This window comes from Diplotaxodon limnothrissa, linkage group LG14 (assembly GCF_057381915.1).
Source record: "Diplotaxodon limnothrissa isolate DT_005_m linkage group LG14, D_limnothrissa_male_GT1.1, whole genome shotgun sequence".
Classification (NCBI taxonomy): domain Eukaryota; kingdom Metazoa; phylum Chordata; class Actinopteri; order Cichliformes; family Cichlidae; genus Diplotaxodon; species Diplotaxodon limnothrissa.
In genome coordinates this window covers 12,771,035-12,837,941 of record NC_140609.1, presented here as the reverse complement: position 1 = coordinate 12,837,941, position 66,907 = coordinate 12,771,035, and the positions used below count along the sequence as shown (strand labels likewise).

General features: G+C 39.9%; 1 protein-coding gene and 2 pseudogenes across 1 annotated transcript; 2 read left to right on the top strand and 1 right to left on the bottom strand.

Moving 5' to 3' along the window:
* Window positions 1–11,758: 11,758 nt before the first annotated feature.
* LOC146618534 (uncharacterized) lies at window positions 11,759–13,206 on the top strand. Its single transcript, XM_085371554.1, has 2 exons — window positions 11,759–11,925; window positions 12,068–13,206. Exon 2 carries the CDS (start codon window positions 12,113–12,115, stop codon window positions 12,896–12,898), a length of 786 nt encoding a protein of 261 aa, XP_085227680.1. The 5' UTR covers window positions 11,759–11,925; window positions 12,068–12,112; the 3' UTR covers window positions 12,899–13,206.
* A 4,364-nt stretch (window positions 13,207–17,570) lies between these two features.
* Window positions 17,571–45,988, top strand: LOC146618533 (polypeptide N-acetylgalactosaminyltransferase 17-like; annotated as a pseudogene).
* An 8,818-nt stretch (window positions 45,989–54,806) lies between these two features.
* LOC146618532 (spastin pseudogene) lies at window positions 54,807–58,223 on the bottom strand (annotated as a pseudogene).
* Window positions 58,224–66,907: the final 8,684 nt, after the last annotated feature.

The window sequence follows — 66,907 nt, the reverse complement described above, 5'->3', positions numbered from 1 at the left end:
TGACCCCTATTTATAGAAAAACTTCAAAGGCTCAAAGGCATGTGCTTGTGACATCATCACATGTCCTTGTGACATCATCACATGTCCTTGTGACATCATCACTCTTCATGAATCAGATTGTCACATGACATTTTAGAATGGGGATGTTTTTTTTTAAACCGTTTTCAAATTTAACCCTCTGTGGTCCAGGGTATAATTGGCCGTTCTTGACTATTTTTGATTTTACCTCTATATTTCACCTTTAAAATATGTTTTTCTTGCCTTATTTGGCACCATTATTTTCAGCACAACCTCAAATATCTGAAATTTGAGTTATTGTTTTCATTTTGGTATACTATATTAGCACAGTTGATCTAAATTAATAACACAATAAATTGTGTGTGCATCTCCTGTTTTGTCATGGTTGTATGTCCCGGTTCGTGACAGGCTGCATGAGCTCATCTGGTGGGAGTGTAGTACTGTAGTATTTCAGGCATAAAAACGTGGTTTTCACAGACCTTGTCACAGGGTCTGAGTCTAAGATTCAAATTGTAAACACACAAACACTCAGGCTTGCTGCAAACCTTAGCTGATCCCCCGTGGGCTTAATTTACTGCCATTGTTTACGCACCATTGTAATTGCTTCTCTAGTTTGGCATTACACTTTAATTATGGAATGTAATTATATTTTGTCTATTTTTAGTTGTGGCATTGTGTTGTAATTAATGAAGGGCCTGCACACTCCAATATCAATTTACAATTTAAATTCTCCACAGCATGTTTAACTACATTATGTTGTGCCTTTCCAGAATCCCAGATTTACTTACACATCTCCCTTTATGATACATTAGTACTACATTTGACCTAAACCTTTTCCATCCTTTTTCCAAACTCTCATTCATTTTTTACCTGATAACCAAAAACTGTGATAGTGAAAGGCTGAAATATTTCTAGGGGTATGAGATTTCTGTGTGTTTTCTGTAGGTGAGCAGCTGCGAGAAGTTTGGCTACGGGGTGATGGTGACACAGGTGGCAGCAACTGCTCCGGGAGTTGTGGCTCTGCACAGTTCAGGTACTATTGCAGTTATTTGGACACAACAAACACTTGTCAGCTGTGATGCTTAAGGCTTATATTATAAGTTGTTGTTGTTGTTTTTGTGTTGTCGGTATAAAGGAGACTTAAGGCAGCTTAGGGAGAAATGTATTTGTCAAACCGTTTTTGTTTGGGTAAGAAAGAGTAAGAAGAGGCGTTCTTTTTTGATAAATGGATTCACATATCAGTTGTATACTGATACTAGGTTTATCCATATGCAAAAGGCTCCAGGAAATACCGTACTCTTGTCAAAAGAGGTCAAAAAATGAAGCTAGTGAACAAATATTTTAATCCTGCATTCTTTCTATTGGCTAGAAGGGGCGACTCAACTGGTTATGGGAAAAGAAGTCTGATTACTTATCAGCCCTTCGCTTATAACAGCACCGCTGCGTTCTGAAACCTATTCTCTCCTATGACTTTACCCACGCAAGAACAGTTCCCTGCTGTGTTGAGCAGCGCTGGCTGTGGAGCACTCATGTGTTCCATGATGTGACATATGTTTGTGCCATCGATAAAAAGGCAGACTGACAGAAAGAAGGATGACCTCAAAAAGTGATATAGTCCAGACAGAGCTTACAAATGATGGGCCATTTGCTAAACCTGCAGCACACACTGCTTTCTATTAAATACTGCACGTGCAAAGTATGTATAATATGTGCTTGTCCAATAGATATGCTGTCTTAGCAGCTATTTACAATGTTACATAAGAAACAAATGTGGGATCCAACCACCATGCTACTAAAGAGACACTGTGCGTTTCCCCTCCAAAGCAAACCCTCCACTTCAGTGATGGAGTCATGCAATTATTCTACTGGGGTGAAGACAGTTTAATTACAGCATCACTGCAATAACAGTATCCATCCAAAAAAAAAAAAAACATCAAATAAAATTTTAATTATTTCTAAATAAGAAATTCGTGATAAAACAGTTTTCCAATTAACCACTACATAACAGTAGTGTCTAGTTCTTATTTGGTAGGAAATGTCCACCAGTGCTGTAACGTTTTCAAAAATAATAGTAAAAGAAAAAAAGCATTTTGATGAAAAACTAAACCAGCGTGACCTACTGTACAAGTTTGTTTAGGCTGCTTTTGCAGCAGTGCTCTTTATAAAGTCTCCAGGGTGTGATAGTAATAAATCATCTGTGAATGAAACCTTTTACACGTTTAAAATCACTTTGTCTGCCATAGGCAAGAAATCTGTTCCTATAAATACACCGTTTAATTATGTGTTCGCATTGCAACTGCTGCTCTGCCAGAAGTGTAGGTAGAGCAAAGTCAACCTATACATTATACATATCCTCATATTTGAACATTCAATATCAATATATTTTCCACATATTGTGAATATAACGCTGAGTCCTGCCTGACAGCACATTCCCATGAGTGTGCAGAGAGGGAGAAACACGCAAACACCGTGACGAGACAAGAGCACGGGCAGTGTGATGTTACTTCACCTCTAGATGGCACTATTGCACAACCTACAACCTTCTGCATCGTTTCACTGGAATGGATGACAAGTACAGTGCAAAAACAATAACAGGAACAAACTGAGTCCGATATGATATACATATTTATGCCAAAAAAAAATGCCCGTTTGATCTTGTGTTTCCATGTAGGAACAGGGAAAAATGTCTATATTGTGTTGTCTGGTTCACCTCGGCAGAGTTCTATGGCTTTGGCAGGAGGGTTGAGAGGAAACAGAAAGGGCCTTTACCGCCTGCACCTGGCATGTTTGTGATGAAGCAGCTGCCTCTACTCCTGCTGAGCCTCCTCCCTGTACCTCTGAACCCGAGTGAGCAGAGAGCACCGACGGTCATGCACACACACAGATACTGTACACTTCAACAGACACTGGAGATACAAATGATGGGCCATTTGCTAAACCTGCAGCACACACTGCTTTCTATGTGAAAGAACCATTCTGTGAGAAAAACTCTACTGCTCATTTGATCTATGACCTCTGAAAAACAGTTCATGATTTCCATTACTATTCAATTATAAAAAAAAAAAAAGTACATTCCCTGGGTTATACAGCACTGATATGCAAAGCTTAATTGTATATCTGTAACTCTAGAACTGCAGTATTTATAGTTTTCTTAGTTTAATATTTCAATTTCATATTCTTCTTCTAAGTATAAAATCCCTTTTGTTATATTTGTCTCATTAATTTAACTGAAATACACTGAAAATTGCTCACAAATTAAGGTTTATGTGTCAATACAAATGCAGGTTTTATTGCTGGGAGCTTCCCGTGATGCACTGACTATTTCTTCTTCCATGACACTAATGTTTTGTCTTTGCTTCATCATTTATGTACTGTACTGTATCCCCAGTTTTCCAGCGAGGGCTGCGTACATTTTGATTGCATTAACGTTTTTATCCAGCCTTTATGTGCAAGCTTGAGCTGCAAAATTCAAATGTAGTTACTGACAGGCCAAAGTGCAACAGGGAAGAGATTAAATGGGATCAAAGGGAGTGGCATTATAAATTCCTTCCTTCCTGAGATTCAAATCCTCCAATCAAAACGGTGCCAGCAATGCAAAGACAGATTTCTTTAAAAGATTGGACACAATAACAAAGTCAGTCGTTTATTTATTAAAGCACTGTTAATAATTTTAGTTGCTGCTATTTCAAATAAATGTTTGGTACAACAAATTTCTCCGTGTTCTGTCTCAGGCTTTATTCGGGCCCTGGTACTAGAGCTATGGTCTGTTCTTGAGTGCAGCAGTGACGACATCAGAGTGGTCCGTCCCAAACCAACTCCCATTGACCCCACAGATAGGAGTTGCATTAAGGTATTGTATGTATGTGCGTGCGTGTGTGTGTGAGAGAGAGGGAGAAGGAGAAACTTCCTGGAGCCCACAATGCCCCAATTTTTAGATATCTACATAATAGTACAGACACAGATCTCTTAGAAGTTTTGCTTTTCCATCATGTTTTTAGCTCACTGGTTACAAAGGTGTTTAAATTGATTAAAATTAAATTGATTCCAATTATTATTAACCCAGGACTCAGAATAGTGGTCCATGTGTTGCTGTGATACCAGCAGCCATGTAGAAAATTCACTTGTGAATATTCATATTTAAGAAACTGGCAATAGTGATTTTGTTAACAAGAAAGGCTTTTTGCTGATTGGTTTATGGGTGTCTGGGCAAATAAGCCTTACTTTCATAAGACTGCATTTTTAGTTATGTTTTTGGCAGAATTTCTCTCAGGAAAGCTTCAACAAGCTCCAGCGTGAGCCTGTCTGTGTGTGTCTGATGCTTGGCCTCTGACAGCAGCCAAGTCATCTCTCTCAGAGAGACTAGCCAAGTGAATACGGACAGCCAGTGATGTGTAAACTGTGTCCTGCCACAGGCGACTTTAAAGTCTGCCTTATCAGTGGGTTATACATATATGCTGAGGTCAAAGGAAAACTAAATATACACACACCAGCACTTTGGTGAATTAACTCGAGTCTTTGCTTTAATCTGTGCTAAGTACAGTAGGAGGTTTGGTAGTACATATGAAGATAAGTTCACACATGCACAGAAACATCAGAAGACACATGAAAGTATAGATATTTCTATTTTAGAAAAAAAAATCCATCGTATCTTGTTTTTTTCTTTACGTTTCTTTGAAGCTGTTTAATATAATCTAAGTTGTAGCTCGTTTGTGCAAGTGTCTCTCTTTTTTTCCTTTGATGCTTTTGATGATATGTTTTCCCTGTTCTACCAGACCCAGTGAAAAATGCAGGGAGCTTTCCTGTAGTTTAATATTCTTCAGGCTGCAATAGGTTTCTGCTCAACCACTCTGCTCAGAATATATGTCTTATTCAGTTTTGAGAGTGTGGTAAACCATGTTTTACCTTTGCAATCATAAATTCTTTTTACATTTTGTTTTGCTTTGAATACTACAGATATTATTTGTCATATTATCGGTAGTGTTTGTAGTTGAATAGTGTTATATTATTATTATGTGTTAGGATTTGATCAATCCATGACGTGCACAAATGCATTCACAATGGTCTTTAAAAGCAAATACATTTTTTCTCTCTAACAGCTGCTGTATTTACTTTCCTCTTCAGTCCTTCCTGTACTTGGTCAACCTCCTCTCCTCTTCCCAGTCGGTGTGGCAACTGCTGGGCCGACAGTCTTTGGCCAACAAAAGCGAATACACCCTGAGGGAGATGCCAACCTCCATACCTGTAAGTGTTTTTCTTCTTCTTCTTTTCCACACACTGCAGTTTTTTTTTGTCATCCATCTGAGGGCATGTTTGCACTTTTTATTTGGCCTCCAAACACCACCCACCCATTTGTTTTACTTCAAACGCATTCAAATAAACCCTCTCACACTGAGACTGATATACGTTCTCCACCTTACCCATTGTAAATTTCCACACAGTTTTCGTTTTGCACCCTATCCGGTGCATTCTTGTTCAAAGCCTCTCATTTTACTCCACAGGATTTGATTGACAGACTGATTGCCGTGAATTCGGATGGGAAGATTCATTCTCTCTTCCACTACGAAGAGAGTCACACATTCGGCCTAAGGTGGGATTCATTTTTTTTTTCATATTACTTAACATCAGTGGGGAAGTAGACGATATCAGATTATCACCTGGTGACTGCACACACACTTCAGCCTCTGGCAATAGGAGACTGGCATGGTGACGTAATCGGCCTTAAAATGCGGCCTTTAAGGCTGCAGACCCTGAATTGGGATACAGCCTCTGAATCGCTGCATCTTGTAGCTGTGTCGTCTTAAATTGGTCATGTGATTTTGACGCGCCGGCGCGTCCGGCAACCCCAGAGGTTTAACTTAATATTTAAGTGTCTCTTGGTTTTAGACTAGTTGTTTAGTCTAATTTGATGTTTTAAACCAGAAAAGGAAGAAGAGGGCTTAGAATTACAGGTAAGAACTGCTCAGTGGTATGTGATAAACTGTAAATGTAAAGCTTACAGGTCAGTCCTCATGTTTTTAAATTAGATTTTGAGTCTATACATGGCACATTATGCTTTTGCATGTTGTGAAATGTGCTGCAAAACAAACTGAGGTAAACTAACTGGTTTACTGTGATGGATTTAAAGTGTGTGTGACTGGTGCGCAGTGGCTGTGGTGCTCACGGTCAGAGTTCAGTCACAAAGAGGGTAACAGAGATGAATTTAAAGTTAAGGTGATGGTGCTTAGATTCATTCACAGACTGAAACCTTCACACCAACTTTATCCTGTGTCTCTTAGTTTTAGACTAGTTGTTTAGTCTATTTTGATGTTTTAAACCATATCACAGGGTTTTTACTTCACCATTTACGGGGTTTTAACAAGCAAACAAAAGACAGATCGTGATGTTTGAAAATGTTTTGGAAATATTCTTTAAAGATTAGATGTAAAATACGCAGAGGATAAATTCAATTGGTTTATTAGTTTATTACATAAGTTGAAAAAAAGTTAAACAAGTAAATAAAGAAACAACATAAAAGAAAAGTAAACAAAACAAATCGGTAAATAAAGGAAAATGGTAATAAGAAGGGAAAAAAAAAGAAAAGAGAAAACCCCAACAATCCCCTCTGAGCAAGCACTAGGCGACAGTGGGGAAGAAAAACTGCCTTTAAACGGGCAGAAACTTCCGGCAGAACCAGGCTCACGAGGGGCAGTCAACTGCCGGGACTGGTTGGGGTGAAAAAAGATGAAGGAGAGAGGGAAGAAGTGTTAGGAGAGAAGGGGAGAGGAGAGGTGAAAATTAAGATGGAACAGAGGTGGAGGGAGACGAGGTGACGTCAGCAGTAGAAAAAATAGAAAAAGTAGAAAAAGCAGGAGTGTCCCTCCTCCAGAAGAAGCGGAAACGTTTTTTCTTCTTTTCCATGAGCTTTTCCACGACCACTTTTTTCTCTAGGATGAGGGTTCTCAACTGATCGGTTGTTTCTTCAACTTCCTTCTCAAGTTTCTGGCATCTTTGCTCCATTTCTTTTAATAGATTGCACTTGTCTGTATTTTGCTGTTGTTTTTCCTTGTGCATCTTTTCTAACTGCTCATTTCTTCTTGTGATTTCTTGAAGCTTACGCTGCAGGTCTTCATTTATTTTCTCTTGTTGCTGCTTTTGTGCAAGCATTTCAGCGTTTTCACACTTCAAGTTGTCTGAGTCCTGGAGAATACGTTTTTTTTCTTCTTCCTGTTGCTCTTTCTCTTGAAGAAGCTCTTTTTTTTTGCACTCTGTTTCATCCAGCCTGACTTTCAGCACTTCGTATTTTTTCTTTATGCCTTTGAGTTGGTCCTGCATTTGTGTGACCCCTTCCTTTTTCTGTCCGAGGATTTGTGCAGTTTGTTCCATAGCTTCATCAAGCGTTCCTTGGAGCGCCTGATTCTTTTGCTCCATGTTTTGGAGATCCCTTTGCATCTCCCCAATAGTAGCATTCGCGCGTTGAAGCTGGGCAGACGTTTCTTTTAATTCAGCACTCTTTGTCTTGTTTTCCTTCATCAGGAACAAAATCTTCTGTCGTGCTTCACCAAACTTTCCTTCCCAGGCCTCACTAATAATTTTTGTGTAAGGCTGGCGTTGCTGTTGTTTTTCCAGCTCTTGATTTCGTGCTTCCAATTGTCTGCACTTCTCCTCCAGTTGAAGCTTCTCTTCTTCAATTTGTTTAATTTTTGCATGTAGGTCGGAGTTTTCCTGTAATGTCCTTTGGACTGATGAGGCACCAATGGATCGTGTCATATCAGGCTTCCCTCTTGAAGTGAGTGGCCGGCCAGACCTCGAAGGAGAGGCAGCAAGATTGTTTATTCTTTGTTGGCATTTTCGTGGATACATTTTTAATCCTGTGCACAGTGACTCTGAAGAGGTTTACAAATACTTTCAAATATAGCTCTGGTCGAACGTTTGAAGGCTGCGAACAAACTGACTAAAACTTGCTGCTCCTGACCCCTATTTATAGAAAAGGCTCAAAGGCATGTGCTTGTGACATCATCACATGTCCTTGTGACATCATCACATGTCCTTGTGACATCATCACTCTTCATGAATCAGATTGTCACATGACATTTTAGAATGCGCCCCCTGCCGCCATCACAGTAGGCCAGACAAAGGATACAGCTTCAGCTATGGTGGTACGTGTGTAGTCGGTTGCAATGTTAGATCTCACGATCGTGAAGGCAAGAAACTGGATTAATCTTTTAATCGTTTTCCATCCTGGCGGCAACGTGAGGGATCCCATGTATCCGATATCACCAAACAAAGACGCCAGGCATGGATTGCAGCGGTGAGACGAGCGGATATCGAGTTCCGTGCAATCCCCAGCTTTTTGTTGGTTTGCTCGCGGCATTTTCTCTCCGGTGAGTTCTAAAGTAATTCATATCACTATCCGATTGTTGAGTCTGACGTCACTAGCCGTGTCTGGGCCTAAACTCTGCTGCAGGTCCATATATCAAATGATCACTGTGGCATTACTGAGAGTTAAAACACTGTCTTAAGTCTTTCATCTTTAATAAAATTATCAGCGTTCTGCTCTACCAGGTGTAACAACTGAGTTAAACATCCAGGCATCCATGACAATGGAATTTATGACATATGAGTTAGAAGTTAGCAGCAAGTTAGCTCGCTAGCTTCTATCTAAATACAATATAGCATGTCCTGACTGCGGGGTTTTGGAAACAAATTAAAACGTACAGCTTTCTTATCACTTCCAACATAAATGAAGACAGAAAACTAAACAGCAGTGACAGTGGCTGCAAATTTTACCAGGGTTTTAGTCAAATGCCCCCCTGTGATTTTACCTGCACCCTGCGATTTGATTTTTAGTTATTTTAACAGCAAACTGAAGAAAAGCCTTGACTCCGTTGCTCCACTCACCACCAAAAAGATTAACGTAAAACATGCATCACCCTGGAGAAACGAAGAAGTCAAAAAACTCAAAAGAAATTGCAGGGCAGCAGAAAGGAGATGGAGGAAAAATAAAAATAATATCAACCATCAAATATTTTCCGAGCAATTTAAAATGTACAATAATACATTAAGGAAGTCAAGAAATTCATACTTCGCCAAAATAATCAGTATTAACAAAAATAATCCCAAGGTCCTCTTTTCCACCATAGATCATTTATTTAACCCTGATTTTAACAGCTCCCAAAGAACCCCCACAGACTCGCTCTGTGAGCAGTTTGCAGACCACTTCAGGGGAAAGATCAGCGCCATCAGATCTGATATTTTATCTAATCGCGATATGATTGTAAACACATCTGAGGGCTCGATTGTACCTGAGGAGACACTGGACAGCTTTGTCCTGGTTAATGCTGAGAACTTTCAGAAGGTTTTCTCCACAGTGAGACCCACCACATGTCTTTTAGATCCAATCCCCTCTTCACTCTTTAAAACACTTTATGGATTTTTTGAGGCTGAGCTTTTATACATGATGAATTGCTCTCTTCAGTTGGGTGTCTTCCCTGCTGCCTTTAAAACGGCGGTGGTGAGGCCCCTTCTGAAGAAGAGCAATTTGGATTGTAATGATTTTAATAACTACAGACCTGTATCCAACTTACCATTTTTAAGTAAAGTCTTAGAAAAACTTGTTTTTACTCAGATTACTGATTTTCTCAATGATAGACAGATCCTGGAGATATTCCAGTCTGGATTTAGGGTGAACCACAGCACAGAGACGGCTCTCCTAAAGGTTTTAAATGATCTTAGATGTAACTGGGACGCCCAAAAGCTCTCAGTCCTGGTGCTGCTGGATCTAAGCGCAGCCTTTGATACAGTAGACCACGCTATTCTTTTAAACAGACTAAAACACATGGTGGGCCTCTCTGGTGCTGTACACAACTGGTTCACTTCCTATCTCTCTGACAGATCTTTTATGGTGAGTATGGATACATGCTCCTCTAAGATCCATAAAATGACATGTGGTGTGCCTCAAGGGTCGGTTCTAGGCCCTGTACTTTTTAATTTGTATATGTTGCCTCTCGGCAGTGTCATCAGGAGGCATGGAGTGAACTTCCACAGTTACGCTGATGACACGCAGCTGTACATCTCCGTGTCTCCTGATGACACCAGACCAATGGATGCCCTTTTTAACTGTATCTTGGATATAAGATCTTGGATGGCAGAAAACTTTTTACAGCTTAACCAGGACAAAACTGAAGTTTTAATTGTCGGTCCTGAAGCTCAGAGAGAGAAACTCTTGTCTAAATTAGAGGCATTTTCACTATGTCCTTCGCTACAAGTGAAAAACCTGGGTGTTATTTTTGACTCTGAGCTTGGTTTTATCCCACATGTTAAACATGTAACCAAAATTGGATTTTATCATCTAAAAAATATAGCCAGAGTCCGCCCTATTCTCTCTCGGGCCAACACGGAGATGCTGATGCATGCTTTTATTGCCAGTCGCATTGATTACTGTAATGCCCTGCTCTCTGGTCTTCCTAAGAAGAATATTTCAACTTTACAACTCTTGCAAAACTCGGCAGCTCGTGTGCTGACGAAGACCAGAGGGCGGGCCCACATTACACCGGTTTTAGAATCGCTGCATTGGCTCCCCGTGTGTTTCAGGATCGATTTTAAAGTTCTTTTATTGGTTTTTAAATGTCTTAATGGTCTTGGGCCTTCTTATCTCTCAGATCTGCTTTTACCATACGAACCCTCGCGGACCCTGAGGTCCTCTGGTACTGGCCTTTTGATTGTCCCTAAAGTCAGGACACATACTCACGGAGAGGCAGCTTTTCAGTGGTATGGTCCTCGTCTGTGGAACAGCCTGCCGGAGGAGCTCAGGGCCGCAGAGAACGTACATGTTTTTAAGAACAGGCTCAAGACCCACCTTTTTAATTTAGCTTTTACTTAGCGTTTATTTATTTTTTATGCTTATTTATTCTATCCTGTTATTCTATTATTAATTTAGGATTTACCTAATATTTTTTGATTTTATTCTTATTCATTTTTTAATCTTCTTACTCTATTTATATTTATATTTATATTGTATCCTGTTCTTATTTATTTTATCATTTTACCCTGTATATATCGTATTGCGTCATATCTCCAGTGTTTCCTCGGAGGGCGCTCTCTGCACCGGGGCTGTTATTGACCGTGGCTGCTGGTCTCTGGGGTCCTCTCAGCCTGGTTGGGGGGCTCCTTGGCCTCCCTCCGGCTGTGTGCCCAGCCCGGAGGCTGCGGTCTGTGACCGGCTCCCGGTGCAGACGGCTCTCTGTTATAATGTTTCCTCACTTGGCTCATGCGAGCCCAGCCCAATTTTTACTCTTTAAGTGTGCGCGTGTGTGTATGTGTGTGTGTGGGTGGGGGTGGGGGGATATATGTGTATTGAGAGTGTGGGGAGTGAGTTGGAGGGTGGGGTGGGCTGCTTTTAACTATGTAAAGCACTTTGTGCTACATTTTTTCTGTATGAAAAGTGCTTTATAAATAAAGCTTGATTGATTGATTTGTAGGGTTACTGAAGTTGGGCTAGCTGGTATATAATGATGTGCTACGTGACCGCTAGTAACACAGCTATGTTAGCACAATATAAACACGCTAACTTTTTTTCCACTCGATAAAAGTTAACGTGAGTGTTCTCGGTGGTCAGGAACAAATGTAATCGCATGGCAGGATGCTGTAAAAGGACCAAACCAAAAGGCTTTTAGTGGGGTTTTTTTCAATGCGCTGCGGTCATAGATAATGAGATAAAACATGCTAATGTGTGATGCTGCAGAACCACGTCATGTCGACTGAGTAGCTTTTGATTTGGCATTATTGCAGGCAAACCAGCATATGAAATGGATGTAACAAATCCAGACTGGGCACCAACACTGCACATGGGGCACGACGACAAACCTGTGTCAGACTCGGACCGGCACGCAAGGCGTATGCAACGGAAGCGAAAAAGAGCACCCATTGCAGGTAAACACCCCCCTCTGAAAACATACTAAATTGCTCTTATGGTACACTAATCCGCACATAACTTAAAGATGAATCACACACCTGTCATTGGAATATTGGTGTACATTAACCTTAAGTCTATGCACTATTTTTTATCTTACAGGCTTGATGATCGATGAAGGTCTGACAGAAGAACAACAACCATGTCATGGAGGCAGTGGACAGCAGTTGTGTTGGACAAGTGGAGGTTGACGTACCAGCTGCAAATGTGGACAGTGGTGATGGGAGTGACAGCGTCACGGAAGCTGAAGGGCAGACGAAGGACTGTGTGTGCAGTCAACAGGGCAGAGCAGAAATAAACCGGCTGTTGGAGGAGAACAGACTGCTTCGAGCACAGTTGCAAAAGACAGAGCTGAATGAAACTTTCTTAAAGGACGATACCGAAAAAGTAAGATATTACACTGGACTATATTGTTATGCAGTCTTAATGTCCCTCTTCAACACTGTCAAAGATTTCCTGCCAATACCGAAGAAACTGACAGGTTTCCAAATGCTCTTACTCACACTAATGCGTCTGAGACTTGATCTTCCAGTCCAGCATCTTTGTCATCTATTCCATGTGTCGCACAAAACACTGTCTTCTGTCTTCACCGATACCATTGATGTTTTGTATGCCCACTTAGGAGCACTGGTGCACTGGCCTGAGAGGCACTGTCTGCAGGCGACAATGCCTCCACAGTTTACTGAAACTTTTGGAAAACGAGTAGCAATCATTGTTGACTGTTTTGAGATTCGAACAGAAAGACCATCTAATTTAAAGGCACGCGCACAAACATACTCTCATTACAAGGGTACACAGACCATAAAATACCTCATCGGGATTACACCCCATGGAGCTATTTCTTTCATTTCCAGGGGATGGGGGGTCGTGCATAGAGCAGGGCGATATGGCCAAAAATATTTATCACGATATATATTTGAAAATTTGCGATAACGATATAACCGACGATATAATTGATGCGAGACAAAATACAACTCCACAACATTACTAGCGCAAAAAGACAACCTTCCATTTATTTTCACCTAAACAAGAAGCTGGTTTTTATGTACATTAAAGCTTTATAAAAATGTAACAGTGCAAATGCAAATTCCTTGCTGAAAGTTTAACCAAAAGGCATTTCCAGTAGAAATGGGCTGACATATCCTGAGCATAACCATGTATAATATCCACTGAAGTTAAAAAGAGGTGCTTTGCAACATTAAACTGCAGTGTGCAGTACGCATTTTTCGGACCATAAGGTGCACGGGATTATAAGGCACATTAAGCGAAACAAAGCAGTCAGATAAATCAAACTTTATTAAACTCATTCTTCTTGCTTCCTCCACTTCTGTACCATTGATTCATTAATGTTGAATTCTCTGGCAGCTGCTCTATTCCCATGTTGTTGCAGTATATTAATGACTAACCTGGTATTGTGGATAGATTATCTCAGTTGTTCTCCTGACTGAAGTTTGGTCCGTTTACAGCATCCTGCCATGCGATTGCATTTGTCTCTAACCATGAAGAACCTTCACGTTAACTTTTATAAGTGGAAAAGTGTTAGTGTTCGTCCTCCAGCTTCACTGTTTATGTTATGCTAACATAGCTGTGTCGCTAGCGATCACGTAGCACATCATTATATACCAGCTAGCCCAACTTCAGTAACCCTACAAACGTCACTGCTGTTTAGTTTCCTGTCTTCATTTATGTTGGAAGTGATAGCAGAGCTGTACGTTTGATTTTTTTCAGAAATCTCTCAGTCAGAACATGCTAAATCATGCTTAGGTAACTAGCGAAACTAGCGAGCTAACTTCCGCTAGCTTCCTGCTAACTTCTAACTCCATTAAATGTAATAACTTTTTGTTTTCATGGAAGTTAAACTTTATAGTTACACCTGGTAAAGCAGCAATGCTGATCGTTTTACTAAAGATGAAAGAATTTAGACAGTTTTTAACTCTCAGTGATGCTGCAGTGTTGTTTGACCTGAAGCATACGGAGTTTAGGACCCAGATTACTCCCAGATTTAAGAGCATCTTAGTCCGACAAATACGACAATAACGACGACCGCTTGCATGTTCTGCAAAAAAATGTGCTTTGTCGTGTATCTGACAGACAAACACCAAACCAGTTCCACATCACGGAAGTTGCACCATTTTTACAAACCAATTCTGGTTCATCTGTTTCACTCAACAATCGGCCATGTGCGTATGAAAACAAAGGCACTGCGCATGCGCGTTTTACTCCCATTCTATCGCGATATTTCATTTTCCTATCGTTGCCTAACATTATACCGGTATTACCGTGAATGGTATAATATGGCCCAGCCCTAGTCGTGCATCAGATAAACACATCATAGAGAGATGTGGCATTCTTCAAAAGCTGTTACCAGGGGACGTAGTATTGGCTGACAGAGGCTTTGACATCAGAGATGCTGTAGGAATGATGTGTGCGGAGGTCAAGATTCCAGCTTTCACAAAAGGCTACTGTCAACTTGATGCAAGGGACGTTGAACAAACGAGAGCAATTGCCCACCTGAGAATTCATGTTGAGCGAGTAATAGGTAGTTTGCGCAACAAGTTCAAAATGTTACACACAGTCTGATTACTCTTATCATGTGAGGCTGAAGACACAACACTTCTTGATAAGATCGTTAAGGTTTGCTGTGTTTTTGTTAATATGTGCCCCAGTGTTGTTGTCAAACCAGGGCCAAATGACACTTGCTCCTGTTGAGTATTCTTAAAGCTGTTCTTTTGGATGTACTGTACATTGTAAATAGTTGTACTTTGTGTGAAGTTGTTTTAATAAAACAAAAAAGAATAGTATATTTGTTTGTTTTTCTTTATTATAGATCTATTCACATGTACACAGCAATCACATAAAAATGAAATGCAAACTATTTACATCGCACCACACAGCTGTCATCAATCTTTAACCACAACATGAAACATTACAGGCTATTTAGAGCAGCACGTTGTTTCGAGAAGTATTTCCCAACAAGTTCAGGAAGGCACATTTTACGAAAGAAGTCTTGTGCTTTCTTTAAGCGCGGTTTCCAGAAATCCACAGCAGGGAAGACGCGAGTCACAGCAAGGTCTCTCTGTGTCCACACAACGAGGCCACAGTGGCTGGCGCCCGTAACAAAGACTCAGCGTCTCTGTTGTGTAAACACGCCAGTGATTGGGGTAATGTGGGTGACTGTGTAGTGTAGTTGGTGTAATAGTTTTCGACTCCACACAGTCACTGCTTTGCTGTGCTTCTGCAGCGTATCCAGTAATGGTGACAAATCCTCCAGCGTTGCAATAGGAAGCTGCTCTTAAGCGCAGAAAGAATTGTTTCCAGGGATTTCTATTTGTATCCAGCTTGGCGTGCAGGATCCTTTGTGTAATCTATGCTTACATATGTATTTTACACACAGACAATGTGAAAAATACAACACATTGCTATGGATTGATGCTGAAAGTGCTAATTGCACTAAAAAATTTAGCTGAAAAAAATAACACCAACTAAATAGATAAGCATGTCTGTTAACAAAAACCCCCAAACGCTTTACCCAACTGGGGTTTTTCAACTACCTCACTGACAGAATGAGCCCAGGTATTGCCAGTGCCACTGATGGAAATGAGCCACAGCAGCTCTTCAGCACCTACAAATGAGACCTGCCCACACCAACAAGCAAGAAGGGAGACCAGGTGGCGAGCATCGCCACACTTTCCAATCCAATAAACTACCATTGCAGTTAGTAGTAAGTGGTTGATTAGTGCAGCAACAACAAAAACACACTGAATGTCATTTTAAAATACACAAAATGTTTTATTTTACATTCTATCGAAGTTCCTGCTGGAAAGTGCTGTACTGTACAAGATGCTTCCCTCACCGCAAACTCAGGTTTACTGCTGGATAAATTTTATTTCCACATTAGTCAACTCAACAACCAAGACAGAGCACAATAGAGACAATAAGGGGGTGGCTGTAGCTCAGGCGGTAGAGCAGGTCATCTGCTGATCGGAAGATTGGTGGTTCGATTCCTGGCTTCCCCCAGTCTGCATGCCAAATATCCTTGGGCAAGATATTAACCCCAAATTGCTCTCCGATGCATCCATCGGAGTATGAATGTGTGTGAATGTTACTTAGAAAGCACCTAGAACAATGTGCTTGTGCGAATGGGTGTGAATGGGTGAATGCACAAGTTGTGTAAAGCGCTTTGAGTGCTCAGAAGAGTAGAAAAGCGCTATATAAGAACCAGTCCATTTACCAATATGTGCACTGGTCTAATGATGTTTATGGCTCCCAAAGTATCGAGTATTGAGGTCTATTGCACTGTTGACTATTTACAAAAGTATTGCACAAAAGGTATTGCACAGTGAGGTGAAGAGGCACTACAGCTTAGTTGTTCCCCCCTCCTTTGTCCTCCTGTTTCCCCTCCCTCTCCCCTCCAGAGAGGAGTTAAACAGTCTGATGGCGTGTGGGACAAAGGAGTTTTTAAGTCTGTTAGTTCTTGTCTTGGGGAGAAGCAACCTGTCACTGAACAGACTCTTCTGGTTGTTAATGGCCGTGTGCAGAGGATGCCTGGCATTGTCCATAATGTCCATCAGTTTCTTTAGTGTCCTTTTCTCTGCCACTGTCACCAGGGTGTCCAGCTTCATGCCGACCACAGAGCTAGCCTTCCTGATCAGTTTTTCCAGCCTGGATGAGTCCTTCTTTGCTGTGCTGCTCCCCCAGCACACCACAGCATAGCACTTTAAGAATCTAAAAGATAACAAAATCTGATAGGTAAAAATAACATTTTGAACCAACTAGGTGGTTCCCAAAAATCTGGCGTGCTGTGAGTCCTTAAAAAAATTGAGGAAACCGGAAAAGTAGCAGGACTAAATAACTCTGTACAGCAGATGAACTGTATCTGGAAATCATGTCCTTAAGATGTAGAAAAATATAAAGAAAAGCAAAGACTTGAAGTACCTGAGAGATGCACTGGCCCTTTAATGGATCCATCTGCTGTTTGCTGAAGCCTCATCAGAAACGGTCTCAGTGGAAGGCTGTCAGGAAGCCATTTTTAGTGAAGAGAAACAGGGAGAAAAGGCTGAGGTATGGTAAATTACACGAGAACTGGACTATATCAGTGGCAACAGGTCTTACAGCATTATGAATTCATATTTGACATTTTTGGTTCAAATAATTGTTGATATGACTCCAACAGAGGGTGTTTACATCCATCTGTAAAACACGATGAAGGCTCTGCCAGTGGTGTTGGGAATCTTGAGAAAGCTGATGGAAATATGAACCAGATATTAAGATTTTCATTAATCATGCAGTCCCAGCTGAAAAGCATCTAGTTGGAAAAGGCATATTTTTATTCATTACGACAATGATCCCAAACACACGGTGAATGCAGTAAACGTATACCTAGATCAGTCATGGATTGGCCTCCCCAGAGCCCAGACCTCAACATTTATTAAAGCAGTGTGTTCCGGAAAGAGAGAGTCCAGGCTATGTTCGATAGTAAAGGTGGCCATACCAAATATTGACTTTCAAGTACATTTTTGCCTTATGTACTGTATTTCCATTTATGTTTGCACGTTTCAGTGAATTGCTCTGCCTATTTCCCATTTTCCCAGCAGAATATAACGAAATGAGGATGCCTCAAGACTTTTGCAATATTGTATCAGAAGGAGAAAAAAGGTGACAAATGTCCCAGTTCTTCGTGGTTAATCTTGTTAATGTTGCCTTCTGTTTTCTAATGGTTTCCTGCCAAAAACCCTAAAAAAGTGTTCTCCAACCTCGTGAATTGAAAACACTGGATTTGTTATAGAATAACTTCTAATTAGCTATTATTTCACAGAGGAAATAAGATAATCGATAAAAGAAAAAAAGACGTGAAAAGGAGACAATAAAAGAAGCCCCTTCCTTTCCCACATGTGCTAAACTTAGAGCCAAAGCCTCACCCTGCCGCTTTCCGCTTCATTAGAGCTGTTTAAACAAAACAAGTTTAAAATAGGGTTTCTATCTGAAACAGCACATGCAGTTAAAAGGCCAATGTGGAAAATAAATCCTTGTGATTATAGTTGAACAGGAAGCAGCACTTGCTCTGCCTTTCAGCCCCATTGAACAAGACGTCAGCAGCTCTATGGAGGTAGTTTAGTCTTTTTTACAAATTCAAAATTAAATATGCGAGCACTCAAAAATTAAGGTTCACTGAGAAATGTCCTCATTTTTTAAAAAGAAAGGCATATTCCTTGTTATTTAATACAACATTCAATTGATCAGAAATGTTAGAAATCATGGTAAATGGGCTCATCAATACAAAATCATGATTGTCTTTTTAATTGTATAACTTTGTAGACTACTTTTCCCAAACCATCACTCTAGTGCTCCACTGGCACCTCGTATTACTTAATGCAAGTAGTTTACAGGTGTTGTGTCGTGTCTTTCTACAGATGTAGAAAGGTCAGCTACTCAAGAGACCTTCCCCAAATCTCCCTCATCTTCATCTTCGTCAACGAGGCTCTGTCGGTGATCCTGCGCTCAGTCCACTCAGCTGTCAATCACACACTTGCTCAAGGAGGTCATCCTGGTGGACGACAACAGCGATGACGGTCAGTATAGATTAAATATTTTCTTCAGCTAATACCAAATAAGAAGAGTGGCTTTTTCGCCCTCTGATTAGAAGATGGTTTATAGTGAGTGAAACACAGAATTTCCATCTAAAATCCACTGAGTCATCAGCAGGATTTCTACTGAAAGCAACAAAATACACATCAAATTGTCATTCAGCATCCCAGAAATAATTATCTTATACAATAAGTGTCATGTAACCTGAATATAATTATATAATTAAGTTTTATATTATTATAAAACTGAAACTAGTGAATAACCTTTGCACTGTCCTCTTCCTGCTGTGACAAAACAAATTTCCCACGTGTGGGACTAATAAAGGTTATCTTATCTTATCTTATCTTATCTTATCTTATCTTAAAAAGGTGGCGCGGTCGTTGATGCTCAGGAAGCAGTAGACCCCCGTTGGTGTTGTTTAGAGTGAGTTGGAGCTTAAAACAGCACCGCAGGGAGCTGAGTGAGAACTTTTATGTCATCTCTCTATTTGCATGTGTGCTTCTGTATTTCTTTATTTATCAACTGTGTTGTTGTGGTGATGAATTTGTATGTTTTTTATGTTTGTTTTCAGCTTTTGATAGTGTAGCAGTGACAATAGTTGGCATACATTAGTGGTTATTTAGGATAGGATGAGCTAATAAGCCATCATGTCTTTGTATTTTGCTAGGAAAATGGGAAATAGATGCAGCAGTTTACTGAAACTTGCAAACATAAGATGCCAGATGCATCTCTCAGGTTGTGTGTCAGTTTTGTGTTATTTCTTAAGGACACAACTTTCAAATTCTGTTCGTCTGCTGTAGATGTTTTTATTTAAGCTGCCAGTTCTTTTGTCCTCTACTTGTTTAGTTTCTTGACATATGTCAAGTTTTTGGCTAATAGCTCTTTGGTAATCACCTTGCTGGTGTGTTATCGTTGTCATTTTTTGTGCAGGAAACAAATTGTGTATTTGTGACAAGCTGCTGGTAATGTGCCAGTAACGAATTTGTCCCTTGAGTTAGGTGCCTTTATTATGTGTGAATGATTCATAGGAACAAACAAATAAAGGACTGCACTGAAAATTATAATAAAATGATGTCCAAAGAAAAATTTGAAGGAGCTTCAGAAAGCCTGAAGAACGTGAAATAAATTACAGAATTAAAAGACAGTTCGGTTCCTTGGAAGCAAAATGTAAAGACAAAATGTTCACACATGGCTCTATGCAACTAAATAAGAGCTTTAGGATTGTCTGAAAGTATTTGTTTGGGTTTTTGCTCGTAATTATCTGCTCCACTCTATGTTCACCTGTTCCTTATTACCCGGCTGCTCTAAAGTGATTTCTGCCAATCTTTGTCAGCTCATCTGTGAGCTTGTTTCACTCATGCGCTCTGCAACAGTCCCTCATGTTATTCTCTGCTTCACAGGTTTTTTACTCATTTTCCACCCCTTGGGCTTTGTTCTCCCAATATCAGCTTTATTTAAATAAGCTTTCTTTATGGTGGTTTTGCTGATTTTCTGTATTCATTTGGAAAAGCTTACAAACCTAACACAAATAATTGGGGTATAACCCTCAATCTCATTGGGCCTGTTTGAGTGCACATATGTCAATGAACTTAAAAAGGGCTAGTATGTGCACTTTGCTAAAGAAATGCTTTGATTATATATATATATACAGTGAGTATATTTTCATAGGTACAGTGGGGCAAAAAAGTATTTAGTCAACCACCGATTGTGCAAGTTCCTCCACCTAAAATGATGACAGAGGTCAGTAATTTGCACCAGAGGTACACTTCAACTGTGAGAGACAGAATGTGAAAAAAAAATCCATGAATTCACATGGTTGGATTTGTAAAGAATTTATTCGTAAATCAGGGTGGAAAATAAGTATTTGCTTGGTGTGCAAAAATCAACTGTGGGAGCAATCATCAGAAAATGGAAGACATACAAGACCACTGATAATCTCCCTCGATCTGGGGCTCCACGCAAGATCTCATCCCGTGGGGTCAAAATGATCATGAGAACGGTGAGCAAAGATCCCAGAACCACACGGGGGGACCTGGTGAATGACCTGCAGAGAGCTGGGACCAAAGTAACAAAGGTCACCATCAGTAACACACTACAACGGCAGGGAATCAAATCCCGCAGTGCCAGACGTGTTCCGCTGCTGAAGCCAGTGCATGTCCAGGCCCGTCTGAAGTTTGCCAGAGAGCACATGGATGATACAGCAGAGGATTGGGAGAATGTCATGTGGTCAGATGAAACCAAAGTAGAACTTTTTGGTATAAACTCAACTCGTTGTGTTTGGAGGAAGAAGAATACTGAGTTGCATCCCAAGAACACCATACCTACTGTGAAGCATGGGGGTGGAAACATCATGCTATGGGGCTGTTTTTCTGCCAAGGGGACAGGACGACTGATCCGTGTTAAGGACAGAATGAATGGGGCCATGTATCGTGAGATTTTGAGCCAAAACCTCCTTCCATCAGTGAGAACTTTGAAGATGAAACGAGGCTGGGTCTTCCAACATGACAATGATCCAAAACACACCACCCGGGCAACAAAGGAGTGGCTCCGTAAGAAGCATTTGAAAGTCCTGGAGTGGCCTAGCCAGTCTCCAGACCTCAACCCCATAGAAAATCTGTGGCGGGAGTTGAAAGTCCGTGTTGCTCGGCGACAGCCCCAAAACATCACTGCTCTCGAGAAGATCTGCATGGAGGAATGGGCCAAAATACCAGCTACTGTGTGTGCAAACCTGGTAAAGACCTATAGTAAACGTTTGACCTCTGTTATTGCCAACAAAGGTTATGTTACAAAGTATTGAGTTGTATTTTTGTTATTGACCAAATACTTATTATGTAGTGTGAAGCGCTTTGGGGTCCTTAGGGACTAGAAAAGCGCTATACAAATGCAGGCCATTTACCATTTAGTGCTTAGTGGGTTGCCCTTTGTGTTCTTATCATGTTGTTTCACACAACCAATACTAAGGCTTGATGTGAGGTTTATAAAGGAGTGCAGGCTGCCAGTGAGAGAAGTGAGACAAAAGAGTTGTCATACTGGGAATGGTTGCTTAAGCTCACTCTGCTGTCCTTTCATATTTATCGACATGAATTCCAATTATTGTGATTGCATGAAAATAATTATGCAAGCTAGGCATAATGTGTCAGGCTTTGATTGTTGCTGCCAGAGGGGACTCTGGAACAGCATTTTTCTTTTTTTCCTCCTTTCTTCAGTAAAGAGGGCTGCAATGGATCTGATGTTAGAGAAGCTAAGAAAAAAATACAAGCACTTTCTTTAGCATGTAGGGATTCTTCTTAAACTCGCCAACTTAGCTGCAATGGTGATATATTCTTTTCAGGCTTTATTAGTCCTGACATCAGATCAAATACTGGAAAACTCCAGCTGGCAGACTGTTCAAGGATAGATGTGCAGATTATAAGCTAAACTGCAGATTCAAAGATCAACTAAAGATCAGTCTTTATAAGCATTTCTGACTTGTTTTGTTTGATGTGTTATCTTCATTTTCTGAACTGTAGAGCAACTGAAAGGTCCACTGGAGGAGTATGTGAACAAACGCTATCCCGGCCTGGTGAAGATTGTAAGGAACCAAAAGAGAGAGGGATTGATCAGGGCCAGGATCGAGGGTTGGAAGGTAGCCACTGCTGAGGTGACAGGATTTTTTGATGCCCATGTGGAGTTCACCCCATCATGGTGAGTGGGTCCTATCATCTAGCGGGAAGCACGGTGTTATTAACAGTCAGGAGTGAATTTTTGGTATTTGGAAAAAGGCTTATTTTAGTGTAAATTAAAGTGAAACACAGCATTCAAAAACAAAAATGACATGTACTCAAAATTAAATCTGGAAAAAAACATATCTTTGCCAAATGTATGAACATTGGAATAACTTATAGAGAGATACTCCCATACGGTTTATGACAAAATTTAATCCAAAGTGATTGATGGCCCTAATCATGACCTTTTGACCTCCCCCCTCCCCCCCGGAAGCGAGTAATGACCGTGACGAATTGCATCCGGAGAAGGGGGGGGGGCGGGAACCCCCCGACATCCGGAGAAGGGGGGGCGAACCCCGGAAGCGCGCCATCTGTCGCTAAGCGTGTCGAATTGCATCCTGAGAAGGGAGGGGGGGTAAACCTCCGGAAGCGCGCCATCTGTTGTTGGGAAAAAAAAAGAAAAAAGTTTTTAGAGGGAGGAGAATAAAAGCAGAGAGGAGGAGTTCACAATTTCTAAGCCTCAGACACACAAGATGGATTTCATTCTGCAGCCCAGCAGCTCTCCTGTGTCCGATGAGATCTGCTCTCCCAAAGAAGAAGGCTTTGAATATGCCATATTCAATTACAGCATATTTACTAAGGAAGGCCTCGATCCGGACCTTATGACACTTCCGGAAATACTCCGGAATTGTCTAGTCATTTTCAGACCTGATGCGTCATGTTCCATATACATGAGGGGAGGGGTTTGGTTCCTGAAGCACAGCGGTGATGCAGCAGCTGATTTTGTGCTGTATAGAGAGACAGAGCGGCAGCTAGTTTTCCGCAAACTCATAGTCTGAATTCTGTTTCAATATTATGACGATTTTCTCTGTATTTCTTAATGGGAATAAAGAGTGACTTCCTGTAGAGATTTCAATAGTATTTTATTTTCCTATAATACAGACGCAGTAAAAAAAACCTTTAAGATGATCTGCCTAGCAACAAATTGCATTTTTAGGCTACACCATAGCTTGTGATGAAAAGAAGAACTTTCTATCCGCTTGTAACCTACAGGCTGCCTACCCCGTATGTGTAAAAATGAATAAATATCCCTTAGTGAATACTTTTCTTTGAATACTACTTTTCCTTTTGAGAATCCCTTTTACAAGGGACTGAAAAAACAAACCATAATTGCCGTGACAGGCGATCTTGTTTCACACACACACACACACACACACACACACACACACACACACACACACACACACACACACCGCGGGTCAAGGAGGAGTGAGATATCAGATATCAGTTTTTTCTCAATGCTTATAACCTATAACGCGCCCCCCAAAACAATATTATTATTATTAAAACATCTATAAGGTAGGTTTTGCGCAGCCTGCTCCTTGTCAGACCAAAGTTTTTTTCTTCATTACTTTTAGCTACTTTTACACTGGGTTTTCTCAATAGACAGAAAATGAAAATGAGGAGTCAACAGCCGATATTATCATTGCTTGTAACCCGGTAAATAATTTCGTACATCTCCCCATAAAATAAGCCTTAGTGGAAAAAAGCTCATATTCGAATAAGTTTATTCCCCTCTGTGGGAAAGAGTTTTTTTCTCAGAGTCAACCATGAGGCGAGTTTTGTCAACAGCAATTGTCCATTTGGTAAAACAAATATCCGCCTCTAAGTCGTATTTTACCGTTGCAGAATGTGGAAAACAGACAGCCCTCACAGGAGGCACCCAGGGGCCCACCTCACACACCATAGTTAAAATATTTAAATTTCAACTAAATTTGTAGTAATGATCGGATTTCCTCACTTATCTACACCACACTCCTTGATTTCTTATCGTTTCTTATCGTTCCTCTGTCCCTTAATAGAAACTATCCTCCCTTTCAGTTGTCTTTTGCACTTCCATATCGCAAAGCAGTTACTGTAGGTTATTTTCTGCTTATGCATTAATGTAATTAATTAACTTATTTATCCTTAAGTACGGTAATGACTTGAGTTCTAATGCTTTTTGTCTCTTGAGTTAGCCGTCAATGTGGGATTTTTTTACCCTTTTGTTCAGTTAAAGCTGCCTTTCATTCTTCAACGCAGCTTAAACTCTAATAGGTAAGCTTTCTTGTAATTTCTTAGTTCTGCAGGCTTCTTGAAAGACATCCGAGACTCTTCTTTGGATGCTGGATGCCTTTTGTTTTGTTTTCTGTCAAGATGATCCCACACTGCTTCGATTATCTTGAGGTTCGAACCCTGGAGAGATCAATCCATGACTGATGCGTTGTTTCATCCAGGCATACTTTGACTACAATGGCAGTATGTTTGCGATCATTGTCGTACTGAAAGTTGCTGCCAATCAGACATTACTTGGTATTACATGGTCGATCAAAATCTGGTGGAACTTTTCTACATTCATAATTTGATTAATTTGGATAAGAGCTCCAACAACACTGGCTGAAATCCAGCCTCAAAGCACGGTAGAGTATCCACGCTGTGTTAAAGACGGCTATAGACATTCACTGTTGTATCTCTCTTCGGACCTCTTCCATGCATATTTCAAATTTGGATTCATTACTCCATAAGACATATTACAGCTGATTTCTTTTTCCAGTCAATTTCTTGTGTAATTTGGCACACCTCAGCCTTATTTTTCTCTGTTCTCCTTCCTTAAGAATGGCTTATTAACAGCCACCCTTCCAACTCAGATAACTTTTGATGAAATGTTTACAGCACTTGAGTTACTCGCCACGGCCATCCTAAATGCTAAGAACACTAAACTTTAATTCTAAATTACGTTAACCAGAAAAAACAAGCCAAAGTCGAGATGTTGCTGAGCTGACCTGTGCTATGCTATGCCTTCTAAAGCACGTATAATGTAAACAGAACTGGTCTTTGCACAGAAGCCTGTGGAGCTTCATAATTAACCTCAGTGTGTGAAGAGCACTCTCCATTTAATAATAGCTGTAATAAAATGTTATGGCCGACGGTGTTAAACGCTGCACTTGGGTCTAGCAGGGAAGATTTCAACTTTTCAATACGAATGAAGGCTGAAAACTGATTAGATTAATGTCTGATGATCTTTTCTGTGCTTCTTCAAGTTTGTAACACCAAACATATTAAAGGATGATGTAAGGCTCACAGGAAGAGTTTAATTAGACACACATTTACTATTTTCTTTATACTCTTTCTTTCTTGACATGTTTAATATGATTACTATCAGAGGAGAAAATGACCCTTGTGTAGTTTAAAAAAGTTTTATTTAATCAAACTGTAATGTTGTTGAACTCTGACGGATGTGTCTTTTAATCTTGTCAACAAATCCTTAATCATCTAAATCTGCCATTTATCATCTAGTAAAATGTTCCCTCTGCTTCTGCTGCACATCTCCCCGGACACTCTCCGCTTCACCTGTCCTGTGCAGGTGGTCCAACCCCTGCCTGCCTCCTTAAACTGGGGTGTTTAAATCTCTTTACCTCTGTTGTGAACTTCACACAAAGTTTGTGGTAACAAAATCAAACTGACGAGGATCTCGTTTGAAAAACACACACTCACGAGACAAAATAAAAACAGACTGCTCAAAGCAAAAGCAGAGCCCTCACAGCTGGTAGTACAAAACACAGCGACAACATGCGTATTAGATACCCTCAGTGCCAGAAGCATAAATATGAAAAAATGTGATCACCAAGAGTATCCTAACAACGGCGTTGAGGTGGGTGTTACAGTAAAAAAAAAAAGTAGCCAAATTTTCATCTGAAAATGTTGAATTTTAGTAAAAACAATGCTCTGTAGTTTGATACTGTCGTTACAGACTAAGCAGATGTTTAAAGCCTTCGGACGCTCATTTGAAACGCACTCATTCTCCTTATCAGCTGGAAACATTAAAGCCGTAAAATGACTTTTTCAAACGGATAAAAACTATTGAACAACAGCAATGTTGAGCCTGTTCCAAAATTTGGATGTACATGTGTTGAAGGTGTGGGTCTTGTTGAATTATTAAACATACATTCTTTAATTTTTCGAGCCACAAAAACAACAACTTTTAATTTTCTTCTGCTTGAGTATCGGCCTCGGGTAGCTCTACTTATCATTGCTCAGTCAGTTGTCTGTTTGTGCTACTTTTTTAAGGAGCAGCGTATTATTGGTAAGGGTGACTTTATGTGTTTAGCTACTTAAGTGGAAGTACTGTGGATAGTTTTACCTTACATACATAGATCTACCAATACAGCTTCTGAGGTAACTGTTTACAAAATGTTATAATCTATTCAAAGGTTCTTTGCAATTTTACATTGATAAACATTATCCTTAACACATTTGGCCCACATAAAGTACTATGGCCATCACACTGTCATTTAGAATTGTTTAAATAACTCCTGTCTTAAGTCCTTCCATCAAAAAAAAAAAAAAAAAAAAAAAAAAACATGGTTCACTTTTACATCACAAAATGTTAGAAATATAAGTCGTTCATAACAAACTGAAAGGTTGGGAGTTTAAAAATCCAAACCGATGGAAGAATCAGAATCAGAATACTTTATTGATCCCTGGGGGAAATTATTTTTTGTTACAGTGCTCCATTATAAACCAACATTAAGACAAGACAGACAATACACTAACTAAGAATAGTACAATATATACATATATATACATACATACATACATACATACATAAGTCACTCATAAATAAATAGCTGGAAAAGAAACATGTGTAGCTGTAGCAGCAAACAGTGTGTTAAGTGGATGCGTTGTACAGGGAGATGGCCACAGGCAGGAAAGATTTCCTGTGTCGTTCAGTGGTGCTTTTCGGTAATCTCAGTCTCTCACTGAACGTGCTCCTGTGACTGACCAGCATGTCATGGAGTGGGTGGGAGGTGTTATCCAACATTGTCTTTATCTTGGACAGCATCCGCCTCTCCGACACCACCTTGAGGGTGTCCAGCTCCATCCCCACAACATTGCTGGCCTTACGGATTAGTTTATCGAGTCTGTTGGCATCTGCGACCCTCAGCCTGCTCCCCCAGCATGCAACAGCATAGAGGATCGCACTGGCCACAACAGACTCATAGAAAACTCATAGAAAATAGGAAGCAGAAGTAGAAGACTATAACGTCTCAGAGCACACGGTGTCTATTATTGTGTAGACATGTATAAATAAGAGCTTAATAAAGATGCTTAATTTCTTAAGAAATAAACAGGTGGAGTGATCTTTATCAAAAGTGGATGTTGCATCTGTGGCTAAACCACTGTACCCAAAAAAACTTTAAAAATCTACTGTGTGTGAGGCTGTGTAAGTAAAGCTTGCCCTTCACACCCGCGTGTAATAAACCATTTGTTGGGGGGTTGTGGATTTGGCACCTCAGCATTGTGAAAGTGGGGAAACATGTTTCTGGCTGTGCATAAGATTTCTGCTTACAAATTAGAATCTCAGTTCTAAATGAAATTCAGATGTTTTTTTAAGTATGGCTAATGTATTATTTGACTTCTAAGACACACACACACACACACACACACACACACACACACACACACACACACAAGAACAACACAGAGAAGAAGAAGAGGGGGTCGTTTTACTACGCATCATAAAAACGCAATCATTCATAACATGGACAGTGAGAAGTAAAACTCGTCGTCTTACCACATGTTATATTCTGTAAACTTAAAATAATCCGCAGAAATTAGAGTTTAGTGTTTTAATTCATCTATTAAAAAACACGAGTCAACATTACTGAAGTGACGCTTTAACGATGCGTCTTATCATCGTGTTTATGATGATAAAACATGTTCTCTCGTTAGTAGATGTCTGCGCTGTCACTTGTCACGAAAATGTTCAGAGCCAGGGTTCCTCTTTAATTACCATTGATCGTTAATAGGGTCACAAAAGATTTGTCGCATTATCCCCATAAACAAAATGCTTTTATAGAAATCATTGTGATACAAATATTTAGATTCTTGATTCACAATGTGCACGAACTCAAAATCTTTAGAGGTTCATATTTATAAAGTATCGCAAATAATACATTTATACCATTGTATGAGCTACACTTCTTGTAAAAACTGATTGAAAAAAGCTCCTGTCGTGACCTTCCTTCTGTGAGGACACACACACACACACACACACACACACACACACACACACACACACACACACACACAGAGAGAGAGGGAGAGGGGGGGGGGGAGATCATTAGGATTGGAGGCGTTTTTTGGATTTTCACTTATTGTCGGCTTTACAGTCACATAAAATTCATTCCAATTTTTTGCCTTTGCTTCAATTAAGGTGTTTCTTTAAATCTACAGCAGCTCCCTTTTCAAAAGGTTTACTGACAACTGACAACGATCAATAGCAGCATACGTGGGGGGAAGAGTATGAGTCTTACGGTGACAGCGGGGCCGTGGGAGCCGGAGGGAGGGGTGAGGGTCCGCGCTAAATTTGCAAAGTTACTGATTTAAAAATTATATTTTTGAATTTTTAATTGCATGACAAACATACGATAGACTCTTGAGCATATTTATATAGCTAAATACACAACGGTATAACCGTGCTAAATAAAAGAGGTCCAAGTACCAAAGCACTCTAATGCAAGCCTCTAAACTGCATGTTGATAAGTACGTGAAGCGTACCTCTACAGCTGAAAACAGATTGTATCCATACTTTGAGGATCTGCTGAATTGTTTTTTTTTTTTGATGAACTGCAGATGATGATGAATTCCTCTTTATTGTAGAAACAGTCCCTAAGCTGTTGTTGCTCATACTTACCGAGTTCCCTAGCTACTTCCTTACTATGTCAGTAAACCTTTTGAAAAGGGAGCTGCTGTAGATTTAAAGAAACACCTTAATTGAAGCAAAGGCAAAAAATTGGAATGAATTTTATGTGACTGTAAAGCCGACAATAAGTGAAAATCCAATCACAGAAGGAAGGTCACGACAGTATCAGTAAATATGAACCTCTAAAGATTTTGAGTTCGTGCACATTGTGAATCAAGAATCTAAATATTTGTATCACAATGATTTCTATAAAAGCATTTTGTTTATGGGGATAATGCGACAAATCTTTTGTGACCCTATTAACGATCAATGGTAATTAAAGAGGAACCCTGGCTCTGAACATTTTCGTGACAAGTGACAGCGCAGACATCTACTAACGAGAGAACATGTTTTATCATCATAAACACGATGATAAGACGCATCGTTAAAGCGTCACTTCAGTAATGTTGACTCGTGTTTTTTAATAGATGAATTAAAACACTAAACTCTAATTTCTGCGGATTATTTTAAGTTTACAGAATATAACATGTGGTAAGACGACGAGTTTTACTTCTCACTGTCCATGTTATGAATGATTGCGTTTTTATGATGCGTAGTAAAACGACCCCCTCTTGTTCTTCTCTGTGTTGTTCTTGTGTGTGTGTGTGTGTGTGTGTGTGTGTGTGTGTGTGTGTGTGTGTGTCTTAGAAGTCAAATAATACATTAGCCATACTTAAAAAAAACATCTGAATTTCATTTAGAACTGAGATTCTAAGTTGTAAGCAGAAATCTTATGCACAGCCAGAAACATGTTTCCCCACTTTCACAATGCTGAGGTGCCAAATCCACAACCCCTCAACAAATGGTTTATTACACGCGGGTGTGAAGGGCAAGCTTTACTTACACAGCCTCACACACAGTAGATTTTTAAAGTTTTTTTGGGTACAGTGGTTTAGCCACAGATGCAACATCCACTTTTGATAAAGATCACTCCACCTGTTTATTTCTTAAGAAATTAAGCATCTTTATTAAGCTCTTATTTATACATGTCTACACAATAATAGACACCGTGTGCTCTGAGACGTTATAGTCTTCTACTTCTGCTTCCTATTTTCTATGAGTTTTCTATGAGTCTGTTGTGGCCAGTGCGATCCTCTATGCTGTTGCATGCTGGGGGAGCAGGCTGAGGGTCGCAGATGCCAACAGACTCGATAAACTGATCCGTAAGGCCAGCAATGTTGTGGGGATGGAGCTGGACACCCTCAAGGTGGTGTCGGAGAGGCGGATGCTGTCCAAGATAAAGACAATGTTGGATAACACCTCCCACCCACTCCATGACATGCTGGTCAGTCACAGGAGCACGTTCAGTGAGAGACTGAGATTACCGAAAAGCACCACTGAACGACACAGGAAATCTTTCCTGCCTGTGGCCATCTCCCTGTACAACGCATCCACTTAACACACTGTTTGCTGCTACAGCTACACATGTTTCTTTTCCAGCTATTTATTTATGAGTGACTTATGTATGTATGTATGTATGTATGTATATATATGTATATATTGTACTATTCTTAGTTAGTGTATTGTCTGTCTTGTCTTAATGTTGGTTTATAATGGAGCACTGTAACAAAAAATAATTTCCCCCAGGGATCAATAAAGTATTCTGATTCTGATTCTTCCATCGGTTTGGATTTTTAAACTCCCAACCTTTCAGTTTGTTATGAACGACTTATATTTCTAACATTTTGTGATGTAAAAGTGAACCATGTTTTTTTTTTTTTTTTTTTTTTTTTTTGATGGAAGGACTTAAGACAGGAGTTATTTAAACAATTCTAAATGACAGTGTGATGGCCATAGTACTTTATGTGGGCCAAATGTGTTAAGGATAATGTTTATCAATGTAAAATTGCAAAGAACCTTTGAATAGATTATAACATTTTGTAAACAGTTACCTCAGAAGCTGTATTGGTAGATCTATGTATGTAAGGTAAAACTATCCACAGTACTTCCACTTAAGTAGCTAAACACATAAAGTCACCCTTACCAATAATACGCTGCTCCTTAAAAAAGTAGCACAAACAGACAACTGACTGAGCAATGATAAGTAGAGCTACCCGAGGCCGATACTCAAGCAGAAGAAAATTAAAAGTTGTTGTTTTTGTGGCTCGAAAAATTAAAGAATGTATGTTTAATAATTCAACAAGACCCACACCTTCAACACATGTACATCCAAATTTTGGAACAGGCTCAACATTGCTGTTGTTCAATAGTTTTTATCCGTTTGAAAAAGTCATTTTACGGCTTTAATGTTTCCAGCTGATAAGGAGAATGAGTGCGTTTCAAATGAGCGTCCGAAGGCTTTAAACATCTGCTTAGTCTGTAACGACAGTATCAAACTACAGAGCATTGTTTTTACTAAAATTCAACATTTTCAGATGAAAATTTGGCTACTTTTTTTTTTTACTGTAACACCCACCTCAACGCCGTTGTTAGGATACTCTTGGTGATCACATTTTTTCATATTTATGCTTCTGGCACTGAGGGTATCTAATACGCATGTTGTCGCTGTGTTTTGTACTACCAGCTGTGAGGGCTCTGCTTTTGCTTTGAGCAGTCTGTTTTTATTTTGTCTCGTGAGTGTGTGTTTTTCAAACGAGATCCTCGTCAGTTTGATTTTGTTACCACAAACTTTGTGTGAAGTTCACAACAGAGGTAAAGAGATTTAAACACCCCAGTTTAAGGAGGCAGGCAGGGGTTGGACCACCTGCACAGGACAGGTGAAGCGGAGAGTGTCCGGGGAGATGTGCAGCAGAAGCAGAGGGAACATTTTACTAGATGATAAATGGCAGATTTAGATGATTAAGGATTTGTTGACAAGATTAAAAGACACGTCCGTCAGAGTTCAACAACATTACAGTTTGATTAAATAAAACTTTTTTAAACTACACAAGGGTCATTTTCTCCTCTGATAGTAATCATATTAAACATGTCAAGAAAGAAAGAGTATAAAGAAAATAGTAAATGTGTGTCTAATTAAACTCTTCCTGTGAGCCTTACATCATCCTTTAATATGTTTGGTGTTACAAACTTGAAGAAGCACAGAAAAGATCATCAGACATTAATCTAATCAGTTTTCAGCCTTCATTCGTATTGAAAAGTTGAAATCTTCCCTGCTAGACCCAAGTGCAGCGTTTAACACCGTCGGCCATAACATTTTATTACAGCTATTATTAAATGGAGAGTGCTCTTCACACACTGAGGTTAATTATGAAGCTCCACAGGCTTCTGTGCAAAGACCAGTTCTGTTTACATTATACGTGCTTTAGAAGGCATAGCATAGCACAGGTCAGCTCAGCAACATCTCGACTTTGGCTTGTTTTTTCTGGTTAACGTAATTTAGAATTAAAGTTTAGTGTTCTTAGCATTTAGGATGGCCGTGGCGAGTAACTCAAGTGCTGTAAACATTTCATCAAAAGTTATCTGAGTTGGAAGGGTGGCTGTTAATAAGCCATTCTTAAGGAAGGAGAACAGAGAAAAATAAGGCTGAGGTGTGCCAAATTACACAAGAAATTGACTGGAAAAAGAAATCAGCTGTAATATGTCTTATGGAGTAATGAATCCAAATTTGAAATATGCATGGAAGAGGTCCGAAGAGAGATACAACAGTGAATGTCTATAGCCGTCTTTAACACAGCGTGGATACTCTACCGTGCTTTGAGGCTGGATTTCAGCCAGTGTTGTTGGAGCTCTTATCCAAATTAATCAAATTATGAATGTAGAAAAGTTCCACCAGATTTTGATCGACCATGTAATACCAAGTAATGTCTGATTGGCAGCAACTTTCAGTACGACAATGATCGCAAACATACTGCCATTGTAGTCAAAGTATGCCTGGATGAAACAACGCATCAGTCATGGATTGATCTCTCCAGGGTTCGAACCTCAAGATAATCGAAGCAGTGTGGGATCATCTTGACAGAAAACAAAACAAAAGGCATCCAGCATCCAAAGAAGAGTCTCGGATGTCTTTCAAGAAGCCTGCAGAACTAAGAAATTACAAGAAAGCTTACCTATTAGAGTTTAAGCTGCGTTGAAGAATGAAAGGCAGCTTTAACTGAACAAAAGGGTAAAAAAATCCCACATTGACGGCTAACTCAAGAGACAAAAAGCATTAGAACTCAAGTCATTACCGTACTTAAGGATAAATAAGTTAATTAATTACATTAATGCATAAGCAGAAAATAACCTACAGTAACTGCTTTGCGATATGGAAGTGCAAAAGACAACTGAAAGGGAGGATAGTTTCTATTAAGGGACAGAGGAACGATAAGAAACGATAAGAAATCAAGGAGTGTGGTGTAGATAAGTGAGGAAATCCGATCATTACTACAAATTTAGTTGAAATTTAAATATTTTAACTATGGTGTGTGAGGTGGGCCCCTGGGTGCCTCCTGTGAGGGCTGTCTGTTTTCCACATTCTGCAACGGTAAAATACGACTTAGAGGCGGATATTTGTTTTACCAAATGGACAATTGCTGTTGACAAAACTCGCCTCATGGTTGACTCTGAGAAAAAAACTCTTTCCCACAGAGGGGAATAAACTTATTTGAATATGAGCTTTTTTCCACTAAGGCTTATTTTATGGGGAGATGTACGAAATTATTTACCGGGTTACAAGCAATGATAATATCGGCTGTTGACTCCTCATTTTCATTTTCTGTCTATTGAGAAAACCCAGTGTAAAAGTAGCTAAAAGTAATGAAGAAAAAAACTTTGGTCTGACAAGGAGCAGGCTGCGCAAAACCTACCTTATAGATGTTTTAATAATAATAATATTGTTTTGGGGGGCGCGTTATAGGTTATAAGCATTGAGAAAAAACTGATATCTGATATCTCACTCCTCCTTGACCCGCGGTGTGTGTGTGTGTGTGTGTGTGTGTGTGTGTGTGTGTGTGTGTGTGTGTGTGTGTGTGTGTGTGTGTGTGAAACAAGATCGCCTGTCACGGCAATTATGGTTTGTTTTTTCAGTCCCTTGTAAAAGGGATTCTCAAAAGGAAAAGTAGTATTCAAAGAAAAGTATTCACTAAGGGATATTTATTCATTTTTACACATACGGGGTAGGCAGCCTGTAGGTTACAAGCGGATAGAAAGTTCTTCTTTTCATCACAAGCTATGGTGTAGCCTAAAAATGCAATTTGTTGCTAGGCAGATCATCTTAAAGGTTTTTTTTACTGCGTCTGTATTATAGGAAAATAAAATACTATTGAAATCTCTACAGGAAGTCACTCTTTATTCCCATTAAGAAATACAGAGAAAATCGTCATAATATTGAAACAGAATTCAGACTATGAGTTTGCGGAAAACTAGCTGCCGCTCTGTCTCTCTATACAGCACAAAATCAGCTGCTGCATCACCGCTGTGCTTCAGGAACCAAACCCCTCCCCTCATGTATATGGAACATGACGCATCAGGTCTGAAAATGACTAGACAATTCCGGAGTATTTCCGGAAGTGTCATAAGGTCCGGATCGAGGCCTTCCTTAGTAAATATGCTGTATTTGAATATGGCATATTCAAAGCCTTCTTCTTTGGGAGAGCAGATCTCATCGGACACAGGAGAGCTGCTGGGCTGCAGAATGAAATCCATCTTGTGTGTCTGAGGCTTAGAAATTGTGAACTCCTCCTCTCTGCTTTTATTCTCCTCCCTCTAAAAACTTTTTTCTTTTTTTTTCCCAACAACAGATGGCGCGCTTCCGGAGGTTTACCCCCCCTCCCTTCTCAGGATGCAATTCGACACGCTTAGCGACAGATGGCGCGCTTCCGGGGTTCGCCCCCCCTTCTCCGGATGTCGGGGGGTTCCCGCCCCCCCCTTCTCCGGATGCAATTCGTCACGGTCATTACTCGCTTCCGGGGGGGAGGGGCGAGGTCAAAAGGTCATGATTAGGGCCATCAATCACTTCGGATTAAATTTTGTCATAAACCGTATGGGAGTATCTCTCTACTTATTCATGATAACAACAATGACAATAATAGAGCTTTGGGTATCAGTGTTAAAAGAGTGCTACAAAGTGCAAAGAAACCATGGAAAGAGAAGACAAAGGATAGCTGAAGCTGCATAAAAGGAAGAGCCAAGCTATTTCACGCCTGAGAAGTTTTAAAATGAGACACTTGAGGCTGTGGGATCAGGTTGAACGGATTTTATTTAAAAAAAAACATCACAAGCACACATAAAACACACACCAAAACAGGACCCCTCTTGGAGAACTTGTCGTAAAAGTAAATTTTTAGTAACCATAAAAAATGAAGGTTTTGTACTAATTCAAAAAAGCTGAGCGCTTGGTGGTGAACTGAATCAAAGGCTAAATACTGTCAAGAAATTAGCATGCAATGAGGGACCTTATTAACCCCGCTAAGACAACTGCCACATCCTGTTGATGTCTTTTTGTGGATCTCATTTTCGAGCTCAGTGCATAACTTAAGGTATACCGTGCAGTTCTCTCACTGCCCCCTGCAGAGCTCAACTCGGCTGAATCAAACAGAATTAGTGATAAAACTGGGACGACACAAGGAACTTTCTATTTGACTGAAGTGGATGAAAAAAGTGGTGCTCTTAAAAGATGTTATAAACTTTGTTTCTGCACAAAGTAAAGTCAACTAAATGTGTGAGTGTGTGTGTGTTTGCACTTTTTTCAGGTCAGAACCAGTTCTAGCTAGAATAAAAGAAAACCACAAGAGGATTATCTTGCCGTCAATCGACAACATCAAGCACGATACCTTTGAGGTGGAGCGCTATGAGAACTCTGGCCATGGCTACAACTGGGAACTGTGGTGCATGTACATTAATCCACCCAAAGAGTGGTGGGAGGAGGGAGACATGTCTGCACCAATAAGGTATGCCAGCTTCTCCCATTTAAACGTGAACACAGATCTCACACTTCTGAGATGTATTTTTTTCCACTTCTTTAAGATTTTCAATAAAACTGCCACCAAGTTCTTTTTTTAGTTTTGGGGAAGATTAGGGGAAAACAAGAAAAAAAGCTCCTGATGGGAAACCAGACTTCATTAAAGCAATAAAAAAATTACAGCCTAAATTAGAGAGTGGTGAAAATAGGATTTTAATTATCTGATTATCACCCATATATTTGTGTTAAATTGGATTTCCTTCCATTCTTTAATTAAAAATAAGAATAAATTGCATGAGTATGCACAAAAATGTTTAGATTTACCCTCCACATAATAGGCTGAAATATAAAGTGTGAAACTTTGCATAGTGGAGATTTGGGTTGTAGAAAAGTACTCCAAAATAAACATCAGATAAAGCCACAAAAAAACACATTCTGGTGTTTGCAAACGCTCAGTGTCACATGATAGTGTGTTTTCCTGGCTGCAGGACGCCTGCCATGATTGGATGCTCCTTTGTGGCCAATCGGGACTACTTTGGAGAACTCGGTCTACTCGACTCAGGCATGGACGTCTACGGAGGGGAGAACATCGAACTAGGCATCAGGGTTTGTGTGTCACCCAGTTTCCTCTTGTTCCTGCTCCCTCTTTACCCCTGTAGGTTTTAAGTGGAGCAGTGGCCACCGTAGCGTGGCACCACTGATGAGGCCCCATTAAGAGTCCTGGAGGACCAGTCCTGTGTGAGCAGCTCACAGCAGGGCAATGGAGATAAATAGGTCACGTAGAGCAGAGCAGGAAGGTTGGAGTTTGTTTCTGTACATTTTGAGAGATTGGAGAGTCTTTTGTTTTTCTGCAAGGTTATTAGATTTTTCCTGAAAAAATAACGTCAAACATTTTCACAACCCGAGTGTGTTGGCTTTTATCCAGCAAGCTAAACAATCAAATATTTTTAGAAAGACAAAAACGGTTGCCTTGTCTTTGAGTTGACTTGGTCATAACTTGAATCTGAAATGGAAAGTTCTTATATCTTGTCATCAAAAATATCAAGATTCCCCCCAAAATTAAGTCTAGATAAGTAAACGTGTACAGATGCAATAAAACAGCTAAAATTCAGCTTCAACGCACCTATAAATATATTACAACTGCTGGAGATGAAGTATTAGCAAAGACATGAATCTAGCCCACAATGTCACATCTCAAGAACCACATTTCTTTCTGTTCCTCTTTTACTACAAAGCAGTGGGACACATATCCAGAGTTGCCCTGCGACAACAACATTTCTACATTTCACTACAACCCTTACAAGAGGATTGTTTGGATGTGTCCAGGGAGAAGGCCCTCATTCAGAGAAACTCTTTCATAACAAGCACTTGAATCAATGACTGTTTGGGTTTTAACAGGATTCTTGGGATAATGAATGTTAAGCGGTAGATATCAGCACCTCTATGGGGCAATTTTGCATGGTTGTTGTCCAACATCTTTTACATGAAATCATAGTACTGCTTATTTATCTTAGAGTGTGGCAGAGAGCAGTAAAATGTTTTTTTTTGGCATACCCTCTGTTGGTTAGCACCCGTGTCCTTGGGTAACAGAAACACATAGGTTATCTTTAAAACCTATGTGCCCATTTTCTGTTTGTAGTGCTCCTTATCTGTGGATGGAACATGTTTCATATTGTTCCCAGTGTGAAGAAAGACTGACGGACCTACTTTTTATCCAGTAGGAATGTTTGTCAGGAGTGAAATAGGTTGCATCTGTGCAATTGTTTGGCGACCTGTCAGTTTGAAGTTTCTGTTACGCTCACATCACTTTGACGTGGGTTCAGATAGCTTGGATATCCATGTCTTCATTATGTTCACAGCAGAAGGCTCGTGGGTTGGACACACTCAGCAGATACTTTATTAGATACACCTTGTCAGTATTAGGTTGGACACTCTTTTGCCTTCAGAGCTGTTTTAATTCTTCATGGCATAGATTCAACAAAGTACTGGAAACATTCCTCAAAGATTGATCGTGGCATGATGGCCTCATGCAGTTGATGCAGATTTGTCAGCTGTGCATTCACGATGGGAATCTCCCATTGCGTCATATACCAAAGGTGATCTATCTGATTGAGATCCCCTGACTGTGGAGACTTTCCTGTTAGCTCACAAGAGTAGCACCTGATATGGTCCTCTGCTGCTCTAGCCCAAATTCTTCAAGGTTCACGGTTCAAAGTAATGCAAAAGTGGTTTTTAAGAAGAAGTTATCTGTTTTACTGTTGCCTTCTTGTCAGCTCAAAGCAGTCTCTGGTCGGGTCTGGTATCAACAAGATATTTTCACCCAGAGAACTGTCTCTCATTGGATATTTCCTCTTTTTTGGACCATCCCTTGGGATAACCCTAGAGATGGTAATACAGAAATATCCTAGTAGATCAGGAGTTTCCAAAATACTCAGACCAGTCCTTCTGTCAACAACAACCATGCCTAACGTGTCTTAAATCTTCTTTCTTTTCCATTTTGATGCTCAGTTCTTCTGTGAGTACCCTGCCGAGATCCACTTTCTGGGTAAATTATTCATTATGAGAGCAGTTAATCTCCTTTTGAAGCTTGTGGATGTGCACAACAATTCTACCTAACAGTGAGAGGTCAATTCAGGGTCCAGTGGTTTGATCTCACTCACAGTCCTGCATGAATGAATTCACAGCACCATGTCCTGTTCTCATCTGTTCTTCAAGGGGTTTTCCTCTGAAGCCTCTGTGTTTGTTTAAGGGCTGTGTTTTTCTGTGGCTGGGATAGTTCCTAATTGGTCAGTTGCTGGCTTTGCACATTTGTTCTCCAAACCTGCAGAGGATACCTCAGTCTTGACCTGCTGATTTTGATGGCTATCATTGTGAATGAAGTAAGGATTACAGCTAGGTCATTGGATTCCACCACTGATCAACTTAGAGATTGTAGCTACATGATGCCCTTATTTGGGCATGTCCATTTTTCCTGAGGTTGTGTAGAAGCTTTTGGAAAAAGGGATGAGTACCACTGGCTGTTTCCAGAGAGGATCCTGGGAGGAAGTTATCTTGTTCAGCTTCCTATTTCTTCAATAGCAAGTCTGCTAGGTCAAAAAGCTCTTTTTTAAAGTTTTGCATTAAGAGCTGTTTCAGTAGCTCTAGATGCACCATAACATTGTTCTAGCCATTCTGATATCATTTTCAGCTCAGCTGCTGGGTGGTTTGTATGAGGAGATAATTGATTCAACCTTCATGCTCTGAGGTTTCTTTTCTAAACCACTTCACAAGCAGGTGAAGCTCTTCTGCTGCAGTTAATTCTTAAACCTTTAGCACCAAAAATGAATGATGTCCAGTAGTTCTCCACTTTATCATTATACTTTCTTTGACCTCTGTTAATGAGAAGCAACAAAAGGAACGAATCTTGGTCAGGAAGAAGAAATACTCTTGTACACATTTAAGGCTATTCATCATCTCTCTCCTCCATATCTCTCTGATCTGGTTCAGATCACTGCCCCATCTCGATGTCTTAGATCTTCTTCTTCCCTTTCTCTCTCCGTCCCTTCCCCCCGTCTTGCCACCATGGGGAGCAGGGCTTTCAGCTGCTCTGCTCCACGACTCTGGAATTCCCTACCTCCTGATTTAAGAAATATCTCTTCCATCTCTCTCTTTAAGTCCCAACTCAAAACTCACTTGTTGTCTTATGCTTTTATGATTGTGTAAACTGCTTGCTTTTATGCTTCTTTTTTTATTCTGTTGTTGTGTAGCTCTTGGGGCTATGCTAGCATTCATGTCTTATTGTTCTGGCCCGCTGTCCTACATCAAAGCTGGGAAATAGCATGGTGAACTGTAGAAGATGTTTTGGCCACATCTTCAAGCATGACTTGTGCTTCTGACCGTCTCTTCTTGTTGATCTTTAATGACATGCCTGGAATCATCATGGTGTATTCGCTGACTGGGAGAGTGCTCTGGATGATACGTTGTCACAGCAAACAATATAAGTAAAAAAACATGCATTTATGTATGTATACTCACAGTTGGAGCTTAAAAGTTAACCCAGTGCTGAAGTGCCGAAAACCTCAGCTCCTCTTGATGCCCCTTAAGGTTGGCTAGAAAAAAATGAATAAAAGCAACAATTAGATATTTTTTATATAACAGAAAACAAGAAGAAAAACCGAGAAGGACTTCTAAATGTACAGATTTAGCTTTCATTAGTTCCAGCACAAAGAAAACACGTCCTTCCAGGTGCTCTATGCTCCAGCTGTTAGCTGTAATTGACTTTATAAATCAGGACATCGCGGCGACTGTGCATCTGCCTATTTATATTTCCTGCTGCCCAGCAGCCAGCAGTATATTATTGTGAGCTTTAATTCATACTCCTACTACCCACAGGTGTGGCTGTGTGGAGGCAGTATGGAGGTGCTGCCTTGCTCCAGAGTGGCTCATATTGCACGAATGAAGAAACCTTACCACAGTAACATAGCTTTCCACACACGCCTTAATGCCCTGCGTGTGGCAGAGGTCTGGATGGATGAGTACAAGTCCAATGTCTACCTGGCCTGGAACATCCCCATGGAGGTGAGAACGGCATTTTTCTGCACCAAGACCTCTCTTAGAGAGGATGCTGTCAGTCATGCTTGTCTGTTTGTGACTATCAGATGTCCATGTTCAGAGCCAAACAGTTTTTCTTTTGGTTCCACAATTTATGTAGAGACTTTAGGCATAATAACTTCCTTTGCTCTTGCAGAACCACGGTATTGATTACGGAGACATATCACAGAGGGTTGCACTGAGGAAGAGTCTGCAATGTAAGAGCTTTCACTGGTACCTAGACAACGTTTACCCAGAGATGAGGAGGTACAACGATACGCTGTTCTACGGTGAGGTGAGCCATGAAGGACAAAGACACAGGAAAAAGTAAGTTTGTAGATGTAAGATCTGATGTACAAATTAAACCACTGAAATTAAATAAATGATACTTACACAAAGTCCTAAGAAACTTGTATCTCCTCCACAGACCAAAATATAACAAGAAAGCAGGGACTCAGACAGCATGTACATCCACATCTTCTCAGCTGTTAATAGAAAATAAATGAGATTTAGAACTTTGTCTGATCCACACTGACACATCCTTGTTTTTAGCCTTTATACATTTTTAATCGGTAATTATTTTGGGGAATATTCATATTTTATGAATTAAGTCTGACTCTTTTTTTTTGTGTATTTAAGGTCCGCAATTCTAAAGCAAGCCACCTGTGTATGGATCAGGGTGTGAAGGAGAACCACACAGCCACCCTGCACCCATGCCATGGGTGGGGTCCTCAGGTACAACACTCTTCCTCACCACCATACTAAAGAGTATACTCCATCTTTTTCCAGTTGCTTTGCTTTCTCATGAAAACATACAGTGAGCTTCTCCGGTGATGTGATTTGCAGCTGTGTCTCAATCACAGGCTCAGCTGAAATCCTCCAAGGAGCGAGTTCTGCTGTCAGAATAAAATTGTGTCTTGCACTTTTTGTGTTGAAGCCCTGAGTCAGCCAGTGTCAGCTCTTCATCCCTTCAGCCCTAAGGGCCTCTCTTTTTAGCTCACAGTGGTAAACAGGTGCTTTAGGCAGAAAGTCAAGGCTTCAGTGGTAAAATGCTAAAGGAGCTAAAATTTCAATTCAATTCTGGAAAAATGAGTGCCGCTGATAGGTTTGTAGCTTGAACCCATCCGCTGGAACGTTAAAGGCAATATAATTACACTGCAAAGCAAGACACGAAGTAGGCAAGCTTCATGTTACTCGTGCACGGGAGAGAACCGGACAATCGCCGTTCCTTCGCTTGGCCCCAGTTGCTCTCGTCCGTCCTCCCGTACCACTGTCCTTTTATTGAGGTTACATGAATATGCATAAGTTCGTTAACATATGACGTCTACATACACACAAAGAGTAATAAATTCAAATTCAAATTTTATTTGTCACATACACAGTCATACACAGTACGATATGTAGTGAAATGCTTGGACAACTGCTCGTGACCTAAAGAAAACAAAAAAGGAAAGGCTATGAATAAGGTAGGAAATAAATATGAAAAATTAAAAAGGGGTAAATTTAACTAGGAAGGAATAAAATATAAATTAAGGTTAAAAATGAAATAACTGTACAACACAAATTAGAATGAAGGGTAAATTTAACTGGGAAGAATAAGATAAAATATATAAATTAAAGTTGAAAATAAAATAACTGTACAACAAAATACACCAATACACAGTATAGAACTATATAAGAATGTATGAAGAAATCTAAATATAAATAAATATATACACAATAACAGCAGCTGTACAAGTATTAACCGGAAATGAAGAATATAGTGACCAGTGTTGTGCAAAAACAAAGTCCAGAAAGTCCAGTGTGTGTGTAAGAACTGTATGTGTGGGTCAGTACTGTGTGGTGGTGTGATTGAGAGACCGTATCGCCTGCGGGAAGAAGCTCCTCCTCAGTCTCTCTGTGTTGGTCTTCAGGGAGCGGAATCGCTTTCCTGACCTCAACAGAGAGAACAGTCTGTTGTTGGGATGGCTGAGGTCCTTCACGATCTTCCTGGCCTTGGTCCAGCACCGCCTGCTGTAGATTGAGTGCAGGTCAGGGAGCTCGGAGCGGATGGTGCGCTCAGCTGACCGCACAACCCTCTGTAGAGCTCGTCTGTCCTGCATGGTGCTGTTCCCGAACCAGGTTAAGATGTTTCCCGCCAGGATGCTCTCTATGGTGCACGAGTAAAAGTTCCTGAGCACTTTGGAGGGCAGTTGGAAGTCTCTCAAGCGTCTGAGGTGGTAGAGACGCTGACGGGCCTTTTTCACCACGGTGTTGATGTGACAGGACCATGACAGGTCCTGCGTGATGTGAACTCCGAGGTATTTGAAGCTGTCCACTCTCTCCACTGGGCACTCGTTGATGACGGGGGTCTGGTAGTTCCTCTCCTGCTTAGTGCTGAAGTCCACTATCAGCTCCTTTGTCTTACTGACGTTTAGAAGGAGGTTGTTCCTCTGGCACCAGTTCTCCAGATTCCTAATCTCCTTCAGGTAGGCCGTCTCGTTGTTATCAGAGATCAGGCCCACCACGACGGTGTCGTCAGCAAACTTGATGATGGTGGTGGAGCTGGTAGTGGCCACACAGTCATATGTGTACAAAGAGTACAGCAGGGGGCTCAGAACACACCCCTGGGGGGCTCCAGTGCTGAGAGTGGTGGAGGCTGAGACATGTCCGCCCATCCTTACTGCGTGCGTGTGTGTGTGTGTGTGTGTGTGTGTGTGTGTGTGTGTGTGTGTGTGTGTGTGTGTCTGTGTGTGTGTGTGTGTGTGTGTGGACTGCTGATCAAAGGGTCAAACATCCTTGGTCAGGAAGAGGGTAGCCTCCCCCTCACCCTAGATGGTTCATCCTAGATAACACGGTGAGGAAGTCCTGCAGTTCATCTAAACAAAGACTAGACTAGAACAGACGCAACTACGTTAATCCTACCATAAAACAATAAAACACGGTATGACCTCTCATGCTCCCAAAGTGCTGTCTAATACACACACAGTTTGCAGACTATCAAGGATCAAAACCTCTACCAATCTACAATTAATTACAAAACTCTAAGCATATATAAGTAAATATTTCTAAGCATAAATGACAATCAACAATACAAATCTAACAGCCGCATCACACTTTCTTCACAAGACATGCTTCAGTTGCATTTTTTAAAGTTATCCTTTTGATGGAACAAAAAGTCTTCAGTTTTTATTAGACCACCAGTTTTTCACACTTGCACTTCCACGGAGATAAAAGCGACCCCATGGTGTCTTAGCGTGGGTTCTCTCCAGGTAGTCCGGCTTCCTCCCACAGTCCGATGACATGCACGTTAGGTTAAATGGTGACTGGCTGTAGGTGTGTATGCAAAACAGATAAAGCACATAAGTGCATAAAATAAAGTGCGATATGAATATCTGTGAAAAGATGAATGTAACTTGTAGTGGTCAAAGATACTAGAAAAACATTTTAATAAATACTCTGTTCTTAAGAAGAAGCAGTGACATCTAGGGACCACAAGTGGGATTTTTTAAGATTTTGAGTCCAAACGCTGTTAAATCACCTAACTTTTGTATGATGTACTGCAAACAGGATGCAGTTACTCTGCAAAAAGACCCAAACTGGGCTGACTGGGTGGTTGATGGAAAGCTTTATCTTTATATCTTTTGCAAGGCATTGCAACCACTATTCATGCTTTGTTAGGAACAGAATGCGATATAAACAATTTCCCAATCAGTCTTTATCGTCAGCACACTCAAAGCCTCAGAGCTAGATGCAACCAAAGGAACTGTTTTATCTGCACTGCTAAAGTGGAAATTACTATTAATCTGAACGAAAAAGCTGAAGTGAAAGACACAAAGGTTAGAAAACAGAGCGGGAAGAATCTGACTCACTTCTGCTTTTTCTTTCTGTCAAGTTGAGAAAACTGCAGAATTTGGTGTATATAAAATGTTAGGGCTATATGTGGGTTAGAACTCTGCTGAAACAACACTGTGATTAGCAGTGATGTACAGGAAAATCTTTGTGTTTAGCACTCAGTGAAGAACAAAGACATGTTTTGCCTCTCAGCAGTATTGGGAACAACACCATCCTCTTGTTCAAAGCAGCAAAAAAAAAACCCAACAGCTTGCATAATCAAGGAAAATTCCTGCCAGGTTACCTTCAACTTGTACATCATCACATACTTATTTCATCGTTAGCTAATAAAGAGAAGAGTATTCACTCAGCCAGTTCAGTAACTTTCCGTTTACTGTATGTGTGACGTATCTGTTTTCCTCTTAGTTAGGACGCTACACTAAAGAAGGTCAGCTGTTTCTGGGACCCCTAGGCAGCACTGGTGAGGACACTCGTTGTGTGGTGTACGATCAGATGAGCAACTTTCCTCAGCTCCTCAATTGTGAAAAGGTGACCAACGTGAAACAGAAGACATGGCATTTCTCTCAGGTCAGAAGTGTAAAGAAATCTCTTTTTCAATGATATAACTGAGTGTTTATAAGAGAAACTAAAATTTACTGGCATAGAGTTGAGAGGAAAAGTATCTATATGTCAGATTTTAAAAGGGACCTATTGAGCTCATGTCTGGGTCCATTCTTTTTTCTCTTGGACTCTAATATGAGAGTAGCTTTGCATGAATCTTCATTTCTCTCATACTCAGCATTGCTGCAGCCCCGTAGTTCATGCTTTATCTGACAGAACCGCCTTTATATTCCGAATACCTCCGTTGAAGCCACCTTTCTTTGTGTTAAAACCCTCACAAACAGAAGGTTTTAACACCGGGGCCAGTAGGACTTCACAGATAGATCTGTCTGTTTGTGATGACTATATTAGGATATCATCTCTGCTATTACTGAAATCAAAGCAGTCTGGTTAACGGGGATTATTTGCACATAAATTGAGACTTTGGCTATGATTAATATGAACAATAACTGTTGTAAAATTATATTTATGCTAGAAAATAAGGGGTCCTCTTAAGACAACTAAACCCAGACTGCTTAAAGGGTAACAAGCGACTCAATATACCTTTTACTTTGGCATTGATTCTCTTTTTCTTTTAATGTGAAAAACCTTTTGTAAGTCAATTTTCTGTTGGTCTTTTAGTTCTGTTTGGGTAACCTTTAAAAACTAAAGAGTTACAGCCTGTAGCACGGGAAGAGGAGAGCTTGAACAGTGATGCTGCAGACCTTCTGCCACATCGATTCTTTGTCACACAGCAGGACAAGCAGTGAAGAGTCCTGCAGACGTAGAAGTCTTAGGGAAATAGGGAGACCTTACTTATTTTATATAGATGTAAGGTAAAAAGTTAGTGCCATTTGTTTAAGAAAGAGGTTGCAACAGTTCACATAAGGCCCGGTCTGGTTACATACTGTTCTGTCACCATCACGCATTGTTCACAGACCATCTGTGAAATCTGTTAAAACCAAAGTATTGTATCTCCTTCTGCCTTGCAGAACGAATCGATCATAAATCGGGCTACTGGACGCTGTCTGGAGGTGGTGCCGGCTAATGTTTACTCCGGCCACCTGCTGGTCCTGCAGCCCTGCTCGGGGCAGAGGTGGACCATCAAGAACACTATGAAGCAGTGATCGCCTGGCCAGTTTCATTGGGACCAATTACAAAGGCTATTTCCAAGAGCTGTCACCTGACGTTACCTTGGCCAGTGGACAATCAATGATGCGGGGGCTCCTTAGCTTTTGAAATAAGACTCAAAAATAGATGGCTTTAAGGAGACGAGTGATGAGGTGGTTTGGAAACAATTGATGTTTTTTTGTTTTTGTTAGTTTTTTTTTAAAAACATGGACATTCAACGTGGTGAAAGTTTAGCATGAGGACCATTTCTCTATATGAATTTTACAAACTTTCAATGTGATGTTGCCATAATTCCTGTGTGCCACTTCTTTACAGTGTTTAAGTTTTAGTAGACATTTAATCGACCAAAAGCGTGTTCTTTCTTATGTGAAGGGGAAAAAAAGTTTCCATCTTCCATCAGTCTTTCTGCAATATTTCATTCATTTTGTGCCACGGACCGGCCCTAAATAACTAAAATGTGTTCATAACACACGGGAAAAGACACAGGGGAACTGAGGTAACGATAAAAACAATAAATATGAACGATAAAACGAAGAAAAAAACCCCCGGTAAACCATAAATTGCACACCTGAACCTCAACACTCGCGGCCCGGTACCAAACGACTCACGGACCGGTACCAGTGCATGGCTCGGGGGTTGGGGACCGCTGGTCTATGGTACTTAGAAATTAAGGAATGGCTACTCGTGACAGGAGAAAATTTTACACAGTTTAGCAAAAATGCCTGAAAAGTGATTCTTATGTTTTTCAGAAAATTCAAATCCTTGTAAATATTTATAATTTGAAGAAAAATATGCTAAAAATATTACTTGGTGTACTTTTTTTTTCAAATCACCCCAACAAGGACTCTGGGCTAAATCTCACTTCTATGTTTTATGGATTCTGACTTTTATTGCTATTTTTCCACCAAGCATTCTGTAGCATCAGATGCAATATATCTCGTAGCATGAAGTACTGTAAGCAGTTGGGTACAAAGTTTCTTTGCGCTAAGTTAATTTATTTGGTTAACTGCTGTGTGCCATAACTACTGAAAACCTAGTCAAACATAGGAAGCACTTTTTTGGACAAAGGGTTGGAACATGAACGAGAGAGGAGGATTGAATCAGGAATGCACAAAAGTACCAATAGTGGAAATGCAGGAGGCCTTAAAGGCTGAAATTATTAACGTACTGAGATGTATATGATGTCATATATTAAATTGCATAAGTGTGATCAGCTGGATTTTTGCTCCCAAGATTGTCTTCCAATAAACAACTGGTTTCCTGGGTTGTGCTTTGTTACTGTGTTTTAGGATACATCTGCAGTCTTTAAATTTGTCATACTTTAATTAGTATGCTTATTTTTTTCAGTTTAATTTTATTTTCAAGCTTGTTTGTAATTTTTTGCTGCTAAACTCATGCTTTATTTTGCTTTTCTGGACTATAAATAAGGTAGAGACAGCAAAGATGAGCTACCATGCTGGCCTGCTCTCCTTTTAACTGCTCCATCCATTTTCATGGTTGTGGTCAAAATATTTTCGGCATGCTGTGAGATTAGTCCTCAAAATCATCCCCCAAAATAGACTACTTCAAAAGAGATTTCACCCTCAGCTTCCAGCTGCATGGCATCTGCTGTAACTTACACCAACTCGACTTAAGAGTACTTTCATCACATTTTTTATAAAAGCGCTTCTACACAATATTACCCAGCCACAAATAAAGCAGCCAGGTGGCCGAACATTAAAGGGACTGTTCTATAAATGACAAGTTATGGGTTCAATCCTGAAGCAACCATATGTCCTGTAAATAGTGTCCTTGAATCAGACACTGACCTCCTACTGCTTACTCTCGCTAAACTGCTCTGGATGAAGCATCAGCTTAAATGCTTAAGATGTAAATAAAACAGGAGGAGACTGCTGGGAGCACAAGGGCCTGTTTCTAGCAGAGAGGGGGAGAGAGGAGTGAGGCGGCTCTGAGGGACAGAGCCTGCATGCTAACATAACACTGAATGCTGATCAGACTCTTAACGAAGAGACTGCTCATCGTTCTCTGGCGTGAAATAGGATTACCATATGTTGGTTAAAGTCCTGCTAAATGTAAGCCAGCAGTAAATGCTAACAAGGACAAACTGATCAAATAAACTCACTGCGTTACTTAGATAAGGTTGTATTTATGGGGATGGAAATTTGTATAATTTGTAGATTTTAGCATGTAAAAAAATGGAGCTATTTTTAAAGGATGACAAAAAATCTAGAAAATGAATGTAATTCATTGACATTATTGTATCATAGTTTGCATTGTTCTGACCAGCAGTGTCCTGCAGCTCCCTGTGAGCACTTAATGAAAGAGGTTATGGTTTAATGTCAGAGCAGAGAACTCACAGTTGTCAAATATGATTTTGCTCTAATATGCACCATGTGGCGCTGTATGTTTTCTGTGATTGGAGGGTAGTGTCACTGCAGCTGTCACCCCAGCCTGCTCTCTGCTCTGCCTCGGGAAAAAAGCAGCAGAGATACAGATGTAATTACTTGACAGAACAGCAACACTGTATGAAAATGTGACAATTTCATAAAACCCACTGCAGCAAGGGTAACAGATGATACAACACACAATACTGTGCACAACTCTTTAGGCACAGATGTTGGCAGCGAAGCATGGTGAAGCATCCCGCTGTTTTAGTTTTTGTTGTTTTGGGGGTTTTTTTGCAGAGAGCATGTCAAAACTAGAGACTAGAACTACAATTAGATCTTTTATCATGCAAAATAATCAGATCGCTTAAGTTCATTCTGTAGCGTGACAATGACCCCAAACAGAGCCAGAGTAATAGCTTCAGAACATGTACTGAATGTGCTTTATTAAAGGGTTTTTATCAGACTGTGATTTACGTTTACTTCACCTTATGTGTTCATTGTTGAGTAAAAGCTATTGATACCAATTATTTTTATACTATATCCTCACTTCACAGTGAGAATCAAAATCTGTTTCTTCTTTCTTTTGTACTAAACATGTTCTCACACTCTGGAGCCATTTTGGTAACATCTCCAGGCACTTATTTGTCCAATTATTTTTAAGCTATATCTATATTAACTTTAATTTCAGTGATCATAAAAGTTATATACTAGAATAAAAACAGTTTTAAAGTTTTAGAATAGAATAGGATAAACCTTTAATACTGCACAGATGAGAAATTTGGGTGTTACCCAGCTCTTATGGCAAGGGGAATATAAAATATAAAATTGAAAAATTTATAAATTATAAAATTTGCTGACTTTGCACCAAAATGGCTCCAGAGTGTGAGAACATGTTTAGTACAAAAGAAAGAAGAAACAGATTTTGGTTCTCACTGTGAAGTGAGGATATAGTATAAAAATAATTGGTATCAATAGCTTTTACTTTTACTTTTACTGTTAGCGCCGGTGTCCTTCTATTATAGTGATACTAAACAAGGCAGGAAATTATATTTTTATTCTACAAAATGAAATGAATGTATCTACTCTGCAGAAGTGTTTGTGAATTTCAACAGATCGATTAGCTTGCTGCATTATATGTATGAACTGCATTTTTATCAGTTGCAGTTTCACCATCTCAGTGCCTAATGCTTCCCTCTTGTGGTGTCATGGTGGTTAGAAATAAATATGATATGTTATATGAAGTATATAATAAAAGCAAAGGCTTCACGTAAAGAGGGATTGGGACAGCTTTTAAGCAGGGTGACCTGCAGTATCCCACTGATTAACAGCCTCAACTGACACGTTCATGATGACTTTTGCTTTGTTCCCATTCCTCAGATCGATTTTCCCTTTATAAGGTTTGCTAAACCAGATGCTATATTTATGCTAAAAGTGGCCATAAAGAGTAAGGTCAGAAGGAGGAAAGGTAATACAGCAATGAAGAATAAAGGCAAAGTCAAAGACCGATTCCAGCTTTAAAAGCTATCTATGTATTTTTTTGTACATAGATTTATATGAAAAAGATGATCTGATTTCTAGCAGCAAAGGGCACATGCAAAAAAGCATTGGCAGGATAAATTCAGTTAAAGCAGTTAAATCAGTGCAAAGGTACAGAAAAATACTTATATTAGTTTGGAAATCAACAAGCAAAGAAATCCAGATAGATGTGATTTTTCCCATTCAATAGTACTTTTAATGTTCATAATTAAAAATGCTTTTGATTAATTTTGTCAGTAGGAGTAAAAGTTTGATGATTTTTTTCTCAGTGTTACTGCTCCATTAATAATAAGTGTTTAATAATTAATAATAAGTGAATCCAAGTTTTACCCCAATGTTTCCACCATTCCTCTCACCTAACCCTCATTTCCTCTTCAGGCCTTGCCTTTCAACCACACACACCCTCTACAGCAAATTAACAATATCTGAAAGTCATGTCCTTAAGAAATAAGAGGGGAAAATCGAGTTAAGACCCAACACAGGACCTGAAAGGTGCATCTAGCCCTTCAGCTGATTCATCTACCGTTTGCTGAACCCTTGTCAGAAATTGTTAGAAGAAGAAGAAGCTATTCTTAAGGATGGGAAACTCTTGATTGATGGAATCTTGAATATAGAAAAGTAACAATGGATTTTAATCCACAATGTAATGCCATTGGGAAAGCATGTGATTGGCAAATGCATCATTTTTCAGGATAGCAATGATCCCCAAAATACTGTCAGTACAGTAAAAGCATACCTGGATAGAAAAACATACAATAGAACAGCATCAGTCATGGCTTGGCCTCCCCAGAGCCCAGACCTCAATATTACTGAAGCAGTGTGGGATCATTGTGACACGAGAACGGAACAAAAGGCGGACAACACCCAAAGACGTGCTCTGAATATCCTTCAAGAAGCCTGGAAAACTGTTCCTGTGGAAATGACAAGAAAACTAGAACTGAAGAATAACAGTTACAATGCCAAATATTGACTTTCAAGCTTGTTATATTGTTATAAACTCTATTTTACGTATATTTCCATTTATGTTTGCACATGTTCAATAAAATCATTGCTCCTGAGGCAACGAGGAATGGCTAAAGATTTCTGCCACTACTCCATAACAAACATCAACTAAAAGTGTTTGATAAATGCATTCTATTTGCTTTTTTAAAAATCACAAAGTGAGAGATTTTTTTTCAATTTAAGTGAGCATTATGTTAATGTTTTAAATGTCATGGCATAGGATCAGATCGCTTCAAAGTAAATTATATTTTGAAATGTACAATCCCTTAAACACTGTGTCCTGATCTTGAACTAATAACTACTGAGATCTCAAGTCTACTGCATAATAAGACAAACAGCACCATTTAGAAAATTTCTTTTTATTGCAAGTATTCTTAATGCTTTGATGTTTTGTACAGATTTTCATATTTACAGTGATAATTAGTATTCGTCTAATAAATAATACAACTGAAAGTCATTCTCTAGCCTACATGTTTAAATATTGCACGTGCAAAGTATGTATAATATGTGCTTGTCCAATAGATATGCTGTCTTAGCAGCTATTTACAATGTTACATAAGAAACAAATGTGGGATCCAACCACCATGCTACTAAAGAGACACTGTGCGTTTCCCCTCCAAAGCAAACCCTCCACTTCAGTGATGGAGTCATGCAATTATTCTACTGGGGTGAAGACAGTTTAATTACAGCATCACTGCAATAACAGTATCCATCCAAAAAAAAAAAAACATCAAATAAAATTTTAATTATTTCTAAATAAGAAATTCGTGATAAAACAGTTTTCCAATTAACCACTACATAACAGTAGTGTCTAGTTCTTATTTGGTAGGAAATGTCCACCAGTGCTGTAACGTTTTCAAAAATAATAGTAAAAGAAAAAAAGCATTTTGATGAAAAACTAAACCAGCGTGACCTACTGTACAAGTTTGTTTAGGCTGCTTTTGCAGCAGTGCTCTTTATAAAGTCTCCAGGGTGTGATAGTAATAAATCATCTGTGAATGAAACCTTTTACACGTTTAAAATCACTTTGTCTGCCATAGGCAAGAAATCTGTTCCTATAAATACACCGTTTAATTATGTGTTCGCATTGCAACTGCTGCTCTGCCAGAAGTGTAGGTAGAGCAAAGTCAACCTATACATTATACATATCCTCATATTTGAACATTCAATATCAATATATTTTCCACATATTGTGAATATAACGCTGAGTGTGCAGAGAGGGAGAAACACGCAAACACCGTGACGAGACAAGAGCACGGGCAGTGTGATGTTACTTCACCTCTAGATGGCACTATTGCACAACCTACAACCTTCTGCATCGTTTCACTGGAATGGATGACAAGTACAGTGCAAAAACAATAACAGGAACAAACTGAGTCCGATATGATATACATATTTATGCCAAAAAAAAATGCCCGTTTGATCTTGTGTTTCCATGTAGGAACAGGGAAAAATGTCTATATTGTGTTGTCTGGTTCACCTCGGCAGAGTTCTATGGCTTTGGCAGGAGGGTTGAGAGGAAACAGAAAGGGCCTTTACCGCCTGCACCTGGCATGTTTGTGATGAAGCAGCTGCCTCTACTCCTGCTGAGCCTCCTCCCTGTACCTCTGAACCCGAGTGAGCAGAGAGCACCGACGGTCATGCACACACACAGATACTGTACACTTCAACAGACACTGGAGATACAAATGATGGGCCATTTGCTAAACCTGCAGCACACACTGCTTTCTATGTGAAAGAACCATTCTGTGAGAAAAACTCTACTGCTCATTTGATCTATGACCTCTGAAAAACAGTTCATGATTTCCATTACTATTCAATTATAAAAAAAAAAAAAGTACATTCCCTGGGTTATACAGCACTGATATGCAAAGCTTAATTGTATATCTGTAACTCTAGAACTGCAGTATTTATAGTTTTCTTAGTTTAATATTTCAATTTCATATTCTTCTTCTAAGTATAAAATCCCTTTTGTTATATTTGTCTCATTAATTTAACTGAAATACACTGAAAATTGCTCACAAATTAAGGTTTATGTGTCAATACAAATGCAGGTTTTATTGCTGGGAGCTTCCCGTGATGCACTGACTATTTCTTCTTCCATGACACTAATGTTTTGTCTTTGCTTCATCATTTATGTACTGTACTGTATCCCCAGTTTTCCAGCGAGGGCTGCGTACATTTTGATTGCATTAACGTTTTTATCCAGCCTTTATGTGCAAGCTTGAGCTGCAAAATTCAAATGTAGTTACTGACAGGCCAAAGTGCAACAGGGAAGAGATTAAATGGGATCAAAGGGAGTGGCATTATAAATTCCTTCCTTCCTGAGATTCAAATCCTCCAATCAAAACGGTGCCAGCAATGCAAAGACAGATTTCTTTAAAAGATTGGACACAATAACAAAGTCAGTCGTTTATTTATTAAAGCACTGTTAATAATTTTAGTTGCTGCTATTTCAAATAAATGTTTGGTACAACAAATTTCTCCGTGTTCTGTCTCAGGCTTTATTCGGGCCCTGGTACTAGAGCTATGGTCTGTTCTTGAGTGCAGCAGTGACGACATCAGAGTGGTCCGTCCCAAACCAACTCCCATTGACCCCACAGATAGGAGTTGCATTAAGGTATTGTATGTATGTGCGTGCGTGTGTGTGTGAGAGAGAGAGGGAGAAGGAGAAACTTCCTGGAGCCCACAATGCCCCAATTTTTAGATATCTACATAATAGTACAGACACAGATCTCTTAGAAGTTTTGCTTTTCCATCATGTTTTTAGCTCACTGGTTACAAAGGTGTTTAAATTGATTAAAATTAAATTGATTCCAATTATTATTAACCCAGGACTCAGAATAGTGGTCCATGTGTTGCTGTGATACCAGCAGCCATGTAGAAAATTCACTTGTGAATATTCATATTTAAGAAACTGGCAATAGTGATTTTGTTAACAAGAAAGGCTTTTTGCTGATTGGTTTATGGGTGTCTGGGCAAATAAGCCTTACTTTCATAAGACTGCATTTTTAGTTATGTTTTTGGCAGAATTTCTCTCAGGAAAGCTTCAACAAGCTCCAGCGTGAGCCTGTCTGTGTGTGTCTGATGCTTGGCCTCTGACAGCAGCCAAGTCATCTCTCTCAGAGAGACTAGCCAAGTGAATACGGACAGCCAGTGATGTGTAAACTGTGTCCTGCCACAGGCGACTTTAAAGTCTGCCTTATCAGTGGGTTATACATATATGCTGAGGTCAAAGGAAAACTAAATATACACACACCAGCACTTTGGTGAATTAACTCGAGTCTTTGCTTTAATCTGTGCTAAGTACAGTAGGAGGTTTGGTAGTACATATGAAGATAAGTTCACACATGCACAGAAACATCAGAAGACACATGAAAGTATAGATATTTCTATTTTAGAAAAAAAAATCCATCGTATCTTGTTTTTTTCTTTACGTTTCTTTGAAGCTGTTTAATATAATCTAAGTTGTAGCTCGTTTGTGCAAGTGTCTCTCTTTTTTTCCTTTGATGCTTTTGATGATATGTTTTCCCTGTTCTACCAGACCCAGTGAAAAATGCAGGGAGCTTTCCTGTAGTTTAATATTCTTCAGGCTGCAATAGGTTTCTGCTCAACCACTCTGCTCAGAATATATGTCTTATTCAGTTTTGAGAGTGTGGTAAACCATGTTTTATCTTTGCAATCATAAATTCTTTTTACATTTTGTTTTGCTTTGAATACTACAGATATTATTTGTCATATTATCGGTAGTGTTTGTAGTTGAATAGTGTTATATTATTATTATGTGTTAGGATTTGATCAATCCATGACGTGCACAAATGCATTCACAATGGTCTTTAAAAGCAAATACATTTTTTCTCTCTAACAGCTGCTGTATTTACTTTCCTCTTCAGTCCTTCCTGTACTTGGTCAACCTCCTCTCCTCTTCCCAGTCGGTGTGGCAACTGCTGGGCCGACAGTCTTTGGCCAACAAAAGCGAATACACCCTGAGGGAGATGCCAACCTCCATACCTGTAAGTGTTTTTCTTCTTCTTCTTTTCCACACACTGCAGTTTTTTTTTGTCATCCATCTGAGGGCATGTTTGCACTTTTTATTTGGCCTCCAAACACCACCCACCCATTTGTTTTACTTCAAACGCATTCAAATAAACCCTCTCACACTGAGACTGATATACGTTCTCCACCTTACCCATTGTAAATTTCCACACAGTTTTCGTTTTGCACCCTATCCGGTGCATTCTTGTTCAAAGCCTCTCATTTTACTCCACAGGATTTGATTGACAGACTGATTGCCGTGAATTCGGATGGGAAGATTCATTCTCTCTTCCACTACGAAGAGAGTCACACATTCGGCCTAAGGTGGGATTCATTATTTTTTTCATATTACTTAACATCAGTGGGGAAGTAGACGATATCAGATTATCACCTGGTGACTGCACACACACTTCAGCCTCTGGCAATAGGAGACTGGCATGGTGACGTAATCGGCCTTAAAATGCGGCCTTTAAGGCTGCAGACCCTGAATTGGGATACAGCCTCTGAATCGCTGCATCTTGTAGCTGTGTCGTCTTAAATTGGTCATGTGATTTTGACGCGCCGGCGCGTCCGGCAACCCCAGAGGTTTAACTTAATATTTAAGTGTCTCTTGGTTTTAGACTAGTTGTTTAGTCTAATTTGATGTTTTAAACCAGAAAAGGAAGAAGAGGGCTTAGAATTACAGGTAAGAACTGCTCAGTGGTATGTGATAAACTGTAAATGTAAAGCTTACAGGTCAGTCCTCATGTTTTTAAATCAGATTTTGAGTCTGTACATGGCACATTATGCTTTTGCATGTTGTGAAATGTGCTGCAAAACAAACTGAGGTAAACTAACTGGTTTACTGTGATGGATTTAAAGTGCGTGTGACTGGTGCGCAGTGGCTGTGGTGCTCACGGTCAGAGTTCAGTCACAAAGAGGGTAACAGAGATGAATTTAAAGTTAAGGTGATGGTGCTTAGATTCATTCACAGACTGAAACCTTCACACCAACTTTATCCTGTGTCTCTTAGTTTTAGACTAGTTGTTTAGTCTATTTTGATGTTTTAAACCATATCACAGGGTTTTTACTTCACCATTTACGGGGTTTTAACAAGCAAACAAAAGACAGATCGTGATGTTTGAAAATGTTTTGGAAATATTCTTTAAAGATTAGATGTAAAATACGCAGAGGATAAATTCAATTGGTTTATTAGTTTATTACATAAGTTGAAAAAAAGTTAAACAAGTAAATAAAGAAACAACGTAAAAGAAAAGTAAACAAAACAAATCGGTAAATAAAGGAAAATGGTAATAAGAAGGGGAAAAAAAAGAAAAGAGAAAACCCCAACAATCCCCTCTGAGCAAGCACTAGGCGACAGTGGGGAAGAAAAACTGCCTTTAAACGGGCAGAAACTTCCGGCAGAACCAGGCTCACGAGGGGCAGTCAACTGCCGGGACTGGTTGGGGTGAAAAAAGATGAAGGAGAGAGGGAAGAAGTGTTAGGAGAGAAGGGGAGAGGAGAGGTGAAAATTAAGATGGAACAGAGGTGGAGGGAGACGAGGTGACGTCAGCAGTAGAAAAAATAGAAAGAGTAGAAAAAGCAGGAGTGTCCCTCCTCCAGAAGAAGCGGAAACGTTTTTTCTTCTTTTCCATGAGCTTTTCCACGACCACTTTTTTCTCTAGGATGAGGGTTCTCAACTGATCGGTTGTTTCTTCAACTTCCTTCTCAAGTTTCTGGCATCTTTGCTCCATTTCTTTTAATAGATTGCACTTGTCTGTATTTTGCTGTTGTTTTTCCTTGTGCATCTTTTCTAACTGCTCATTTCTTCTTGTGATTTCTTGAAGCTTACGCTGCAGGTCTTCATTTATTTTCTCTTGTTGCTGCTTTTGTGCAAGCATTTCAGCGTTTTCACACTTCAAGTTGTCTGAGTTCAACAACATCTCATTAATGACCTCTGAGTGTTTTTTCGCCATTTCATTGATCCTACGCTGCATCTTTGAACGTCGTTTTTCCAATACTTCTCCTTCCAGTTCAGGTGTTCTGTCCTTCATTGTATTAATTTGTTCAGTTGTAGATTTCTTCTCTCCAAGTCCTGGAGAATACGTTTTTTTTCTTTTTCCTGTTGCTCTTTCTCTTGAAGAAGCTCTTTATTTTTGCACTCTGTTTCATCCAGCCTGACTGGATTTGGATTTATTGAAGAAGGACCACCAAAATCTTTGTTCTATTTGGTGTACATGTTAAGAGTTGCTGGACTAACAGTTGGTTTGATTTGCTTCAGAGAATCCTCAAAGTCTTTTATCTTAATGTTGCGCACCTCAGCAGCAGCTATAACACGGACTTGTTCTGGTGCCAACTCTCTTATTGGGCCAAGTGCAGCATCTTTGGCTAATGCTGTCAAATCGCTCCCTGAATATCCTTCAGTCACTTTTGCAAGACAGGACAGTTCGTCTTGGCTCAGTGGACTCCCGTGCGTTCCCAAAAGATTTTTCAGCAGCGTAAATCTTGTCTTCTCATCGGGTAAGGTCACATATACTCTTTTTGCAAAGCGCCTTAATATTGCTTCATCGAGCTCCTGGGGCCTGTTCGTTGCTCCCATTACAAGTACTCTGTCATCCTTTCCTGACTGCAACCCGTCAAACTCAATGAGGAACTCAGTTTTTAAACGGCGAGAGGCGTCGTGCTCCCCCTCCCTCCTTTGACAGAGCAAGCCGTCCACTTCATCGATGAAGATTACTGAGGGCTGTCTCTCTCTTGCAACTGCAAAGAGTGCTCGTACGAGCTTCTCGCCTTCTCCCACATATTTGGAGGTCAAACTAGCAGCACTGATGTTGAAGAATGTTGCATTAGACTCTGCAGCAACTGCTTTGGCGAGCATGGTCTTCCCATTTCCTGGTGGGCCAAATAAAAGCAAGCCACGTGCAGGAGCTCTCAGACCAGTAAAGAGATCAGGTCTTAAGGCAGGAAGGATGACAATTTCTTGAAGTGCTTGCTTTGCCAGATCCTGCCCTGCGATGTCATCAAATGACACAGTCGCTCCACTGTATACAATTTCATTTGTAATTAAGCTGACCAGTTTACTGTCCACATTCTTTTTCATATCCCTCTTCGGGGGCTGTTTCACAGCTGCCGGTCTTCCATTCTGAGTTTTTCCCACCCGAGTGGTTTTCTTTGCATCAGTTATTCTTAATGGAGGTCTTACAGAAGTGGAGGGTCTGATGGTGGTGGAAACACCTGCGGGTTGACTTTTAGGAACTGACTTTGGCTTACTTGCAATTGTTTTGGTCGACATTTCTCTTGCGCGACTTCCCCCCTGTTCACAGTCATAACACGGTAAACTAGTCATAAACGAAAACGTTTAGGCTATTTATCGCATTTAAAGGTCTTTCTTTGGGACAACGTCACAGAACACAGAAACGTCACAGGGCTTTGGAGCGTGATGTTACAGAGGTTTACAAATACTTTCAAATATAGCTCTGGTCGAACGTTTGAAGGCTGCGAACAAACTGACTAAAACTTGCTGCTCCTGACCCCTATTTATAGAAAAACTTCAAAGGCTCAAAGGCATGTGCTTGTGACATCATCACATGTCCTTGTGACATCATCACATGTCCTTGTGACATCATCACTCTTCATGAATCAGATTGTCACATGACATTTTAGAATGGGGATGTTTTTTTTTAAACCGTTTTCAAATTTAACCCTCTGTGGTCCAGGGTATAATTGGCCGTTCTTGACTATTTTTGATTTTACCTCTATATTTCACCTTTAAAATATGTTTTTCTTGCCTTATTTGGCACCATTATTTTCAGCACAACCTCAAATATCTGAAATTTGAGTTATTGTTTTCATTTTGGTATACTATATTAGCACAGTTGATCTAAATTAATAACACAATAAATTGTGTGTGCATCTCCTGTTTTGTCATGGTTGTATGTCCCGGTTCGTGACAGGCTGCATGAGCTCATCTGGTGGGAGTGTAGTACTGTAGTATTTCAGGCATAAAAACGTGGTTTTCACAGACCTTGTCACAGGGTCTGAGTCTAAGATTCAAATTGTAAACACACAAACACTCAGGCTTGCTGCAAACCTTAGCTGATCCCCCGTGGGCTTAATTTACTGCCATTGTTTACGCACCATTGTAATTGCTTCTCTAGTTTGGCATTACACTTTAATTATGGAATGTAATTATATTTTGTCTATTTTTAGTTGTGGCATTGTGTTGTAATTAATGAAGGGCCTGCACACTCCAATATCAATTTACAATTTAAATTCTCCACAGCATGTTTAACTACATTATGTTGTGCCTTTCCAGAATCCCAGATTTACTTACACATCTCCCTTTATGATACATTAGTACTACATTTGACCTAAACCTTTTCCATCCTTTTTCCAAACTCTCATTCATTTTTTACCTGATAACCAAAAACTGTGATAGTGAAAGGCTGAAATATTTCTAGGGGTATGAGATTTCTGTGTGTTTTCTGTAGGTGAGCAGCTGCGAGAAGTTTGGCTACGGGGTGATGGTGACACAGGTGGCAGCAACTGCTCCGGGAGTTGTGGCTCTGCACAGTTCAGGTACTATTGCAGTTATTTGGACACAACAAACACTTGTCAGCTGTGATGCTTAAGGCTTATATTATAAGTTGTTGTTGTTGTTTTTGTGTTGTCGGTATAAAGGAGACTTAAGGCAGCTTAGGGAGAAATGTATTTGTCAAACCGTTTTTGTTTGGGTAAGAAAGAGTAAGAAGAGGCGTTCTTTTTTGATAAATGGATTCACATATCAGTTGTATACTGATACTAGGTTTATCCATATGCAAAAGGCTCCAGGAAATACCGTACTCTTGTCAAAAGAGGTCAAAAAATGAAGCTAGTGAACAAATATTTTAATCCTGCATTCTTTCTATTGGCTAGAAGGGGCGACTCAACTGGTTATGGGAAAAGAAGTCTGATTACTTATCAGCCCTTCGCTTATAACAGCACCGCTGCGTTCTGAAACCTATTCTCTCCTATGACTTTACCCACGCAAGAACAGTTCCCTGCTGTGTTGAGCAGCGCTGGCTGTGGAGCACTCATGTGTTCCATGATGTGACATATGTTTGTGCCATCGATAAAAAGGCAGACTGACAGAAAGAAGGATGACCTCAAAAAGTGATATAGTCCAGACAGAGCTTACAAATGATGGGCCATTTGCTAAACCTGCAGCACACACTGCTTTCTATTAAATACTGCACGTGCAAAGTATGTATAATATGTGCTTGTCCAATAGATATGCTGTCTTAGCAGCTATTTACAATGTTACATAAGAAACAAATGTGGGATCCAACCACCATGCTACTAAAGAGACACTGTGCGTTTCCCCTCCAAAGCAAACCCTCCACTTCAGTGATGGAGTCATGCAATTATTCTACTGGGGTGAAGACAGTTTAATTACAGCATCACTGCAATAACAGTATCCATCCAAAAAAAAAAAAAACATCAAATAAAATTTTAATTATTTCTAAATAAGAAATTCGTGATAAAACAGTTTTCCAATTAACCACTACATAACAGTAGTGTCTAGTTCTTATTTGGTAGGAAATGTCCACCAGTGCTGTAACGTTTTCAAAAATAATAGTAAAAGAAAAAAAGCATTTTGATGAAAAACTAAACCAGCGTGACCTACTGTACAAGTTTGTTTAGGCTGCTTTTGCAGCAGTGCTCTTTATAAAGTCTCCAGGGTGTGATAGTAATAAATCATCTGTGAATGAAACCTTTTACACGTTTAAAATCACTTTGTCTGCCATAGGCAAGAAATCTGTTCCTATAAATACACCGTTTAATTATGTGTTCGCATTGCAACTGCTGCTCTGCCAGAAGTGTAGGTAGAGCAAAGTCAACCTATACATTATACATATCCTCATATTTGAACATTCAATATCAATATATTTTCCACATATTGTGAATATAACGCTGAGTCCTGCCTGACAGCACATTCCCATGAGTGTGCAGAGAGGGAGAAACACGCAAACACCGTGACGAGACAAGAGCACGGGCAGTGTGATGTTACTTCACCTCTAGATGGCACTATTGCACAACCTACAACCTTCTGCATCGTTTCACTGGAATGGATGACAAGTACAGTGCAAAAACAATAACAGGAACAAACTGAGTCCGATATGATATACATATTTATGCCAAAAAAAAAAGCCCGTTTGATCTTGTGTTTCCATGTAGGAACAGGGAAAAATGTCTATATTGTGTTGTCTGGTTCACCTCGGCAGAGTTCTATGGCTTTGGCAGGAGGGTTGAGAGGAAACAGAAAGGGCCTTTACCGCCTGCACCTGGCATGTTTGTGATGAAGCAGCTGCCTCTACTCCTGCTGAGCCTCCTCCCTGTACCTCTGAACCCGAGTGAGCAGAGAGCACCGACGGTCATGCACACACACAGATACTGTACACTTCAACAGACACTGGAGATACAAATGATGGGCCATTTGCTAAACCTGCAGCACACACTGCTTTCTATGTGAAAGAACCATTCTGTGAGAAAAACTCTACTGCTCATTTGATCTATGACCTCTGAAAAACAGTTCATGATTTCCATTACTATTCAATTATAAAAAAAAAAAAAGTACATTCCCTGGGTTATACAGCACTGATATGCAAAGCTTAATTGTATATCTGTAACTCTAGAACTGCAGTATTTATAGTTTTCTTAGTTTAATATTTCAATTTCATATTCTTCTTCTAAGTATAAAATCCCTTTTGTTATATTTGTCTCATTAATTTAACTGAAATACACTGAAAATTGCTCACAAATTAAGGTTTATGTGTCAATACAAATGCAGGTTTTATTGCTGGGAGCTTCCCGTGATGCACTGACTATTTCTTCTTCCATGACACTAATGTTTTGTCTTTGCTTCATCATTTATGTACTGTACTGTATCCCCAGTTTTCCAGCGAGGGCTGCGTACATTTTGATTGCATTAACGTTTTTATCCAGCCTTTATGTGCAAGCTTGAGCTGCAAAATTCAAATGTAGTTACTGACAGGCCAAAGTGCAACAGGGAAGAGATTAAATGGGATCAAAGGGAGTGGCATTATAAATTCCTTCCTTCCTGAGATTCAAATCCTCCAATCAAAACGGTGCCAGCAATGCAAAGACAGATTTCTTTAAAAGATTGGACACAATAACAAAGTCAGTCGTTTATTTATTAAAGCACTGTTAATAATTTTAGTTGCTGCTATTTCAAATAAATGTTTGGTACAACAAATTTCTCCGTGTTCTGTCTCAGGCTTTATTCGGGCCCTGGTACTAGAGCTATGGTCTGTTCTTGAGTGCAGCAGTGACGACATCAGAGTGGTCCGTCCCAAACCAACTCCCATTGACCCCACAGATAGGAGTTGCATTAAGGTATTGTATGTATGTGCGTGCGTGTGTGTGTGAGAGAGAGGGAGAAGGAGAAACTTCCTGGAGCCCACAATGCCCCAATTTTTAGATATCTACATAATAGTACAGACACAGATCTCTTAGAAGTTTTGCTTTTCCATCATGTTTTTAGCTCACTGGTTACAAAGGTGTTTAAATTGATTAAAATTAAATTGATTCCAATTATTATTAACCCAGGACTCAGAATAGTGGTCCATGTGTTGCTGTGATACCAGCAGCCATGTAGAAAATTCACTTGTGAATATTCATATTTAAGAAACTGGCAATAGTGATTTTGTTAACAAGAAAGGCTTTTTGCTGATTGGTTTATGGGTGTCTGGGCAAATAAGCCTTACTTTCATAAGACTGCATTTTTAGTTATGTTTTTGGCAGAATTTCTCTCAGGAAAGCTTCAACAAGCTCCAGCGTGAGCCTGTCTGTGTGTGTCTGATGCTTGGCCTCTGACAGCAGCCAAGTCATCTCTCTCAGAGAGACTAGCCAAGTGAATACGGACAGCCAGTGATGTGTAAACTGTGTCCTGCCACAGGCGACTTTAAAGTCTGCCTTATCAGTGGGTTATACATATATGCTGAGGTCAAAGGAAAACTAAATATACACACACCAGCACTTTGGTGAATTAACTCGAGTCTTTGCTTTAATCTGTGCTAAGTACAGTAGGAGGTTTGGTAGTACATATGAAGATAAGTTCACACATGCACAGAAACATCAGAAGACACATGAAAGTATAGATATTTCTATTTTAGAAAAAAAAATCCATCGTATCTTGTTTTTTTCTTTACGTTTCTTTGAAGCTGTTTAATATAATCTAAGTTGTAGCTCGTTTGTGCAAGTGTCTCTCTTTTTTTCCTTTGATGCTTTTGATGATATGTTTTCCCTGTTCTACCAGACCCAGTGAAAAATGCAGGGAGCTTTCCTGTAGTTTAATATTCTTCAGGCTGCAATAGGTTTCTGCTCAACCACTCTGCTCAGAATATATGTCTTATTCAGTTTTGAGAGTGTGGTAAACCATGTTTTACCTTTGCAATCATAAATTCTTTTTACATTTTGTTTTGCTTTGAATACTACAGATATTATTTGTCATATTATCGGTAGTGTTTGTAGTTGAATAGTGTTATATTATTATTATGTGTTAGGATTTGATCAATCCATGACGTGCACAAATGCATTCACAATGGTCTTTAAAAGCAAATACATTTTTTCTCTCTAACAGCTGCTGTATTTACTTTCCTCTTCAGTCCTTCCTGTACTTGGTCAACCTCCTCTCCTCTTCCCAGTCGGTGTGGCAACTGCTGGGCCGACAGTCTTTGGCCAACAAAAGCGAATACACCCTGAGGGAGATGCCAACCTCCATACCTGTAAGTGTTTTTCTTCTTCTTCTTTTCCACACACTGCAGTTTTTTTTTGTCATCCATCTGAGGGCATGTTTGCACTTTTTATTTGGCCTCCAAACACCACCCACCCATTTGTTTTACTTCAAACGCATTCAAATAAACCCTCTCACACTGAGACTGATATACGTTCTCCACCTTACCCATTGTAAATTTCCACACAGTTTTCGTTTTGCACCCTATCCGGTGCATTCTTGTTCAAAGCCTCTCATTTTACTCCACAGGATTTGATTGACAGACTGATTGCCGTGAATTCGGATGGGAAGATTCATTCTCTCTTCCACTACGAAGAGAGTCACACATTCGGCCTAAGGTGGGATTCATTTTTTTTTTCATATTACTTAACATCAGTGGGGAAGTAGACGATATCAGATTATCACCTGGTGACTGCACACACACTTCAGCCTCTGGCAATAGGAGACTGGCATGGTGACGTAATCGGCCTTAAAATGCGGCCTTTAAGGCTGCAGACCCTGAATTGGGATACAGCCTCTGAATCGCTGCATCTTGTAGCTGTGTCGTCTTAAATTGGTCATGTGATTTTGACGCGCCGGCGCGTCCGGCAACCCCAGAGGTTTAACTTAATATTTAAGTGTCTCTTGGTTTTAGACTAGTTGTTTAGTCTAATTTGATGTTTTAAACCAGAAAAGGAAGAAGAGGGCTTAGAATTACAGGTAAGAACTGCTCAGTGGTATGTGATAAACTGTAAATGTAAAGCTTACAGGTCAGTCCTCATGTTTTTAAATTAGATTTTGAGTCTATACATGGCACATTATGCTTTTGCATGTTGTGAAATGTGCTGCAAAACAAACTGAGGTAAACTAACTGGTTTACTGTGATGGATTTAAAGTGTGTGTGACTGGTGCGCAGTGGCTGTGGTGCTCACGGTCAGAGTTCAGTCACAAAGAGGGTAACAGAGATGAATTTAAAGTTAAGGTGATGGTGCTTAGATTCATTCACAGACTGAAACCTTCACACCAACTTTATCCTGTGTCTCTTAGTTTTAGACTAGTTGTTTAGTCTATTTTGATGTTTTAAACCATATCACAGGGTTTTTACTTCACCATTTACGGGGTTTTAACAAGCAAACAAAAGACAGATCGTGATGTTTGAAAATGTTTTGGAAATATTCTTTAAAGATTAGATGTAAAATACGCAGAGGATAAATTCAATTGGTTTATTAGTTTATTACATAAGTTGAAAAAAAGTTAAACAAGTAAATAAAGAAACAACATAAAAGAAAAGTAAACAAAACAAATCGGTAAATAAAGGAAAATGGTAATAAGAAGGGAAAAAAAAAGAAAAGAGAAAACCCCAACAATCCCCTCTGAGCAAGCACTAGGCGACAGTGGGGAAGAAAAACTGCCTTTAAACGGGCAGAAACTTCCGGCAGAACCAGGCTCACGAGGGGCAGTCAACTGCCGGGACTGGTTGGGGTGAAAAAAGATGAAGGAGAGAGGGAAGAAGTGTTAGGAGAGAAGGGGAGAGGAGAGGTGAAAATTAAGATGGAACAGAGGTGGAGGGAGACGAGGTGACGTCAGCAGTAGAAAAAATAGAAAAAGTAGAAAAAGCAGGAGTGTCCCTCCTCCAGAAGAAGCGGAAACGTTTTTTCTTCTTTTCCATGAGCTTTTCCACGACCACTTTTTTCTCTAGGATGAGGGTTCTCAACTGATCGGTTGTTTCTTCAACTTCCTTCTCAAGTTTCTGGCATCTTTGCTCCATTTCTTTTAATAGATTGCACTTGTCTGTATTTTGCTGTTGTTTTTCCTTGTGCATCTTTTCTAACTGCTCATTTCTTCTTGTGATTTCTTGAAGCTTACGCTGCAGGTCTTCATTTATTTTCTCTTGTTGCTGCTTTTGTGCAAGCATTTCAGCGTTTTCACACTTCAAGTTGTCTGAGTCCTGGAGAATACGTTTTTTTTCTTCTTCCTGTTGCTCTTTCTCTTGAAGAAGCTCTTTTTTTTTGCACTCTGTTTCATCCAGCCTGACTTTCAGCACTTCGTATTTTTTCTTTATGCCTTTGAGTTGGTCCTGCATTTGTGTGACCCCTTCCTTTTTCTGTCCGAGGATTTGTGCAGTTTGTTCCATAGCTTCATCAAGCGTTCCTTGGAGCGCCTGATTCTTTTGCTCCATGTTTTGGAGATCCCTTTGCATCTCCCCAATAGTAGCATTCGCGCGTTGAAGCTGGGCAGACGTTTCTTTTAATTCAGCACTCTTTGTCTTGTTTTCCTTCATCAGGAACAAAATCTTCTGTCGTGCGTCACCAAACTTTCCTTCCCAGGCCTCACTAATAATTTTTGTGTAAGGCTGGCGTTGCTGTTGTTTTTCCAGCTCTTGATTTCGTGCTTCCAATTGTCTGCACTTCTCCTCCAGTTGAAGCTTCTCTTCTTCAATTTGTTTAATTTTTGCATGTAGGTCGGAGTTTTCCTGTAATGTCCTTTGGACTGATGAGGCACCAATGGATCGTGTCATATCAGGCTTCCCTCTTGAAGTGAGTGGCCGGCCAGACCTCGAAGGAGAGGCAGCAAGATTGTTTATTCTTTGTTGGCATTTTCGTGGATACATTTTTAATCCTGTGCACAGTGACTCTGAAGAGGTTTACAAATACTTTCAAATATAGCTCTGGTCGAACGTTTGAAGGCTGCGAACAAACTGACTAAAACTTGCTGCTCCTGACCCCTATTTATAGAAAAGGCTCAAAGGCATGTGCTTGTGACATCATCACATGTCCTTGTGACATCATCACTCTTCATGAATCAGATTGTCACATGACATTTTAGAATGCGCCCCCTGCCGCCATCACAGTAGGCCAGACAAAGGATACAGCTTCAGCTATGGTGGTACGTGTGTAGTCGGTTGCAATGTTAGATCTCACGATCGTGAAGGCAAGAAACTGGATTAATCTTTTAATCGTTTTCCATCCTGGCGGCAACGTGAGGGATCCCATGTATCCGATATCACCAAACAAAGACGCCAGGCATGGATTGCAGCGGTGAGACGAGCGGATATCGAGTTCCGTGCAATCCCCAGCTTTTTGTTGGTTTGCTCGCGGCATTTTCTCTCCGGTGAGTTCTAAAGTAATTCATATCACTATCCGATTGTTGAGTCTGACGTCACTAGCCGTGTCTGGGCCTAAACTCTGCTGCAGGTCCATATA

Excerpts from the sequence above, each read along its gene's own strand:
- LOC146618534 (XM_085371554.1), top strand. The coding sequence starts at position 12,113 with ATGGAGGCAGTGGACAGCAGTTGTGTTGGACAAGTGGAGGTTGACGTA.